The following is a 72,089-nucleotide window of genomic DNA, read 5'->3' as shown; positions in this document are numbered from 1 at the left end:
GAAATGGAGGCTATATTTGATGTCAGCCTATGAGAACTCCCCTGAGTTTTCCCCCACGGTGCTGAACTAGTGAATAGATACAGATCTTAATGTGAGTTTCACTCCTTAATGTGAGTAGCACTCCTGATCTTGTGCTGATAGTGCGCTGTAATATTCAGAATACATTGAAAATTTAAACTCTTCGCTCACTATTTTTGCTCCAAACAGATATACTAAATCTATAGATAGTGGTTTCCTCATTACCAGATATACTACATCCATAACTAGTGGTTTCCTCATTACCAGATATACTACATCCATAACTAGTGGTTTCCTCATTACACTACATCCATAACTAGCAGATATGCTACATCCATAACTAGTGGTTTCCATCCATAACTAGCAGATATGCTACATCCATAACTAGTGGTTTCCATCATTAGCAGGGATATGCTACATCCATAACTAGTGGTTTACACTACATCCATAAGCAGATATGCTACATCCATAACTCAATAGAAGGGAGTTTTCCTTTTTAGCATTGAGGAGTTTCTGCAACCAGATATAACTACATCCATAACTACCGGTTTCCTCAATAGAAGGGAGTTTCTGCAACCAGATACACTACATCCATAACTACCGGTTTCCTCAATAGAAGGGAGTTTCTGCAACCAGATACACTACATCCATAACTACCGGTTTCCTCAATAGAAGGGAGTTTCTGCAACCAGATACACTACATCCATAACTAGCAGTTTCTCGTTAGCAGGGAGGACTTTCTACAACCAGATATACTACGTCCATAACTAGTGGTTTCCTCATTAGTAGGGAGATGTTTCTACAACCAAATTGTGTGTGCTTTGCCCTCATGCTGCAATTTTAGCAAACACAGAAAGGGGCTTATATTGGAGACCAAAAGTCATCTGGCACACTGCTTAGAGTTTCAACAACATGAATAACTAATTTCAACCCATAATCATCGATGTTACTACTATTGTGAAATCAAGACAAAATATGACTATTGTTGCTAACTTGACTGTCTTCATTGTAAAATTTAACAGACGTCAATTGTTGTAGAACTTCATGGGTATGACCTGGGCATCACAATTTACCTCAAATAAACAGTGTATTTCTGCTGTTGTGGGCCTTTAACCATCTGTCTGACTTTGTCGTTCACACAGGAGAGACACGGGACTATCGTGGATCCTCTTGGGAGGCTCAACAACATCATGATTCTGACGAGGCAGAGAAGAGTCTCTTCAGATCAGAACTCCTCAAGAAACACCAGCAGAGACCCACAGAGAAGAAATCTCATTGCTGCTCTGACTGTGGGAAAATATTAAACTCTTCACCAGACCTTAAAATACATAAAAGAATTCACACTGGAGAGAAACCTTACGGCTGTGATCAATGTGGGAAGAGTTTTTCTCAGCTAAAAACCCTGAAATCACACCAGAGAATACACACTGGAGAGAAACCTTTTGGCTGTGATCAATGTGAGAAGAGTTTTATTTGGCTGCAAACCCTGAAAACACACCAGAGAATACACACTGGAGAGAAACCTTACGGCTGTGATCAATGTGAGAAGAGTTTTACTCAGCTAAACAACCTGATAGTACACCAGAGAACACACACAGGAGAGAAACCTTATAGCTGTGATCAATGTGGGAAGAGTTTTTCTACATCTAGCTATTTAACTATACACCAGAGAATACACACTGGAGAGAAATCTTTTGGCTGTGATCACTGTGGGAAGAGTTTTATTTGGCTACAATCCCTGAAATTACACCAGAGAATACACACTGGAGAGAAACATTTTGGCTGTGATCAATGTAGGAAGAGTTTTACTCAGCTAAACAGCCTGATAGTTCACCAAAGGACACACACAGGAGAGAATCCGTGCTGTGATCAATGTGGGAAGAGATACTCTGATAAAAGATCTCTGATTAAACATCAGAAAATACATGAAGTAGTTGTTTCATGATAATGAAATAATGTCACAATGTAGAATGTTTTTAATATTGTGGAAGTATTTTAATAATATCACAATATAGAATGTATTAATATTTTAAGAGTATTTTAATGAATGTCAGAATGTAGAACCATAAACATTTGCCCAATGTTCAATTGATTTTAGTCTCAGGGGAAAAATCCAGGCTTCTTAATTGAAAGAGTACTATTTATGAGATTCAACAAAAAGTGACTAACAAAAATAGAGTTGTGTTACATTTACCACGTTGGTTACCCACTTGAATCAAAATGCAACTCTTCAATGTTTAGGTTTTCAATATATCCCAAACTGTTTCTGCATATTGGTTATTGATTTGGACACATTAAAACTATGTTTTGACATTGCGCTATTCTCACCTACGTAATTCAAAAGACATTGAAAAGAAGACTATGCCCGACGTCCAATTTATGTTCGGTTGTAAGTTGAAAATGAAAGTTGAAAATATGTATTTTTGGGTCATTTTTTCAATGATTTGAAAACAACTTAATTTCAATGTACTAGCAGCCTATACGTATGGACGCAGTATAATCAATTGGTCTATAATGAATTTTATTAACAATCTTACATCACTCCATTATTTCTTTACAACATCCAAGTGCTAATTGTCTTTATTCCACTACTGAAGAAGCATTTCTCAAATCACCTAGTCACATTTCAAACATCCAGCCTGACAAAAGATACATTTTATTATTCCATGCCTCACCACTAAGTTAATTATTGCCAATACATATTAACAAAGGGGTGTACATTTGGTTTTGATGTTTCATATTTACAATTCATGTAACATTTAGTAATAATTATTTATGCAACCAACTGACAATTGTTGGGTACAATTATATTGACATTGTTATCTTGCTTTTAGACTATCAGGGATCATTCATAGATGTGCCAACCCAAATGTACTAGAGCATGACATTGGGGACTGGGCCCAGATTCAACAACATGCCTATCGAGTGAACCCTGAAAAGAGAGAGAATCTCCACAGTGAGGTGGAAAGTTACTATGGATATCGCAGGAGTTTCCTCTTGAAATCAGACATGTCTGTGGTAAGGTCAACTTGCTTGCTGATTGTCTCAAGAGTCGGCAGTCCAATTTTTTTTTTGAAACTGCACTGTTGGTTAGGGGCTCGTAAGTAAGCATTTCACTGTAAGGTCTACACATGTATTCAGCGCATGTAACTAATACAATTTGATTTGAGTTTTGTTTGGGCTCGTTCCAAGGGGACGAGAGTTCTAGAAGCTAGTGAGTTTTAGGAAGACAAGAGTTCTAGAAGCTAGAGAGTTCTAGAAGAGTTTTAGGATTCTATAGAAAGAAAAAGGAGAAAATAATGATACGATTGTATTTTATTATTTAGAAATACGTGTTTTTTCTTCTTTTTAGTTGTTGACAGCAAGTAGACACCATGTTGTTAAGGGAATTTTTTATCTATATTGACTTATGTATACATTTCAATCAGGCTGTACTAATCAGAATACAATTATGTTACTGTATATGTACTAATCAAAATACTAAATGTTACTGTATATGTATGAATTGTCTTATCTGATCCCAGTACTGAAGTGAATTGTGGTCAAGAGTTTAGTAACAATGACGGTCTGTTCATTGGTACAAATGAATCAGACTGGCTAGAATGCTTATCTACACAAGAAAACCTTGACTCGTAAATTATATTAAATTGGTAGGGAGACAGATGTGGGAAGGCTTGAGACACAGCCTTGGTACTGGAACGGAGGTGTGTGAACGTGGGCAAAAGTTGGAACAATGACGGTCTGTTACTTGTACAAATGAATGAACTATCTCCAGACTGTCTAGAATGCTTATCTACACTGACTGACCTTGGCTCTAGGCGAGGAGGGAAGGCTTGAGATCTATAGAGCCTTTCTACCAGTGTCAAGAAGAGACGGAACATTTAGAAAACGCTGACGTCATTTTCAGTTTATAACCTGTGGTAAAATGTGTATGAACTCAGTACTCTCTTGAATTAAAGGCTGTTACTTGACTTTTAAGACTAGGGCTCTGTCCATTCTTATAAAATAAGGGGTCTTACAAATCCTTATGAATTGACAGAGTGTTTAATTTTGATTGGGAATTAAAACAGAGGAATTAAATTCCTTCAACACATGTTTATATTGGTGAATCATTGTAGTTGATAATAATGTGAAATGGAAGTTGTTTTCTGTTGGTGGTGAGCAAACTTGTCCAACAAAAATATAGGCAATATTTGTTGTCTTAAAGGGGAAGGTATTACAGGCTTTGGTTTTTCCATTTATGTTTTGAGGTAGGACTTTAGCACGTATAGCCCATTAGCACGTAGGATGCACTGACTGGTGTCACCTCCTTAGTCAGTATGTGTTACACCTGTGCTGGCTTGTCCATCTCGTTAGTGGGAAGGTGTTTCACCTGAGCTGGTTCAGGTTCTATTTAAGAGTGTCTGGCTCAGTGCTCCAGTTGTCTTAATAGATGTGGAGAGTCAACTCCTTTTATTTGCTCCACCTTTTTGGTTTGCTTCCTGTCTTTAAGTGGTGTGGGTTTTTCTTTTGTTTGACTCTTCTTGGGCAGATTTAGTGGGTCTCATGGTGGGTGTCTTTTAGGTCCCAGTTGTTGTTACTAGTCAACTTTCAGTGGACACCCCCATAGTGTCTATCCTACAAAACAAGCTTGTAATTTGTGTCTATCCTACAAAACAAGCTTGTAATTTGGTTGGATAATTTAATATTTTAATCAATAGCATGCCCCCGTAGTGTCTTTTAGAGCCTCTCCTAAAAAACAAGTTATATTTTGGGTTGGATATAGCATCCTATTGTTAATATTTTAATCAATGGCATTTCCTTTCAATGCTCATTAGTCTTTCAGTTGTTGTTGTTCTGTTTTTTTTATTCATATGTTTGTGTACTAAATATTTCTGTTTATTTTCTTTATTTTTTCCTGTGAAGACATTGTGTTGCATCCGTGTCTGAAATGTGCTGTATAAATAAATCTTGATTTGAACATGTTGCTAAACAAATTAACCCAATGACTGACCAATCAACAGACTCTTTGTCCATCTTAGTATGAAAAACAGTATCAATCCCACTTTTCAAGCCTGCTGAAGGCGTGGTGGAGTGGTAAACACCACCCCCGGCTCTATCAGGGGCTTGAGGTGGTCTCCTACAGCTCTGCTTTTGTCATGTTTTGTGGCCTTGCTGTTCCATTTCTTGACTGTCCCTGCAACACAGAAACACATTTAGTCATATTATATAAAACACTCAAAGTAATGGATATGGAGCATCTATGGCCTAAGTTACACCTGGTACCTAAATGTGACTTCGGTCATCTGATCACTCCAAGCTGCATTAGGTCTGGATGCACTAAAGTCACAATGTGATCGCATTAAGTTTAGATCTGCCAGGATGGGCATTGTGTTTGGAATTTGAGCCAGGCCACTGAATATGCATAAGCAATGTAAAGAGATGGGGTGAATGAGTGGGGGAAAGTACATTCTACACAAATTACCTTCATAATATCACAGAACAAATGTGTGTGCCTGAGGGGAAATGTACTTTCATATAGCCAAAAGGGGTGAGAAATTACACCAATATCAGTGGATAATTTGCACTAATGTAAATTAACATGGATGATCATCTAAACCATGTGTGACCTCTCACCTCTCTGGCTGTAGAAGTGTTCTTCATAACCAGTCCCTCAACAGCTCTCTGACTGAGCTCCACCCTCACTGGGTCTTCAGAGGAGAGGAAGGCTGAGGAGGGATGGAAGGATGAATGGATCAGTCAGTCAATAAAGTGTAGAGCTGCTGTCTGACAAAATCACTATTTTAGTAGTTCATTAAAGTAATAAGGCTTTATGACTGCTGAATACCAACTATCAATCACTTAGATCATGTATTTTCAGGTAGCGATACCTCCTTGGGACGTCCCTAGCCTGTTGAAGTTTAGGGTAGGCTTGTCCCAAGGATCCCGGATAGCATTGACCATTGTGCATTCTTCTGTCTCTTTTACATAGCAGGTGATGAGTTCTGACTTCTGAACTTGAAAATATTAAATATCCTTATTTATGTGAAATTGAATGAAACAATAATGTATGTTGATGCTAATATGATGTAGAATATTCCATGATGTTTATATATGATAACAATAGCGTAATATATTTAATATGCTATAAAAAAAATTTTACAGTTTCACTAATTCATTTTAATTAACTTAGTCATTATGACACACCCCTCACTACTGTCATTGGTTACATTAATTGCACTGTGTGTCTACATAACCTGGTTCAAATATTCATGACATTACCCTGAGGAAGGCACAGTGATGCCGAAACGGTGGTAAATACCCATTAAATTGCTGGGAGTTTATATATGGAGTGTGCAACTTTCTTTATTTTGATAGTTTATAGTTTATTCGCCATTAGTCAGGATCTCCACACAAACTATTTTTCTGGGTGTGCGCCAGCTCATGTTTTTAAAGGGTAGGTAAAAACACATCCGCCACGTTGATCCTCAACACAGGGGGCCCTCAGGGGTGCGTGCTCAATCCCCTCCAGTACTCCCTGTTCACTCATGACTGCACCGCCAGGCATGACGCCAGGCATGACTCTAACACCATTATTAAGTTTGCCGATGCTACAACAGTAGTTGGCCTGATCAACAACAACGAGGAAACAGCCTATAGGGAGGAGGTCAGAGACCTGGCCGTGTGGTGCCAAGGAAAACAACCTATCCCTCAATGTGATCAAGACAAAGAAGATGATTGTGGACTACAGGAAAAGGAAGCCCGAGCATGCCCACATTCTCATCGACGGGGCTGTAGTGGAGCAGGTTGAGAGCTTCAATTTCCAACTGACCGCAAGGCACTACAGAGGGTAGTGCGAATGGGCCAAGCTTCCTGCCATCCAGGACCTATACCAGGCGGTGTCAGAGGAAGCCCCCCCCCAGTCTCTGTTATCATCTATGCATAGTCACTTTAATAACTCTACCTACATGTACATATTACCTCAATTACCTCGTACATTGACTCTACTTGTTCCTTTTATTTCTTATTCTTATTTCTACTTTTTTTTAAACTGCATTGTTAGTTAGGGGCTTGTAAGTAAGCATTTCACTGTAAGGTAACATTCAATTTCAATGGACAGAATCAATGATTGACTACCCAGTTCAACATCAGTTCACCGCCTCACTTCATACTGTATTGGAGCAGCAGCAGCTGACTTGATCGTTGATGCTAATCAGCATATTTGAATCTGAGAGTAAATAGAGCCGACTACACTCTAAAAATGAAGGGTTCAACTGGAGTTGTTCTCAGATCCCCTAAGAACCGTACGGTTCTTGGCAATGAAAAACGGCCCCAAAAGGTTCTTCAAAGAACTTGTTAGAAGGTGGGATCATCGAGGAACCTCTGTTGTTGCTGCACTTCTTCCGGGAACTTCGCATTTACAACTGAAAACGCTGGTGGCCAAGTTTGGATGAGACAACAGTTAAAAAGGTTAAGTTGGGTTGATGTTTGGTTCTGAATATGTATCGAAATAATTTATATAATAATATAACATACTAATGAATAACGAAGACAATTCTGGTTTTCTGTGAATAGCTTCCATAACATTACTACAGCTAATGAACGTAAATATTGACGTTAACTAATTAAGTAACTAACTAAGGACGGTGACCTGTCCAGACAAGATGTCAGAACGACCTGAATCGTCAATGGAGGTCTTCCTCTTTATATAAACTGCTACAGCATGCAATACTATTAACTCACAAGGGGGCATAACGTTACATGGACAATAGTATCCCATTTTGGAAATGTTACATGGACAATACTATCCCATTTTGGAAACATTACATGTACAAAACTATTCCATTTTGGAAACGTTACATGGACAATACTATCCCATTTTGGAAACGTTACATGTACAAAACTATACCATTATGGAAATGTTACATGGACAATACTATCCCATTTTGGAAACGTTACATGTACAAAACTATCCCATTTGGAAACGATACATGGACAATACTATCCCATTTTGAAAACGTTACATGTACAAAACTATCCCATTTTGGAAACGTTACATAGACAATACTATCCCATTTTGGAAACGTTACATGGACAATACTATCCCATTTTGGAAACGTTACATGTACAAAACTATCCCATTTTGGAAACGTTACTTTTTTTAATATATTTTTTTATTTTTTTTATTTCACCTTTATTTAACCAGGTAGGCTAGTTGAGAACAAGTTCTCATTTGCAACTGCGACCTGGCCAAGATAAAGCATAGCAGTGTGAACAGACAACACAGAGTTACACATGGAGTAAACAATTAACAAGTCAATAACACAGTAGAAAAAAAGGGGGAGTCTATATACATTGTGTGCAAAAGGCATGAGGAGGTAGGCGAATAATTACAATTTTGCAGATTAACACTGGAGTGATAAATGATCAGATGGTCATCTACAGGTAGAGATATTGGTGTGCAAAAGAGCAGAAATGTAAATAAATAAAAACAGTATGGGGATGAGGTAGGTAAAAATGGGTGGGCTATTTACCGATAGACTATGTACAGCTGCAGCGATCGGTTAGCTGCTCAGATAGCAGATGTTTGAAGTTGGTGAGGGAGATAAAAGTCTCCAACTTCAGCGATTTTTGCAATTCGTTCCAATCACAGGCAGCAGAGAACTGGAACGAAAGGCGGCCAAATGAGGTGTTGGCTTTAGGGATGATCAGTGAGATACACCTGCTGGAGCGCGTGCTACGGATGGGTGTTGCCATCGTGACCAGTGAACTGAGATAAGGCGGAGCTTTACCTAGCATGGACTTGTAGATGACCTGGAGCCAGTGGGTCTGGCGACGAATATGTAGCGAGGGCCAGCCGACAAGAGCATACAAGTCACAGTGGTGGGTGGTATAAGGTGCTTTAGTGACAAAACGGATGGCACTGTGATAAACTGCATCCAGTTTGCTGAGTAGAGTGTTGGAAGCAATTTTGTAGATGACATCGCCGAAGTCGAGGATCGGTAGGATAGTCAGTTTTACTAGGGTAAGTTTGGCGGTGTGAGTGAAGGAGGCTTTGTTGCGGAATAGAAAGCCGACTCTTGATTTGATTTTCGATTGGAGATGTTTGATATGAGTCTGGAAGGAGAGTTTACAGTCTAGCCAGACACCTAGGTACTTATAGTTGTCCACATATTCAAGGTCGGAACCAACCAGGGTGGTGATGCTGGTCAGGTGTGCGGGTCCAGGCAGCGAATGGTTGAAAAGCATGCATTTGGTTTTACTAGCGTTTAAGAGCAGTTGGAGGCCACGGAAGGAGTGTTGTATGGCATTGAAGCTCGTTTGGAGGTTAGATAGCACAGTGTCCAAGGACGGGCCGGAAGTATATAGAATGGTGTCGTCTGCGTAGAGGTGGATCAGGGAATCGCCCGCAGCAAGAGCAACATCATTGATATATACAGAGAAAAGAGTCGGCCCGAGGATTGAACCCTGTGGCACCCCCATAGAGACTGCCAGAGGACCGGACAGCATGCCCTCCGATTTGACACACTGAACTCTGTCTGCAAAGTAATTGGTGAACCAGGCAAGGCAGTCATCCGAAAAACCGAGGCTACTGAGTCTGCCGATAACAATATGGTGATTGACAGAGTCGAAAGCCTTGGCAAGGTTGATGAAGACGGCTGCACAGTACTGTCTTTTATCGATGGCGGTTATGATATATTTTAGTACCTTGAGCATGGCTGAGGTGCACCCGTGACCGGCTCGGAAACCAGATTGCACAGCGGAGAAGGTACGGTGGGATTCGAGATGGGCAGTGACCTGTTTGTTGACTTGGCTTTCGAAGACCTTAGATAGGCAGGGCAGGATAGATATAGGTCTGTAACAGTTTGGGTCCAGGGTGTCTCCCCCTTTGAAGAGGGGGATGACTGCTGCAGCTTTCCAATCCTTGGGGATCTCAGACGATATGAAAGAGAGGTTGAACAGGCTGGTAATAGGGGTTGCGACAATGGCGGCGGATAGTTTCAGAAATAGAGGGTCCAGATTGTCAAGCCCAGCTGATTTGTACGGGTCCAGGTTTTGCAGCTCTTTCAGAACATCTGCTATCTGGATTTGGGTAAAGGAGAACCTGGAGAGGCTTGGGCGAGTAGCTGCGGGGGGGGGCGGAGCTGTTGGCCGAGGTTGGAGTAGACAGGTGGAAGGCATGGCCAGCTGTTGAGAAATGCTTGTTGAAGTTTTCGATAATCATGGATTTATCGGTGGTGACCATGATACGTAGCCTCAGTGCAGTGGGCAGCTGGGAGGAGGTCCTCTTGTTCTCCATGGACTTCACAGTGTCCCAAAACTTTTTGGAGTTGGAGCTACAGGATGCAAACTTCTGCCTGAAGAAGCTGGCCTTAGCTTTCCTGACTGACTGCGTGTATTGGTTCCTGACTTCCCTGAACAGTTGCATATCGTGGGGACTATTCGATGCTATTGCAGTCCGCCACAGGATATTTTGTGCTGGTCGAGGGCAGTCAGGTCTGGAGTGAACTAAGGGCTATATCTGTTCTTAGTTCTGCATTTTTTGAACGGCGCATGCTTATCTAAAATGGTGAGGAAGTTACTTTTAAAGAATGACCAAGCATCCTCAACTGACGGGATGAGGTCAATGTCCTTCCAGGATACCCGGGCCAGGTCGATTAGAAAGGCCTGCTCACAGAAGTGTTTTAGGGAGCGTTTGACAGTGATGAGGGGTGGTCGTTTGACTGCGGCTCCGTAGCGGATACAGGCAATGAGGCAGTGATCGCTGAGATCCTGGTTGAAGAAAGCGGAGGTGTATTTGGAGGGCCAATTGGTCAGGATGACGTCTATGAGGGTGCCCTTGTTTACAGATTTAGGGTTGTACCTGGTGGGTTCCTTGATGATTTGTGTGAGATTGAGGGCATCTAGCTTAGATTGTAGGACTGCCGGGGTGTTAAGCATATCCCAGTTTAGGTCACCTAACAGAACAAACTCTGAAGCTAGATGGGGGGCGATCAATTCACAAATGGTGTCCAGGGCACAGCTGGGAGCTGAGGGGGGTTGGTAAGCAGGCAGCAACAGTGAGAGACTTATTTCTGGAGAGAGTAATTTTCAAAATTAGTAGTTCGAACTGTTTGGGTATGGACCTGGAAAGTATGACATTCCTTTGCAGGCTATCTCTGCAGTAAACTGCAACTCCTCCCCCTTTGGCAGTTCTATCTTGACGGAAAATGTTATAGTTGGGTATGGAAATTTCAGAATTTTTGGTGGCCTTCCTGAGCCAGGATTCAGACACGGCAAGGACATCAGGGTTAGCAGTGAGTAAAACAAACTTAGGGAGGAGGCTTCTGATGTTGACATGCATGAAACCAAGGCTTTTTCGATCACAGAAGTCAACAAATGAGGGTGCCTGGGGACATGCAGGGCCTGGGTTACATGGACAATACTATCCCATTTTGGAAATGTTACATGGACAATTCTATCCCATTTTGGAAACGTTACATGTACAAAACTATCCCATTTTGGAAACGTTACATGTACAATATGTATTTAATATATATATATATATATTAATGCTTGTAAGACTATTCTTTGACACATTCTCTCTTCCTTTGAAATTCTTATAGGACAGAACATGGACACAGTGGAATTGAGATCAAGAAGAAGGTACAGATATGTTGTAGGACAGCTGCATTTGAAGTGTGCATTTAACCCACATAGCAATCAATGCAAACTGAAATCTATTAGCATACAAATGTGTGCAAATTATATTTTCAGATCTTGTCAGAAATGAATCAAGTCCATGGAATGGATATTGATAAAATTATATTTCAAGGACTAGCAGAGGTAGAGAGGCGAGGCAGGGGTGAGGACATCATCCTGCTATTTTGACATTCCCTGAAGGACAATACAGAATAAGTATTTGCTCTTATTTCTTCCTTTCTCTAATGTATTTTGAAAGAAATTAGCAAGTGTAGTAAGATAATCGCTTTTCTTTACTAGGACTGGAGACCACAGCAGCGATCCTGCTCTTGCCCTACCTATTCAATGAGGACCTGAGTGGCTTTTATGTCCGTGACAAGGTATGCCTATGTCTAACAGGGTTATATTGGTGATTCCCCTTGCCACTTTATTGTTGAGCCAATGGGATTTTGGTTTTAGTTTTGTCTTGCCTTCACCTACTCAACATGGCATCTTATTGGCTGGTTTGCGTAGCTTGCTTACGAGGGAGGATGTTTCAGTTAGAATCGTCCCAGTGAACAAGAACCAAACCAGCGGTAAGTTGTTGGTTGCAAAGCACTATGTCAAAAGTGATTTTTATCCTTCCTAGTGATGATTTAAATGTACAATATATCAATTTGTTTGCAAATGTTATGTAATGTTATGAGAACACCACACATAAGATTTTGGTGCATATGTGTTACGCATTTTGTTGTAGAGAATTCCAGCTAATACTAGCTAGCAACTTACTGTGTCTGGTGGGGGGGTTCGTATATTTTGTACAGTGTGTGAGTGCAGAGTTGGATGGTGAGCTGTGCATTGCATGACGTGCAATTTTGTGCTGTTTCTATCAGAATAAAGCTCCATGGCTGGTGCTACAAGTTGGAGTTCTTGTCAATGATTGATTGTACACAACGCAAGAAGAGTACTGTTACATATGCACCAATCATCTATTTCTTCATAAACATAGGTGTGCATGCTTATATAAAACTACAGATGAACATTTGTTCTGTTCTTTGTTAATTGTATGTGTATTAATCTTTTCTTACTTTTGTTGACACAGATTTCACCGCTCTTCACTCCTTTACTGCACATCGGCGGAAATCCATTTCATCATGAGAGTGAAATCCCGCTGACCTTTGATGGGGAGAACATCCACGCCCTCGAGGACGTCCCCATGGGACTTGGGGCTCTGCTAGGGCTGTATTTTTTATTTTACCTTAAATTTCCCCAAAATGTCAGAAAAACACTTATGTTGTTAAGTTACTGTGTTCTGGGGATAAGAGAAGTTGGGGTGAAGTTACAAGGGCCGGTCATAAAGATGGCAAACTTCCTAACATAACTAAGTGGATATGATATACACACTAAAGCTGAAAAATCTGTATTTAGCATCAAGTCTACAATATTGCTAGTTTACCTATGATTCATTTTGTATGTATGTTGTTTTTATTGTACATCATTATTATAATTTTTTTTAATGTCATGAAAATCACTAAACAAAGTAAATGTATTATTTGTTATGGTCTGACATGTCTGTAGATAGGTTGCAATTTTGTCATGTGTTTTGTTTGGTGAATTGTTTTGTAAATATTAATTCATATTTGTGGTGCCACTAAATAAACAATTAATTATTTAAATCAATATTGTCAATATTGTTATTAGTATTATTAAAATATGTTTTTATAATAGAAGGAGGGTGGACAGGGAGTTTTAAAAAAATACCCAAAAGGTTCTTAGAGGAACCATGATAAGGGGTTCTTCGAAGAACTTATAGGGGTTCCCACAAAAGGTTCTTCAAATTACTTTTAGGGGTTCCCCCACAGTTTCAATTTGAAGAACCCCTAAAGGATACTCCAGGAATCTTTACTTTTTAGAGGGTATATTGATAAAAGTCACCTTGTCCGAGAGACATTTACATAGACTATTTTGGCGCGAAATTACGGCCACAACAGACAGACCTGATATCGGCCATAATTTAACGTCCTTGGACGTCACATGCTGAGTGGGTATGACCAAAGTTATTCTATTTAGCTACACTTTGTAGTACATTTTTACACTATAATAAATGTTTCTTATGCCACATCGCCCGTTTTCAAAGGGAGTCGATGGCTTTTAGTGTCTTTTTAGCTTTTTGTCTGAAAGTATTTTCTCAACTGCGATACCAACTCCAGTCAGCAGATGGCGATGTGCGTCTTTCAGGTGATTCTGCCACTGTGACGTATAATCTAGTAGACGGGAGGCTTCTTCAACATCAACAGCTAGTCAGCCACCTTGGTTCACTCTAACTTTATGGAAAAGGTTTATTCAATAAATCTTGCAACTCCTCTCATACTGGGAAGAACCTTAGGGGCAGTTTTATTTCAAATGTAGTACCCGGACAGAGAAAATCCAATAAGCGTTTTATAGTTACATCGTTAGGGTAACTTACCCTAAAGTCTACACATTCCCATCAGTTTCTGAGACAACTGCCCAGACTTTGTCGACAGTCTAATAATGCTTAAACCTCATCTTAATCAAATGATCCATTAAAGAAACCAACTCAAAACCTACGTTCATCTACATATGGGTTGTTTAAATTGTATATAATTATATTCCCAGTATTACTTCATCAAATCTCTATTAATTGATTATACACACATACAATTGATCATATTTTCAAATATTCACAGAATCCATATAAAACGTAAGAAATTCTCAAGTACTCAGGAAAACCATTCCATTTGCTTTTTCAAGGACTCTCCATAGCTACGAAGAAGCTCCCCAAACTCCCAGCAGAACAAAAAATAACCTTTGTTTCCCGGACAATGATCATGGGATCCCCAACAGTTCTCTAACCTCCCAGAGACCACGGCAAAATCAAGCCTCCCAGGAACTATAGACCTTCCGCTGCTTTCTAAAATATCATCCCGCTTATTATCCAAATTTCAATCATCTGATTAAGCATATTTCTATATGTTACTATCCAAATGTCAGATTAAGATTCATTTCCACAACTCTCATATCAGTCACACAGCTCTCATATCACAGTCAAACAATGCTATTCCCAAACATAACTAATCAATTATTTGTTTTTCAACAATATTTTAACCTGCAGGTGTATTTTCTCATTTCTATCTCATGGTTAGTTCCTCGGATAATGCAACTCATACATTTACATCTTTCAATACTTCTAAAATGGGGTACAGGTTTAAAACAATTACAGGTTTAAAACAATTACATGTTTAAAATAATTACAGGTCCACCTTACTAGCTTATACTATATCATAAATAGTCTTAAATAGTAAACACAGATTCTAGTTTTCATCCAGTTCACACAGATAGCTGACTCGGCCCTGTTTACACCTCCAAGGTGCCCCCACACACAAGAAAACACACTCAGAGCCTACAAAGCTTTTCTAAAAACTCCACTTTGCGTGTTTCGCTCACCTCTTTTAAAAAAAACTGTGTTTGAGATGTGGTATCCACTCGGCTCACTGCCTCTCAGATCAAAGGTGGGTCCATCTGCTCCTTTCCCGAAGTGTGGTCTCCCTGAAATCCCAAGTTAGAGGGATCCCTCGTGCACGATTTACCCAGGTCGTCAGGAGCCGTCACCAAGTGAAGATTCACATCCCCGTCGCCAAATGTGGTGGTTAATTGTTTTTATATCAAATGAGAAGAGACAAACTTATCACACAAGTCAGAGTTATTCTTAAACTAAATCTTTATTAACTTATTAATAAGGGAGCAGGTCCATACAATGCACACATGTAAAGTGAATCAATTGAGTGCGCTACGATAATGATGGCTGGTCGACCCACGGGGAAAAAGTACAAAGGTCTTTTATAGCCAAGATACACCCCTTTAAACCTACATGATGAACAACAGATGTATAGAACAGGTCACAAGGTTAAGATTTGTATTAAAGATACTTAAAACTCTCAGCAGACAGTAACTGCTGTAAAAACAGTACTCTTTGTGTAGAGACCAGGGTCTGGCCCTGGGGTCATCTCTCCCTGGTACCATATAGAACAGAAACATTAACTCATCCTCTGGAATGTGGTCTCTTTAGGTTTTATCACCCAAAAGACATTGTCAGTGTTATCTCCCAGAGGCCCATCCTCAGTAGAACACACAGACACAATAGTTCTAAGAACCCTCTATTCTGTTGCATAAAACAACCATTTGATGCAATAAAAGTATTAAAACATTCCTTCAGTTTTGCTCTCAGTGTCCACTGAAAGTTGACAAGTAACAACAACTGGGACATAAAAGACACCGATCATGAGACCCACTAAATCTGCCCAAGAAGAGTCAAACAAAAGAAAAACCCACACCAAACTTAAAGACAGGAAGTGGTGGTTAAAATAATTTATTACAATCAAAACCATTCATACTATTACAAAATCATAATTCTCATTCATTCTTAATAAAATTCTATTTACAAAAACATCAAACAAAAACAAACCTCAGGGGAGCATCGTCCCTCCCCGTCATACCTAACCAATACCTAACCCTTTCCCTATCTCCCCTTCCCTAATCTATCCCCTTACCAAACTCACTCTAACACTCCCAGCCCTAAACCCCCTTTCCACCTCTCCGTGCCGCATGCTTCCCCCACTTCCTCTCCTCCCTCTTCATCCTCCCCTCAAATCACCTTCCACCCTTCTCACTATCCCTTCCACCCCCAATCTCTCCCTGTCTTGACTAAATTCTTCCTGGCTTCCCACAGTCCCTTTTAAAGAGACTCATGAGAAGCCAGAGCAGAAACCTGTCCCTATCCGTTCCCTTTGCTCTCCCTACGCCTCTCTCTAGCCTAGCCCATGTCAAAACAAAATCACTCCTAACCACACCTAGCATCACCCGTGCCCTAGCCCATACTAGTCCGGCAAAGGCACAGTCCCAGAAGGCATGGCGCACAGTCTCCTCCCTGCCACAAGCAGATCTTGGACAGTGGGGGATCGCACCAAACTATACCGGTACAAGATGGAAAGTACCGGCAAACGCTTATGAAGGCTCAACCAATTCAGGTCCTTGAGCCCGTTGTCCAGGCCCCGCGCCTGCACTCCCTCCCAGACCACTGACGAGATGCCCGCTACGGGCGCAGGACTCCCTGCCTGCCTGACCTCCTCGTACAGGTGCCTGTGGTCTAAACCTACTCGGGCAACTTCAACCTCGGGGTGCGCACGCAGCCACTTGGCCGCATGACCAAAGTGCCACGGCAGCTGTTCCGCCCGAGGACCCGTGTTAGACCACACCATTACGCTTCTCGCCTGATACGAGAAGAACACCCGCAGGAGGTAACCGGACGGGTGTATCACTGGCTGAGCAAGCTCCGCTAACAAGAAAGAAACAAAAATTGAGTCCAGCTTGAGGGGGAAATGTGGTACCCCCCTACCTCCCTCCCCGATGGGACAGATCATGCGTGCCCTGGCGACCCACTCGCACCTGCCACTCCACATAAACTGAAACACAAGCCTCACTAGAGGCCTCCTCAGACAAGCCGGCAATGGGTAGATATATGCCAAATACAAAAGAGACGGCAACACATCCACCTTTAGGACCAGGACTTTGCCCATAAAAGACAAATACCTAGCCTTCCACATTGCTAGCTTCCTCTGTACCACTGCGATACGCATGTTCCAGTTTAGCGTCGCTGAGCCGGAGGTCTCAAAATGAACCCCGAGAATCCTCAGGGCCCCTTCACAGAGAGATAACCCCCCAGGCACATCCGTTCTACCGCGCCATCTTCCGAAAAACTTGACGGAAGACTTTGCATGGTTCAGAACTGCTCCCGACGCTCGGGTGAAATCCCCAAAGATGGCAAGGGACCTTGTCAGGCACGAGTCCTTGCACAACAGCAAGGAAGTGTCGTCGGCGTACTGCGTCATCTTAACACGCAGCCCACCACTTCCAGGGATCAACAAGCCTTCCACCCCTGTGTCTGCCCTAATGGCAGCCCCCAGAGGCTCCATGTACAGAACGAAGAGGAGAGCCGAGAGTGGGCATCCCTGCCTGACCCCAGACGAGAGGTCAAAAACGTCACCTAAGTGACTATTTACACTAACTCGACACCCGCTCCGACATATAAAGTACGGATCCATCCTATAAACTTCTCCCCAAATCCTAATCTACCTAACACCCTGAATAGAAAAGATCTATTCACGCGATCAAAAGCTTTCGCCTGATCTAGCGCTGCTACCATTAAAGGCAGCCCTCTATCTTCAACCCAAGCGATGGAATCCCTGATCAACTGTAGGTTCCATCTTATAGAGCGGCCCTCTACCCCGCACGTCTGATCCTCGTGGACGACGTAGGGAAGGGCTGTGCGCAACCGGTCTGCTAAAACCTTTGCAAGAATCTTGTAATCTACGCACAGCATGGTCAATGGCCGCCAGTTGCCAAGGTCAGTTGCTTCCCCCTTCTTATAAAGAAGTGACAGCACACCAACAGCCATTGATCCCCCGGGACCCCGTCTCAAGGATGGCCTTCAAGACTTCGAGAACCACTGGTCCAAGTATACCCCAAAACTTGAGGTAAAACTCAGCCGGCAGCCCATCCATCCCAGGCACCTTCCCTTTTCCCATCCTCCTAAGAGCGCTCTCAACCTCTTCTAGTGAGATCTGGGCCTCCATCACGTCTCTAATGTCCTCTGGCAACCGCCGGGACAAGTGTTCTAAAAACACGTTTCCCTGCTCTACATCTATTTCCCTTTCCTTAAATAAACCTTGGAAATGATCAGTTGTCACCCTGACCATTTCCTCTGGTTTACTTACTATACTACCATTTTCTTCCCTAACTCCATGCATTACCTTCCTACTCTGCCTGGCCCTAACCGACTTAAAGAACATAGCGGAACAAGTCTCATTATGTTCTAGAAAGCCACTATGCGCACGCTCCAGGAAAGCTCGAGCCTTCTGCTCCTGCAGCTCCCTGAGCTGCGCCTTTAGGGCTGCGAATCTCTCCCAGTCAATCGACCCGCCGAGGTTGCCTGCCTCGTACTCGAGTTCAATTAACCTTTGGATACGATCCACCTCCCTCCTTTCCTCCCTTTTTTTCCTTCTACAATATCCTATTATAAAAGCCCTAATCCTCACCTTAACTAAATCCCACCACTCTAACACCCCCTCGCACATGGACCGGAGGCCGTCAAGCCTCCGAAAGAAACAAAAAAATGCGTCAACGAAAGCCTGCTCCTCCAGTATATCCCGATCTAACTTCCAGTACCCCCTACCGAAGAGGCAGACTGGCGACCCCACCTGCAGGAACACCCCGTCGTGATCCGTGAAGAAAACAGGCAACAGCCGCCCAGACAACTGACCCAAAGACCTGGATACAAAAATGTAGTCGAGCCTCCGCGCAACCCCCCTGGAGTTGCGCCATGTAGGACCGACCATTGCCGGAGTAGTGTGCAGGCCACCATCAACCAGACCATGGCAAGCCATTAGCCCAGAGATGGCACCTGCACTGCTATCACCGCCTACCCCTAAATCTATATTAAAGTCTCCTCCTATCACCAAGTGCCTGTTTGTAACACACAGGGGCGCCAGACAGTCCACCATCTCCTCCTGTCTGCCGCCACCTGTGGCCCATACACCCCAATTAACCTATATCTAGCTTCTCTAAACTTAACATCTATCCCCAAAACTCTACCCTGCATTATTACAAAAGTGTTCTCTATTTTAACCTCTCTATGCCCACACAAAATCCCTACTCCTGTTGAGTGCACCCCTCCTATGCCCCAAAAAGATTCCCCTTATCCCACTCCCTCTTAAATCTACACACATCCCCACCATCCCTCAGGTGAACCTCCTGTAAAAACAGAAATCAAACCCCACACCCTCTAAATAACAAAAAACCGCCCTCCTTTTAACATTATTCCTTAACCCCTAACATTTAGACTAAAAAAAGAAACAGAACTATTCATTTAATTATTAACAAAAAACAAAAAACAAAACCAAAAATGCTCCCCTGGTCCAAAAAAACAGGAGACTCACCCTGATGCCCCCTGGTCCATCCACCAGGCAGTGTGGGACGTCCTCCTCCTCTCCTGACGCCCCCATCCTCCATCCCAACCCAAGTGTGTTGGGTCCTCCCCCTCCCCACCCACCATCCCCCCTCCCATGCATGTAGGGGACTCCTCAAACAGGAGTTGGGATCCCTCTAGCAAACAGCCCACCGACCCCTCACTGGAGTCATCCACTAAAATGCAAGGGGCTGAGGCAAACCGGGAGGACAAATTACCCTCCCCCCGCCACTCTCTTAGCCCCCTCCCCTCCACACCCCCTCCCTCTCACTTCCTGCCAAGCTCCCCTCTTCATCCCTTTCTTCTTTGGTGAAGGAGGTAGCGGGGAGACACAACATCCCATCCCCGCTAACTCCTCCACCAAATCCCTCATTTCGACCTCGAGGAAGCCTGGCAGGCTGTCCCCCACTCCTTCCCCCATCTCCCCCCTCCCACCCCCTCCCCTCCCACCTCCACTCCTCCCTCCTTCTCCGTCACTGTCCCTGTCACTGTCCCCGTTCCCTCTTCCACTCCTTCTCGCACCACTGTCCCCTTCACCGCTCCTTTACGTTCTTCTGCCTTCTTTTCCTTCTCCTCTTCTTTTCCACTCTTTCCTTCTTTCTTTCTTCTCATTTCTTCCTTCTTTCCATCCTCTTCTCTTGCCTTCTTTTCCCCTGTGCCATCCGTACAATCCGCACGCGTCCTTTCTTTCCTCCCCCCATCCCCCGCTCCCCCCCCAGCTGCAGACGCGTATGACCTGTGACGATCTGGGCAATCACGCCACAGGTGTTCTCTGGAGCCACACCCGTGGCAAGCCTTGGGCTCGTCACACTCCCTGGCCTCGTGCTCTTCCGACCCACAAAAACGACATTTCTTGTTACTGCACGAGGCCAGGGTATGGCCGTAGGCCATACAACGCCTGCAGAACGGGGGCTGACGTGCATAGTAGAGTGTTCCCCTGTCAGCCCCCAGGGAGAACATCGCCGGAGGATGGAGGTAGCCATCCACACTCTTCGGGGACTCCCTGAGTAACGCCTGGAAGCCTCTCTTCCCATTCCAGAAACCCAGGGAGTCCCTGAGGTTTCGCTGAGGAGACATTGTCCATGTACCTCCCCAGAAAGGCCCTCACTTCTTCGTCCTTCACGTGCGGATTGTACATGGTTACGGTGACCACCCTGAAGTTGTTTCTTGCCAGGCTGGTCACCGTGTAATGACACAGGGGACCTTCTTCTTTCCCTTCCGTCACCGTCTTCATAATCTCATTGTGTTTTTCTTCCAAATATAGGGTTACATCAAACCCCTTCTCCATTGGGTTCCCCTGAAGGCATAGCACATCTTTAACCTTCAATTTTAGGTGCCCCATTAGGATGTTCCTCCCGAAGGTTTCTCTCCCCCAAGGCTCCATCTCTTTTCCCCGCCAAGAAAAGCGCACCGTGTTGGCCAGTCCAATTCCCGGAACCGACGGTCCAGATGTACTTTGCGCCATCTCCTCACGGACGATGGCGCACCCGTCCCACCACCTCAAACTTATAAACAGGAAGCAAAATAACCAAAAAGGTGGAGCAACTAAAGGTGTTGCCTCTCCACATCTATCAAGACAACTGGAGCACTGGGCCAGACACTCTTAAATATAACCTGGACTAGCTCAGATGAAACACCTTCCCACTAACGAGATGGACAATCCAGCACAGGTGTAACACATACTGACTAATGAGGTGACACCAATCGACCAATCTGTGCACTGAAGACACATTTCAGTTGAATGCATTCAGTTGTACAACTGACTAGGTATCCCCCTTTCCTACGTTCTAAAATCAAACCTCAAAATATAAATGGAAAAACCAAAGCCTGTAAAACCGTCCCCTTTAAGACAACAAATATATCCTACATTTTTGATGGACAAGTTTGCTCACCACCAACAGAAAACAACTTCCATTTCATATTATACTCAACTACAATGCTTCACCAATATGAACATGGTGTACTGGCTGTCAACAATAAAAACAAGAAAAAAACACATATTTCTGAATAATAATATACAATCCTATCATTTCTATAGACTCCTAAAACTCAATAGCTTCTAGAACTCTCGTCTTCCTAAAACTCACTAGCTTCTAGAACTAACCAATATAAACATAATCAACTACAATGATTCACCAACATAAACATGGTGTGTACGTACTGGCTGTGAACAATTGAAGCATTGAAACATTTCTAAATATATATATTTTTCTTATTTTTTGAAAAACCTCACTAGCTTCTAGAACTCTCGTCCCCTTGGAACGAGCCCAAACAAAACTCATCTCTAATAAATTTTGATCCATGGCAACGCACTGGCTAAGTGCAAAACACAAATATTTTTGACTGCCCACCCTTGAGACAATCAGCAACCTTACCACAGACATGACTGATTTCAAGAGGAAACTCCTACGAAATCCGTAGTGATTGTCCACCTCACTGCAGAGCTTCTCTCTCCTTTCAGGGTTCACTCAATAGGCATGTTACTGGATCGGGGCCCAGTCCCAATGTCATGCTCTACTACATTTGGGTTGGCACATTTGAGAATGAACCCTGAAATTATTAAAGCAGGGCACCAATGTCAATATAATTGTACCCCAAAAATGTCAGTTTGTTGGATAAATAATATTTATGACTAAATGTTACATGAATTGTAAATATAAAATATCACCACCAAATGTACACCCCTTTGTAAATATGTATTGACAATAATTCACTAACCTCTTTAGGATACGCCCCTTTTCCCCCAATTTTCACCTAAAATCGAACAATTTTCACCTAAAATCGACACCCAAATCTAACTGCCTGTAGCTCAGGCCCTGAAGCAAGGATATGAATATACGTGGTACTATTTGAAAGGAAGCACTTTGAACTTTGTGGAAATAAGAAAGGAATGTAGGAGAATATAACAGAATAGATCTGGTAAAAGATAATACAAAGAAACAACCAACCGTTCTTTTGTATTTTTTGTGTAACATCATCTTTGAAATGCAAGAAAAAGGCCATAATGGATTATTCCAGCCCAGGTCCAATTTAGATTTTGGCCACTAGATGGCATCAGTGTATGAGCAACGTTTTAGACTGATCCAATGAAACATTGCATTTCTGTAAAAATGTTGTATCAAGACTGCCCAAATGTGCCTAATGTTTATTAATAACTTTTTATGTTCAAAATGATGCACTCTCCTCAAACAATAGCATGGTATTCTTTCACTGTAATAGCTACTGTAAATTGGACAGTGCAGTTAGATTTACAAGAAATTAAGCTTTCTGCCAATATCAGATATGTCTATGTCCTTGCAAATGTTTTTGTTACTGACAACCTCATGTTAATCGCATTAGTCTACATTAGCTCAACAGTCCCGGTAGGTGAGTAGGTGATTTGAGACATGCTTCTTCAGTAGTGGTTAGAGCGTTGGCCCAGTAACTGAAAGGCTGCTGGATCGAATCCCGGAGCTGACAAGGTAAAAATCGGTCGTTCTGAGCAAGGCTGTGGACGTCGATTAAGGCAACCCCCCACAACTCCGTTAATATTAAATACGGAAGATGCATTCAGTTGAACAACTGACTTCCCTGAAGACAATTAGTGTTTGAATTTTGTCAAGAAATACTGGAGTGACAATTAATAAAATTGATTATGGGGCAATTTATTATTCGGCGTCCATGTGTATAGGCTGCAAGTACGTTGAAATTAAGTTGTTTTAAAGTCACTAAATGACATCTTTTCAACTAAAACCGAACATATATTGGTCAACAACATTTTGCTATTTTGATACGGTAGCCCCAATGTCAAAACACAGATTTAACGTGTCCAAATCAATAACCAATATGCAGAAACAGTTTGTGATATATTGAAAACCTAAACATAAAATGTGCAATTAACACAAACATCTGCCACAATAATCATATTACTTGTATTTTTTAAACAAGCACCTTATAAACTGCACAAGCACCAGAAACACTGTTGTTTTGACAAGTAGCAATAAATCACTGATTTCGATTAGGTGGGAAATCAGGTTGTACATGTTAACACAACTAAAAAAAACATATGGAAATTGGAGATATCTGTTACTGGTTAGAGGACAACCTGCAGAAGACAGTCAGCTACATTTTGGAGAGATGGAACACTTACTTGTCATCGCTCATCAATATCATGTTGAAATCAATTGCGCGAAAGGGAGGAGATGAGGTTGCACGTCCTGTTAAAACTAACAGCTCAAAAACCACACAGAATCTGGGAATAATGTGTACAACACTGGTTAGAAGACAACTTGTAGAAAACAGAGGTAAGTGCAACACAACTCTTTTTTTTTTGTTAGTCACTTTTTGTTAGACCAAATAAATAGTACTCTTCAATTCAGAGCCTGGATTTTCCACCTGAGGCTAATATCCATATCATGCTGAAATCAATAGAACAGGGGATAAACATTTAGGGTTCTACATTGTGACATCATTAAAATACTGCTACTACAATGTTAAAACATTCTACATTGTGACATTAATTCATTGATATCATGAAACAACTCCTTCATGTATGTTTTTGTGATGTTTGATCAAAGATCTTTTACTAGAGTACCTCTTGTCACATTGATCACAGCTATACTATTTCTCTCCTGTGTGTGTTCTCTGGTGTGATATCAGGCTGAATGACTGACTAAAAGTCTTCCCACATTGGTTAAAGTTTTACGATTTCTCTCCTGTGTGTGTTCTCTGCTGTTTAGTCAGACTGCTAGATGTAACGTATCTCTTCCCACATTGATCACAGCTATAAGGTTTCTCTCCTGTGTGTGTTCTCTGATGTGATTCTAAACATCCTGAAGAAACAAAACTCTTTCCACAGTCAGAGCAGCTAAAAGATTTCTCTCCTGTGTGTGTTCTCTGGTGTTTAGTCAGACTGCTACATGTAAGATATCTCTTCCCACATTGATCACTGCTATAAGGTTTCTCTCCTGCGTGGATTCTATGATGAATTGTAATGCCTGCTGAGGAGGTGAATCTCTTCCCACAGTCAGAGCAGCAATGAGTTTTTTTCCCTGTGGGTCTCTGCTGGTGTTTCTTGAGGAGTTCTGATCTGGAGAGACTTTTCTCTGCCTCGTCAGCATCATGATGTTGTTGAAGCTCACCAGAGGATCCACTATATTCACGTGTTCCTGTGTGAACAACAAAGTCAGACAGATGGGTTAAAGGCCCACAACAACAGAAAACCATTGTAAAAGGTGATGCCAACAGCATAGCCATGTTGTACAACAATTGACTGTGTAAATTATTTGACAATTGTCTTAAGACAGTCAAATGAGAAAGTCCTATTTTGTCTTGTTTTCACATCAGTAGAAACATCGATGATTGTAGGCTAGAAGAAAGTTATTCAAGTTGTTGAAAAGAGGTTGTGATTGTGCATTTCACATTACTCTTGGATTACAATTATAAGTCTCGTTTGAATGTCCTGTGTGTTATTGTTGCAAATCAACTGCTTTATACTTAAAAAAACACTTCAACCAGTAAAATGCTCTTTGGCTATCTTTTCCATCAGCCTGAAACTGATGGATTGTACATCAAGTGTATGCCAAATTGGCCCAAAACTTCACCCAACAACAACATAGACCTACTGTAGGACCCATAACACGGTATATACACTGGACTATATATCATTTATATTATTATTATATTATAATACAGTAGGAAATTGCTCCCAAGGATGAACCAGACGTGTGGAGGTCTACCATTTCTTTCTGAGGTCTTGACTGATTTCTTTTGATTTTCCCATGATGTCAAGCAAAGAGGCACTGAGTTTGAAGGTAAGCCTTCAAATACATCCACAGGTACACCTCCAATGGACTCAAATGATGTCAATTAATCTCTCAAAAGCTTCTAAAGCCATGACATAATTTTCTGGAATTTCCCAAGCTGTTTAAAGGCACAGTCAACTTTGTGTATGTAAACTTCTGATCCCCTGGAATTGTGATATAGTGAATTATAAGTGAAATAATCTACCTGTAAACAATTGTTGTAAAAATTACTTGTGTCATGCACAAAGTAGATGTCCTAACAGACTTGCCAAAACTATAGTTTGTTAACAAGAACAAGTGTATATAAAATGGACAGACTATGTCTATACTGCTCCTACATGTGTAACAACACAGTGCGTTCGGAAAGTATTCAAACACCTTCACTTTTTCCAAATTTTGTTACGTTACAGCCTTATTCTAAAATGGATTTAAAAACTTTTTAAAAACGCCATCTACACACAATACCCCACAATGACAAACCAAAAACACGTTTTTAGATTTTTTTTGCTAATTTATTAAAATAAACTGAAAAATCTACATAAGTATTCACACGTTTACTACGTACTTTGTTGAAACACCTTTGGCAGCGATTACATCCTCGAGTCTTCTAGAGTATGACGCTACAAGCTTGGCACACCTGTATTTGGGGAGTTTCTCCCATTCTTCTCTGCAGATCCTCTCAAGCTTTGTCAGGTTGGAAGGGGAGCGTCGCTGCACAGCTATTATCAGGTCTCCGATCGTGTTCTAGTCCGGGCTCTGGCTGGGCCACTCAAGGTTATTCAGAGACTTCTCCCGAAGCAACTCCTGTGTTGTCTTGGCTGTGGGCTTAGGGTCATTGTCCCTTTGGTAGGTGAAGCTTCAACCCAGTCTGAGGTCCTGAGCTCTCTGTAGCAGGTTTTCATCAAGGATCTCTCTGCACTCTGTTCATCTTTCCCTCGATCCTGAATCGTCTCCCAGTCCCTGCCGTGATGCTGCCAACACAACGCTTTACGCCAGGCTAGCCGCTTGGCAGTCAGGCCAAAGAGTTCAATCTTGGTTTCATCAGACCACAGAATCTTGTTTCTCATGGTCTGAGAGTCTTTAGGTGCCTTTTGGCAAACTCCAAGTGGGCTGTCATGTGCCTTTTACTGAGGGGTGGCTTCCATCTAGCCATTCTACCATAAAGGCCTGATTGGTGGAGTGCTGTAGAGATGATTGTCCTTCTGGAAGGTTCTCCCATCTCCACAGAGGAACTCTGGAACTCTGTCAGAGTGAACATCGGGTTCTTGGTCACCTCCCTGACCAAGGTCCTTCTCCTCCGATTGCTCAGTTTGGCCGGGCGGCCAGCTCTAGGAAGAGTCTTGGTGGTTCCAAACTTCCATTTAAGAATGATGGCGGCCACTGTGTTCTTGGGGAACTTAAATTCTGCAGACATTTTTTGGTAACCCTTCCCCAGAACTGTGCCTCGACACAATCCTGTCTCTGAGCTCTATGGACAATTTCTTCAACCTCATTGCTTGCTGTTTGCTCTGACGTGCATTGCCAACTGTGGGACCTTATATAGACAGGTATAATCATAAACAATATGATTTAATGTGGCACAAAACAAAAACACAAATTCTCAATCAAAAATATAAGTCAGAATATAGCCTTTCTATTCTCTCATGTGATTTCAGGTTCTCTGACTGGGAAAATGCCCTTCCACACAGAGAAAGAGCAGTGACAGGGCTTTTTCAGTGTGTATTCTCTCATGCTCCTTCAGGCTCCTTAAAACCAGATAAAACTCTTTCCACACTGGGAGCATTGGAAAGGCTTTTCTCCTGTGTGTCATCTCTCATAAGCTTTAAGGTCCCCTACTCGTTTAAATCAGTTTTTAACGCTGGGAGCAGTGGTAAGGCTTTTCTCCTGTGTGTGTCCAATCATGCTCGTTCCGGCTCCCTAACTGAATAGAACTCATTCCACAGTGGGAACAGTGATAAGTCTGGTCCCTGTCCTACCAAAGACAGGGTATTTAGTTAAATACTAAAAAGAGAACTGAATTAAACCTCCATAAAATAAAACTGTCTTCCTGCGAGGCTAGATTCCTCAAAAACCTGAAGTCAGTTTTCAGAACATACCATAATTTTCATAACTTGGTGGCTGCCATTATAATTACAATGTACAACATAAAATCTAACCTTGCTTTCATGTTTATAGGCTGAGCAGAGCTCTATAATAGGGAATGGGAAAGGGAGATACTTAGTCAGTTGTACAACTGAATGCATTCAACTGAAGGGTATTTTCCGCATTTAACCCAACCAATAAAACTCATTCCACACTGGGAACATTGGAAAGGCTTTTCACCTGTGTGTATTCTCTCATGTCTTTTTAGGTTACCTAACACAATAAAACTCTTTCCACACTGGGAACATTGGAAAGGCTTTTCTCCTGTGTGTGTCCACTCATGCTCCTTCAGGCTCCTTGACTGAATAAAACTCATTCCACAGTGGGAACAGTGATGAGGCTTTTCTCCTGTGTGTATTCTCTCATGCCTTTTCAGGTTAGCTAACACGGTAAAACGCTTTCTACACTGGAAACAATGGAAAGGTTCTTCTCCTGTGTGTGTCCACTCATGAGCTTTTAGGTCCACTGATCGGGAAAATCTCTTTTCACACTGGAAGCAGTGGTAAGGCTTTTCTCCTGTGTGTATTCTCTCATGACTTTTCAGGTTAGCTAACAGGGTAAAACTCTTTCTACACTGGGAAGCCTGGAAAGGCTTTTCTTCTGTGTGTGTCCACTCATGTGCCTTCAGGCTCCTTGACTGAATAAAACTCATTCCACAGTGGGAACAGTGATGAGGATTTTCTCCTGTGTGTATTCTCTCATGCCTTTTCAGATTAGCTAACAGGGTAAAACTCTTTCCACACTGGGAACATTGAAAAGGCTTTTCTTCTGTGTGTGTCCTCTCATGAGCTTTTACGTCCCCTGATCCGGAAAACTGTTCACATTGGATGCAGTGGTATGGCTTTTCTCCTGTGTGTGTCCTCTCATGGCGTTTTAGGTTCCCTAACCAGCGAAAACTCTTTTCACAGTGGGAGCAGTGGTGTTGTCTCTCTGGTTTGGGAGTTTCTGGGTCTGGTTCCCGGGTCTGGTTCCCCTGAAGGACTCTTCCTGCTGTCATAGTGAGAGTCTGCTCTTTCTCCTGTCAAAGACAAACAGTATCTAGTTATACAGAGACCTAAATGAAACCTCCAAATGATAAAACTGTCTTCCTATGAGGTTTAATCTAGACTAGATCCATCAATAAAAGAGCAGAACTGGTCATCACAGAGTGGCTGTAGTGCTTTGTAGACTGGGTAAATCCATTTGAATTCAATACATTTTTGACAGCATCCCTTTTGATTTAAAAAAATAAGCTTTCCTTACATGTTTGACTATGGAAGAAGTAGTAAAAAAGCGACTATTTGAAACTGAATATAAAAACATTCATGAGATATACAGTACCAGTTAAAGGTTTGGACACACGTACTCATTCATGGGTTTGTCTTTATGTTTTACTATTTTCTACATTGTAGAATAATAGCGAAGACATGACAACTATGAAATAACACATATGGAATCATGTAGTAACCAAAAAAGTAGTAAACAAATCTAAATATATTTTAGATTCTTCAAAGTAGCCACCCTTTGCCTTGATGACAGCTTTGCACACTCTTGGCAGTGTCTCAACCAGCTTCACCTGGAATACTTTTCAAACAGTCTTGAAGGAGTTCCCACATATGCTGAGCACTTGTTGTCTGCTTTTCCTTCACTCTGTCGTCCAACTCATCCAAACCATCTCAATTGGGTTGAGGTCGGGTGATTGTGGAGGCCAGGTCATCTGATGCAGCACTCCATCACTCTCCTTTTTGGTCAAATAGCCCTTACACAGCCTGGAGGTGTGTGGGGTCATTGTCCTGTTGAAAAACAAATTATAGTCCCACTAAGCGCAAACCAGATGGGATGGCATATCACTTCAGAATGCTGTGGTAGCCAGACAGGTGTGTGGCTTTCCAAATCATGTCCAATCAACTGAATTTACCACAGGTGGACTCCAATCAAGTTGTAGACACATCTCAACGATGATCAATGGAAACAGTATGCACCTGAGCTCAACTTCAAGTCTCATAGCAAACGGTCTGAAATAAGGTATCTGTTTTTTCTTTTTAATAAATGTGACATGTTTTCTACAAACCTATTTTAGCTTTTTTATTATGGAGGTATTGTGTGTACAGTCATGGCCAAAAGATTTGAGAATGACACAACTTTTAATTTTCACAAAGTCTGCTGCCTCAGTTTGTATGATGGCAAATTGCATATACTACAGAATGTTATGAAGAGTGATCAAATGAATTGCAATTAATTGAAAAGTCCCTCTTCGCCATGCAAATTAACTGAATCCCCCCAAAAAACATTTCCACTGCATTTCAACCCTGCCACAAAAGAACCAGCTGACATCATGTCAGTGATTCTCTCGTTAACACAGGTGTGAGTGTTGACGAGGACAAGGCTGGAGATCACTCTGTCATGCTGATTGAGTTTGAATAACAGACTGGAAGCTTCAAAAGGAGGGTGGTGCTTGGAATCTTTGTTCTTCCTCTGTCATCCATGGTTACCGGCAAACACGTGCCGTCGTCATTGCTTCGCACAAAAAGGGCTTCACATGCAAGGATATTGCTGCCGGTAAGATTGCACCTAAATCAACCATTTATCGGATCATCAAGAACTTCAAGGAGAGAGGTTCAATTGTTGTAAAGAAGGCTTCTGGGCGCCCAAGAAAGACCAGCAAGCGCCAGGACCGTCTCCTAAAGTTGATTCAGCTGCGGGATCGGGGCACCACCAGTACAGAGCTTGCTCAGGAATGGCAACAGGCAGGTGTGAGTGCATCTGCACGCACAGTGAGGCAAAGACTTTTGGAGGATGGCCCGGTGTCAAGAAGGGCAGCAAAGAAGCCACTTCTCTCCACGACCATTCATGTGTGGGGTTGCTTCTCATCCAAGGGAGTGGGCTCACTCACAATTTTGCCTAAGAACACAGCCATGAATAAAGAATGGTACCAACACATCCTCCAAGAGCAACTTCTCCCAACCATCCAGGAACAGTTTGGTGACGGACAATGCCTTTTCCAGCATGATGGAGCACTTTGGCATAAGGCAAAAGTGATAACCAAGTTGCTCGGGGAACAAAAAATTCGATATTTTGGGTCCATGGCCAGGAAACTCCCCAGACCTTAATTCCATTGAGAACTTGTGGTCAATCCTCAAGAGGCAGGTGGACAAACAAAAACACACAAATTCGGACAAACTCCAAGCATTGATTATGCAAGAATGGGCTGCCATCAATCAGGATGTGGCCCAGAAGTTAATTGGGGAAGCCCTTCATGTTGGAGGGTGTTTCTACAGTACAATACTGGGGAAGCCCTTCATGTTGGAGGGTGTTTCTACAGTACTATACTGGGGAAGCCCTTCATGTTGGAGGGTGTTTCTACAGTACTATACTGGGGAAGCCCTTCATGTTGAAGGGTGTTTCTACAGTACTATACTGGGGAAGCCCTTCATGTTGGAGGGTGTTTCTACAGTACTATACTGGGGAAGCCCTTCATGTTGGAGGGTGTTTCTACAGTACTATACTGGGGAAGCCCTTCATGTTGAAGGGTGTTTCTACAGTACTATACTGGGGAAGCCCTTCATGTTGAAGGGTGTTTCTACAGTACTATACTGGGGAAGCCCTTCATGTTGGAGGGTGTTTCTACAGTACTATACTGGGGAAGCCCTTCATGTTGAAGGGTGTTTCTACAGTACTATACTGGGGAAGCCCTTCATGTTGAAGGGTGTTTCTACAGTACTATACTGGGGAAGCCCTTCATGTTGGAGGGTGTTTCTACAGTACTATACTGGGGAAGCCCTTCATGTTGGAGGGTGTTTCTACAGTACTATACTGGGGAAGCCCTTCATGTTGGAGGGCGTTTTGCCTTTGACACTTCAGCAACTGGTTACAGTGTGTTAGTACAAGGCGTGGAGATGGGTTGCATGGAAGTTTATTTTTATAATGTGGAACTCAAATCTGATCTTATGTCTCATTCCGTTGTCGTTGGAGTGAGGCCTAGCCTACCAGTGAAGGGGGTCTCATTCATATTGGGAAATTATTTGGCTGGAGGGAAGGTTGTGGCAAATCATGTCATTTGTAAGGAACCCAGAATTGAGGAACCTGATGAGTTATCAGAAAAGTACTCTACAGTGTTCCCAGCATGTGCCGTTACACGTGCTATGTCTAAGAAAGTTGCCAGGGGCAAGTCTAGTGTTGAGGATGTCAGCAACCCCACCATGATCTGTCTAAGACATTTATGGGTGATCCTGATTTTGGGAAACCTCCTGAGTTGACCTCTCCTTTGAAAACCCAAAGGTGAGAGTTTGTAGAACCTCTGAATGAAGAGAGGATCCCTACAGTTGACACTTGGATGTCTAGGAAGCAGCCGATTGATGAACAGAGTAAAAATGTTTCTAGGAAGCAGCTAATTGATGAACAGAGTAAAGATGTTACTAGGAAGCAGCAGATTGCTGAACAGAGTAAAGATGTTTCCCTCTAGCCTCTTTTTGCTGAGATACATCCAGAGGAGGAGTTTAATTAAGTTTTTGCTGGTAATTTTGAAAGAGATGTTGTTCTAACGAGGAAATGGTGTTCTAACGAGGAAATGGTGTTCTAACGAGGAAATGGCGTCCTAACGAGGAAATGGTGTTCTAACGAGGAAATGGTGTTCTAACGAGGAAATGGCGTTCTAACGAGGAAATGGCGTCCTAACGAGGAAATGGCGTCCTAACGAGAAAATGGCGTTCTAACGAGGAAATGGAGTTCTAACGAGGAAATGGCGTCCTAACGAGGAAATGGCGTCCTAACGAGGAAACGGTGTTCTCTCGCCACTTCTGGGCAAGATGATTGGCCCAGTTTATCTCAAATTGTTGTTCCAGTTGCGCTTCGACAAGAGATACTGAGGTTGGCTCACGATGGTAGTATGGCAGGTCATCTGGGGGTCAACAAGACGTCTGAAACAGGATGTTGTGGCTCACGATGGTAGTATGGCAGGCCATCTTGGGGTCAACAAGACGTCTGCAACAGGATGTTGTGACTCACGATGGTATTATGGCAGGTCATCTGGGGGTCAACGAGACGTCTGAAACAGGATGTTGTGGCTCACTGTAAATCCTGTGGCGTTTGCCAGCTTTCTTGCCAGGGAACGTCACAATGGATGTTAAAAAAACACTTTCCTACATTTTCACGCAGCAGGCCAAGTAGTTCTATGCTCAGGTGGGCTCTCCCACATTATCACGACAGAGAAACCAGACATGATCATTGCTCACATGAAGCACTCCAAACAAAGACAATGAAAAAATGGACAAATGTTGTAAATGATGGCTCTGAAATAAACCAAAACTGGTTTCTCACAAGTGTAGCAGGTTTTGAACAGATAACGTTTCCACTCCGAGAATGACAACGGTAAATGACTGTAATTAATACATGCATTAACAGAAATGAATGTAACCAAATGACAGGAAGTAACGGTACATTTACTACTGGTGACATTTGTAATGGGGAATTGATATAATAAACTCAATCTAAAGGCAATCAATTCACACAATGAAACAATGAAGGAGCAAGAATTGGTGGAAGCCAGCAGAGGACATTCTGAAGAGAGACTCACCTATATCTTCACCAGACAACCCTCCCCTTCTTCTTGACTCAACATTTTAAATCATATTCAAGAGACATTATCTTCACACATATTTGAGATCATTTTCACTGACAGCCGCAACTCAATAATCAGCCAGGCCTAATGCCACACACACTGCCCAAATAGGTATAAGCCTACAAGCTGTTGATTTGAAACCATACACAGCCTTTTTTTTAAAGAAGCTAATTATCCCAGATACCTCATTTGGGCAAATTAAATTTAATTTACTTCCGTATTGGACCCACCACTATGTAATTTCTCTCCTGTTCTATTGGAACCACCACTATGTAATTTCTCTCCTGTTCTATTGGACCCACCACTATGTCATTTCTCTCCTGTTCTATTGGACCCACCACTATGTAATTTCTCTCCTGTTCTATTGGACCCACCACTATGTAATTTCTCTCCTGTTCTATTGGACCCACCACTATGTAATTTCACTCCTGTTCTATTGGACCCACCACTATGTAATTTCTCTACTGTTCTATTGGACCCACCACTATGTAATTTCTCTCCTGTTCTATTGGACCCACCACTATGCCATTTCTCTCCTGTTCTATTAGATCCACCACTATGTCATTTCTCTCCTGTTCTATTGGTTTTCATATCAACTTTATTTCGTTGTCCAGAAGCCAAAGGCACAATCACAATCCTAGTTGGTGCAGCTTTAGACTCCCCCTCTTTCTAAGTTTCTAACAGAGATTTTCATCTGTCAGATATGAACCTCTATCAGGTGGACTGTATAGAATGGTGTGTTCATCTCTGTCAGATATGAACCTCTACCAGGTGGACTGTATAGAACGGTGTGTTCATGTCTGTCAGATATGAACCTCTACCTGGTGGACTGTATAGAATGGTATGTTCATCTCTGTCAGATATGAACCTCTATCAGGTGGACTGTATAGAATGGTGTGTTCATCTCTGTCAGATATGAACCTCTATCAGGTGGACTGTATAGAATGGTGTGTTCATCTCTGTCAGATATGAACCTCTATCAGGTGGACTGTATAGAATGGTGTGTTCATCTCTGTCAGATATGAACCTCTACCTGGTGGACTGTATAGAATGGTGTGTTCATGTCTGTCAGATATGAACCTCTATCAGGTGGACTGTATAGAACGGTGTGTTCATCTCTGTCAGATATGAACCTCTACCAGGTGGACTGTATAGAACGGTGTGTTCATGTCTGTCAGATATGAACCTCTACCTGGTGGACTGTATAGAATGGTGTGTTCATGTCTGTCAGATATGAACCTCTACCAGGTGGACTGTATAGAACGGTGTGTTCATGTCTGTCAGATATGAACCTCTACCTGGTGGACTGTATAGAACGGTGTGTTCATCTCTGTCAGATATGAACCTCTACCAGGTGGACTGTATAGAACGGTGTGTTCATCTCTGTCAGATATGAACCTCTACCAGGTGGACTGTATAGAATGGTGTGTTCATCTCTGTCAGATATGAACCTCTATCAGGTGGACTGTATAGAACGGTGTGTTCATCTCTGTCAGATATGAACCTCTACCAGGGTACTGTTTAGAATGGTGTGTAAAAACAAAACACTATAGGAGTTGTCTCCAGATCGCTATGCATATTCATGTCATGAGGCTAGTAGCTTAGCATCTCTCTCCATTAGAGGTCGACCGGAATGGCCGATTAATTAGGGCCGATTTCAAGTTTTCATAACAATTGGAAAACATTATTTTTGGTCACCGATTTGGCCATTTAAAAAAAATATATATATTTCACACCTTTATTTAACTAGACAAGTCAGTTAAGAACACATTCTTACTTTCAACGATGGCCTAGGAACGGTGGGTTAACTGCCTTGTTCAGGGGGCAGAATGACAGATTTTTACCTTGTCAGCTCGGGGATTCAATCTTGCAACCTTACGGTTAACTAGTCCAATGCACTAACCACCTGCCTTACATTGCACTCCACAATGAGCCTGCCTGTTATGCGAGTGCAGTAAGAAGCCAAGGTAAGTTGCTAGCTAGCATTAAACTTATCTTATAAAAAACAATCAATCAATCAATCATAATCACTAGTTAACTACACATGGTTGATGATATTACTAGTTTATCTAGCGTGTCCTGCGTTGCATATAATCGATGCAGTGAGCATTTGCGAAAAAGGACTGTCTTTGCTCCAACGTGTACCGAACCATAAACATCAATACCTTTCTTAAAATCAATACACAAGTACAGTGGGGCAAAAGAGTATTTAGTCAGCCACCAATTGTGCAAGTTCTCCCATTTAAAAAGATGAGAGAGGCCTGTAATGTTCATCATAGGTACACTTCAACTATGACAGACAAAATTAGAAAAAAAATCCAGAAAATCACATTGTAGGATTTTTAATGAATTTATTTGCAAATTATGGTGGAAAATAAGTATTTGGTCACCTACAAACAAGCAAGATTTCTGGCTCTCACAGACCTGTAACTTCTTCTTTAAGAGGCTCCTCTGTCCTCCACTCGTTACCTGTATTAATGGCACCTGTTTGAACTTGTTATCAGTATAAAAGATATGACTAAATACTTTTTTGCCCCACTGTATATATTTTTTAAACCTGCATATTTAGTTAATATTGCCTGCTAACATGAATTTCTTTAAACTAGGGAAATTGTGTCACTTCTCTTGCAGAGTCAGAGTATATGCAGCAGTTTGGGCCGCCTGGCTCGTTGCGAACTGTGTGAAGACTATTTCTTCCTAACAAAGACAGCCAACTTTGCCAAACGGGGGATGATTTAACAAAAGCGCATTTGCGAAAAAAGCACAATCGTTGCACGACTGTACCTAACCATAAACATCAATGCCGTTCTTAAAATCAATATGTTTAAACTTGCATATTTAGCTAAAAGAAATCCAGGTTAGCAGGCAATATTATTCAGGTGTAATTGTGTCACATCTCTTGCGTTCATTGCACGCAGAGTCAGGGTATATGTAGCAGTTTGGGCCGCCTGGCTCGTTGCGAACTAATTTGCCAGAATTTTACATAATTATGACATAACATTGAAGGTTGTGCAATGTAACAGGAATATTTAGACTTAGGGATGCCACCCGTTCGATAAAATACAGAACGGTTCCGTATTTCACTGAAAGAATAAACATCTTGTTTTCGAGATGATAGTTTCTGGATTCGACCATTTTAATGACCTAAGGCTCGCATTTCTGTGTATTATTATGTTATAATTAAGTCTATGATTTGATAGAGCAGTCTGACTGAGCGATGGTAGGCAGCAGCAGGCTCGTAAGCATTCATTCAAACAGCACTTTCGTGCATTTTGCCAGCAGCTCTATGCAATGCTCCAAGCATTGCGCTGTATGACTTCAAGCCTATCAACTCCCGAGATTAGGCTGGTGTAACCGATGTGAAATGGCTAGCTAGTTAGCGGGGTGCGCGCTAATAGCGTTTCAAACGTCACTCGCTCTGAGACTTGGAGTAGTTGTTCCCCTTGCTCTGCATGGGTAACGCTGCTTCGAGGGTGGCTGTTGTCGATGTGTTCCTGGTTCGAGCCCAGGTAGGAGCGAGGAGAGGGACGGAAGCTATACTGTTACACTGGCAATACTAAAGTGCCTATAAGAACATCCAATAGTCAAAGGTATATGAAATACAAATCGTATAGAGAGAAATAGTCCTATAATTCCTATAATAACTACAACCTAAAACTTCTTACCTGGGAATATTGAAGACTCATGTTAAAAGGAACCACCAGATTTCATATGTTCTCATGTTCTGAGCAAGGAACTTAAATGTTAGCTTTCTTACATGGCACATATTGCACTTTTAATTTCTTCTCCAACACTTTGTTTTTGCATTATTTAAACCAAATTTTATTTGAGGCTAAATTGATTTTAAGTATTATATTAAGTTAAAATAAGTGTTCATTCAGTATTGTAATGACCTGACTAGATCATAAAGGAACAATTGTCCAGACAGAGGATTGAGTTTACGAATTGCCGGTTTATTAAACCAACTTTACACAGGCTACTGTTTGGCCGTAGCCTACGCCAAATAAATGAAAGATAACCTACAAGCTAATCGTGACCTTCTCTTGTGAAGCCCAGACGTAAGAGAGAGAACAAAGGCTAAACCTGGTCTTAACTTCCAATGCTCCATCCCCCTGCCCAACCCCCCTCCACGCCATCAGAACATTCCAGGCATTCCCGTGATTGGCAGATAGCAGGTTGATTGGCATGTCGGACCCCGCGAACACTGGGTACTGGTGGTAAGTACAACACAACCACCTACTAGCCTAACACATAACACACAGCTGTCTGTGCGGGTCGCTACAGTATTGTTGTAATTGTCATTATTACAAATACATTTTTTTTTAAATCGGCTGATTAATTGGTATCGGCATTGAAAAATCATAATTGGCCGACCTCTACTCCCCATTGAATACAGGCGGTTGACGTCAACAACCCTCATAAAAAAAATGTAAAAAATTATTACAATAATAAGAAGTATCCACCAATCCAAAGAAAGGATAGGCGGAAGCTAGACAACCCGCAGTGCCGCTTTATTAACAACGACTCCCCTTGTCAGGGCGGAGAGACTTCTTGTCAGTATATCCATAATCTTTGGTGTAGCCAACCCAACTCTCGCATGGCACTATTGGGGGGTGTAACAGGGTAAAGGAAATATTCATAGCCTGTTATACATTAAAAAGTATTAGTAAGTTCATAGTATGTGAGGATCTTAAAACATCTAAGGTTAAGAAGATGCATTCAGTATTAGTTGATAGAGATTGATAACATTCATATAATTGTGTTAAAGTTAAAATCTGTCAAAGGGTACGAATTGTGAGAGTAATGTGTAAACGTTATATTGATTACTTTATTTTGTGGTGCCTAAAAGTGTTCATCTGTCATCTACGAAATGCTCTTAATCTATGAGCCGGAGATCTCTGCTCTGGTCTCCACCCATATTCCTGGGGAAAATCGCGGTCTTTTCTCATTGAACTAAACGTTTTGAGAATACAACACCGTATCACTCTCGTGATTATTTCTCCCCTGTTTTCAGGTACTTTATTGATGATAAAAATAGTAATTTAAATGTTATAACTCACTAACATGTCAAGAGTGTTTAAGGTCTGTCTTAGTAACGTCTTGAGGAAGTTAGAGTTAAGTTTGAAGAGAGTAATATTAGCCCTGCTCGGTTGAAGTGAAGAATAGCATCGTACTGAGAGTAGCTGCCATTTTATGTCGATTGTGAATGAACATGTACGTTGTTAATAAGATATTTTGCTGTGTTATTTGTATAATGGATTTTCTGTTGTTTTGTAATGTGTTACTTTTGTGAAATGATTGAACTAAACGTTTTGAGAATACAACACCGTATCACTCTCGTGATTATTTCTCCCCTGTTTTCAGGGGTGTAACATTTTTGGAGGCTCCGCTGAGATAGCTGCTCAGATGTCCAGTTTCCACACCCTGGTCGCTGAATTCCGAGCCAGCTAAATCTCCACATAACAACTCAGGCAGGCTGCAGTGAGGAAAGTGTTGCTGTTCGAGGGAAGTTGGAAGTTAGTGGTTAAGTACGTGTCAACTGAGGCCATTGATCGACCATCAGAGACAGTAAGGACCATATATTTCAGAGTCAACTCCTGCACAGTAAAAGTTCCTCCTGTTCTGTCAACATGACAAGCGCCTTGGAAGAACTACAGGAAGAGGTAGTAGGAGAATTGCACACCCTGACTAAAGACAAATTACTAGAGATATGTGATTTCCTTGAAACATCAGGCGAACAGAGAAGAGATGTTAAAGACAAATCCCGCATAATTAATGACTCGCATTATGATGTTCCTTGAAAGAGAGGAAGTCGCAGAGTTAGAAGATGGCGGCATGTCGGAATTGTTGCTACTTAGAGACGAAATGACAGAGATGATCAGTGGCATAGATAACAAAACAGGGCAAATTGACCATGATATTGAACCAGCCGGAACACATCACAGAATAGAGGAATTGAGAACTGTAACTCCACAACAAGGGGTGGGAACTGAGCAGATTATTGCAGCCAAAGCCAGTGATTCTCTGCGTCAGCCCCAACAACATGCCAATCTTCAGGGGAGCGTGCCGCTCTCACCCAATGCACAGCCCAGCTCATACTGGCGCAAAGAGTTTAAAATTTCTGGTCAGATAGGTGAACCAGGCCAGAAAGAAAAACAGATTTTTTCAAGCCTTGCCCATCAGATTGAAAATGGACTTAACAGAGGCTATCCTGAGGTAGAAATAGTAGACGCAGTAGTCAGGGCTATTTCTCCAGGCTCACAGCTACGCAGCTACTTGGAAGGTAAACCCCAGCTAACTCTTCCCACACTTAGATGTATCCTGCGTTCCCACTTCCAAGAGAAGAGTGCAACAGAGCTTTACAAACAGCTAGCTTCAGAAGCACAGCATAGCAAGGAGACCCCTCAAAGCTTCCTGATGCGCGTTTTAGATTTGAGGCAAAAAGTACTGTTTGCATCCCAGGAGTCAGAATCAGGGCTTAAGTATGACCCTGCTCTAGTCCAGAGCATGTGTTTTCACACAGTCCTTACGGGTCTCCAGAGTGACAGTATCAGGATAGACATGCAGCCTCTCCTGCTAGAGAGCAAAACATCAGATGAGGTTTTGCTAGAGAAGCTTAACATTGCTTGTGCTAATGAGATAGAAAGACGAAACAAAAAGCGGTTTAATGCCCCACAGCCTGCTACAACTGTAAGTGTAGTCCAGTTAGAAGATACGCCATCTGCAAAGTGTCCTGTGAAGGAAGCCAAAGCTAAGATACCCGCAGGACTGTTAACAGAGTTAGCTGAACTTAAGACAGGTGTAGCTTCTCTAAAAGGTCTCAGTGCAGAGATTGCTCAGATTAAGGAGATATTACAGCAGCCTATGTTTCAGTCACCGCCTTGTGCCTATGCCCCACCCCCAGTTAGGAGGCCAGATAGGGACCCCCAGCCACCTGTTTCCCAGCAGCAGTATTACAGCAGCTACAGTCGGTCCCAAGCACCTGACCCTGCACAGCATCAATATGCACCTAACTGGTATACCAACCGCTCTGCTCAAGCTCCAAGGAGGTGTTTTGTCTGCCAGCAGGCCAGAACAGATGCACGCTGCACACACTGCTTCCGATGTGGGAGTGGAGAACATTTTCAAGCTGGATGTAAAATCCGGGGAGCCAGACCATCAAGGGAGGCCCCTTTAAACGGAAACGGGTTACCGCTGAGGGACGAGTGTTAACCGTAGCTACCAAAAAGTCCCAGAAATGTGCAAATTGTGCCAGAGAAGATTCATTTGAGAACCTGAAACAATGTTCATCATGTAAAGAGACACTGTACTGTTCCAAAGTATGTCAAAACCAACATTGGACTAAACATAAGGAAAAATGCACTCACCTGAAAATTGACTCTAATAGTGAAAGGTTTTCCCGCACAGAGGAAAATGCCCACTCCTTACCATCCCTAGCTCAAGGTTGCCACCCCGTAAGGTCACCTCGCTAGTCGGCAGACAGTGCCTTATTGAGTGTCACCTGAATCGCCACCACCTCCAAGCTCTATGGGACACAGGCTCTCAGGTATCGGTCATTGATGAACGATGGAAAGAGGAATCTCTCCCAAACGCAAGGCTGAGAGATGTTTCAGAAATCCTGGACTCACCTGATGATCTAAGGTTGACTGCAGCAAATGGGACTGAAATGCCGTACCTGGGATGGATTGAAACAACTTTTCGGCTAGCCTCTGAAACTGACCAAACAAAGGAACTGATCATCCCGGTGCTGGTAATGAAAGGCTGTCACCTATCACATCCCATCATAGGTTTCAATGTTATCGAGCACATCCTGACAATGACCGAAAAGACTAAACGATACAGTACAGTAAAAACAGCTTTCCCAAGCCTCAAAAGAAACAAGGTGAGAGCTTTTATACAGGCTGTTAGCGCAGAACAGACAGATGAATACGCAGTGAAAACCAAGAAAGAGAAGGTTGCTGTACCAAAACACAGTAGCATTCAGATTGAGTGCCGTGTAGCTTCCCAGCCTTTCAAAGATGACATGACAATGCTTTTCCAGCCAGACCTGAACCCGCAGTGGCCAGACGACCTTGAGTTCTTTGACACACTAGTCAGAGTCAGGAAAGGTGTTTTTCCAGTTATCCTGCTTGATGTCTCTAACCCCACTGACCACGACATTGCCCTGCTAGGACGCACAATAATCGGTACAGTACAAACCATTATGACTGTGTTACCTGCCCAAGTCTTTGAAAAAACTGTCACCCCAGCCACAGTGAATCACACCAGCGTTCGAACCCCATGTACTGCTACTGAACAGTGGGATCCACCAGTAGATTTAACTCACCTAACCGAAGAACAGAGAGAGGTTGTTAGGCAAATGCTTAGAGAAGAGTGTCACTCCTTCTCCAGATCAGACAATGACATTGGCTGCATTGAACGATTGAAAATGACTATTTCTCTAAAGGACTCTGAACCAGTAAAGCGCACATACATGTCAGTGCCCAGGCCACTGTATCAGGAGATGAAGGGTTACATTTATGACCTCATAGTCCAGGGCTGGGTTAGGAAGTCAAACTCTTCATATTCTTCACCTGTCGTGTGCGTTCGTAAGAAGGACGGGACCCTCCGGTTGTGTATAGATTACAGAGATCTGAACAGAAAGACACATCCCGACCGCCAGCCCATCCCTCGGGTCCAAGACATCATGGACAGTTTAGGTGGTAATTCCTGGTTCTCCCTCTTAGATCAGGGGAAAGCGTATCACCAGGGGTTCATCTCTGAAGAAAGCAGACCACTGACAGCATTTGTGACCCCGTGGGGACTCTATGAGTGGATACGTATGCCATTCGGCCTCATGAACACTCCTGCAGCTTTTCAGCGGTGTATGGAGGAGTGTTTGGAAGGGCTCCGGGATAACATCTGCATTCCTTATCTGGACGACACGCTAGTTTTCAGATAACATCTGCATTTTTATCTGGACGACACGCTAGTTTTCAGTAAAACATTCAACAGCCATGTGAATGATGTGCGAAAAGTTTTGCAGCGTCTCAGAGAGTATGGCATTAAACTCAAACCAAGTAAGTGTGATCTCTTTAAACCCCAGGTCCGTTATTTGGGCAGAATAGTGTCTGCAGAGGGCAGCCGAGTTGACCCAGCCGATTTTGAAGCAGTAAGAGCATTGAAAGAAATCAGACCAGAGACTGTGGGCCAGCTCAGAAAAATGCTTGGTTTACTCACTTACTACAGACAGTACATCAAGGACTTTTCTAGGAGTGCCAGCTGCCTGTATGACCTCCTGAAAGCAGATTCAGAGAAATTACCTGACCACCCACGGAAAACAAAAACAAAGAAAGTAAGTCATGTGGTGCCCTCAAACAAGCCAATCCTGTGGACTGACCAGCATCAACAGGCACTTGAACAGCTGATTGAGTGTTTGCTTCACCCACCAGTTTTAGGTTTCCCTGATTTCACTCAGCCATTTGTTGTACACACTGATGCGTCACACCAAGGCTTGGGAGCAGTTCTTTACCAAAAGCAAGAGGGGAAGCTTAGGGTCATTGCTTATGGCTCTCGAACCTTAACAGCAGCTGAGAAGAACTATCACTACCACTCGAGCAAGCTAGAATTTCTAGCTCTAAAATGGGCAATCACTGATAAGTTCCATGACTATTTGTACTATGCTCCGACCTTCACTGTATACAGCGATAACAACCCGCTCTGCTACATTCTGTCTACTGCAAAACTGAACGCAACCACTTCCAGGTGGGTTGCAGACTTGGCTGATTTCCACTTTACAATAAAGTACAGGCCAGGCAGAGAGAACGGTGATGCAGATGCTTTGTCAAGGATGCCACTGGATGTAGAGTCACTGATGAGAGAATGTTCTGAGGAGCTTCCACCAGACACCATCGCCGCCACGATACAAGCAGTTGAGGTACAGAAAGAGGCTGTTGTACCTTGGTCATTTTCAGCTGCATCGATGTCAGTATCAGCTGAAGGTGAGACAACCACTGCAACAACCAGCTCGATCCCAAAAGATGGGATAAGAGAAGCACAAGAATCTGATCTGGTCATCCGTCCTGTGCTCAATTTCAAACTGTCTGGTTCCAAACCGCCAGTTAAAGAGCAAAAGAAATTCAGTCCAAAGACAAAATGCCTATTCAGAGAATGGGACAAATTGACAATAGACAGTGATGGCATTCTGTACAGAATCACTACAGCCCGCAAGCAGTTAGTTCTACCAGAGCAGTACAAAGGTAAAGTGATGGAAGAGTTGCACAATAACATGGGACACCAAGGTACTGACCGCACTGTATCACTAGTACGTGACCGCTTCTTCTGGCCTTTTATGCAATCTGACATCGAGCACTATGTGACTAAAACTTGTAGCTGTGTCAAGCAGAAAAAGCCAGCCCATGCAACAAGAGCTCCTCTGACAAACATTGTGACAACACAGCCATTTGAACTGGTATGTATAGACTTCCTTCATCTCGACAGATGCAAAGGGGGATATGAGTACATCCTCGTGATTGTTGATCATTTTACACGTTACACTCAAGCCTACGCCACCACATCAAAGTCAGGTAAAACTGCTGCAAATCTCATCTTCAATGACTTTGCCCTGAAGTTTGGGTTCCCGTCCCGCATCCACCATGACCAAGGGGGAGAATTTGAAAATCAGTTGTTCCATCAGTTAAAGAAACTCAGTGGCATGGCGGGGTCCAGGACAACACCCTATCACCCGATGGGAAACGGTCAAGCGGAACGCATGAACAGAACATTGTTGCAAATGTTAAAGACACTAACTGAGACACAAAAGTCAAATTGGAAGGAGTCTCTGAACAAACTGGTTTATGCCTATAACTGCACCCGTTGCGAAGTGACTGGCTATTCACCATTTTATCTTCTGTTTGGGAGATCACCCAGGCTTCCAGTTGATATGCTCTTTGGATTGTGCACAGAGGCAGGTTCCAGTAACCAGCGAGAATACGTGGAGAACTGGAAACGAGGGATGGAAGAAGCATACGCCATTGCAAATGAAAATGCTCAGAAAGCCGCTGAAAGAAGTAAGAAGTACTATGACACTAAAGTTAGGAGTTCAGTGCTACAGCCTGGTGAGCAAGTTCTGATTAAAAACCTGACACCAAGAGGAGGACCAGGAAAACTCCGTAACTATTGGGAAGATACAATTCACACAGTGGTGAGACAAATGGGTTCAGACCTGCCGATTTATGAATTGAGACCAGAAAAGGGTAGGGGACGCTCCAGGGTCCTGCACAGAAATCTGCTCATGTCCTGTGACCACTTACCTTTTGAGACACAACCAGAAATGACCAAAGTGGACAAAAGTCAGAAAACGAGGAGACACCAGCCTGCATCACAGACTCTAGATTCTGATGAAGACAGTGGGGATGAATATGACCTTCATCATGAGCTGCTACAGGTTCCCACATCTCCTACAGTACCTGAGGAGAGGAATGCTGAACCAGCGAGAGAGTGGGAACACAGGCCCCCAACAGTGAAACAGACAGTTGCAGTGCCAGTCCCTGATACGCTACCAGCACAGCCTCTTGTTGAAAAGCGGCTGGAGGAGACAACAACAGTTAAAGACTTGCCTGCTGAAAATTTGCCTGATGATCATCCACCAAGTGCCTTTCCTTCATATACTGATTCTGCTGAACCTGAGGAACCAGCCTACCAGCTGCCACAAAAGAGAGACACCCTCCAAGACGTATCACTTATGATCAGCTTGGTATCCCTTCCTGCTACAGTATACAGCCACAGCCACAGTTGTTCCCTGTCTACTCTGCACCAGGACTGGTTCCATGGCTGCCATCACTACAGCAATGTTACTTTCAGCCACCTTACATGTATGGGCTTCAGCAAACATGAGGCTACAGAGTTGACATGTTTGACCATGGACTACTGTCTGATTTCACAGACTGTCAAAAGAGACAATTTGCAGACTATGCATATAGATCATTAAAATTGATGGACTGTTGATCAATAGTATGAGAAAATACTGCTTATGTTATATAGCTGGTCAACAGATATGGACTGTGAATATAACTTGTTAGTTATATTTGAACTGTGACCCTTGACCTCTGCTCAAGTACTACCTTACAGAAGAGGATTTTCTAGGTCCAGTGCATACGGACTGTTGAAGAAGACAATGTTGGTAATGTTGGGACAACATTTATTTTGTCGGGGAGAGTGTAACAGGTTAAAGGAAATATTCATAGCCTGTTATACATTAAAAAGTATTAGTAAGTTCATAGTATGTGAGGATCTTAAAACATCTAAGGTTAAGAAGATGCATTCAGTATTAGTTGATAGAGATTGATAACATTCATATAATTGTGTTAAAGTTAAAATCTGTCAAAGGGTACGAATTGTGAGAGTAATGTGTAAACGTTATATTGATTACTTTATTTTGTGGTGCCTAAAAGTGTTCATCTGTCATCTACGAAATGCTCTTAATCTATGAGCCGGAGATCGATTGCTCTGGTCTCCACCCATATTCCTGGGTGAAAATCGCAGTCTTTTCTCATTGAACTAAATGTTGAATTGAGAATACAACACCGTATCACTCTCGTGATTATTTCTCCCCTGTTTTCAGGTACTTTATTGATGATAAAAATAGTAATTTAAATGTTATAACTCACTAACATGTCAAGAGTGTTTAAGGTTTGTCTTAGTAACGTCTTGAGGAAGTTAGAGTTAAGTTTGAAGAGAGTAATATTAGCCCTGCTCGGTTGAAGTGAAGAATAGCATCGTACTGAGAGTAGCTGCCATTTTATGTCGATTGTGAATGAACATGTACGTTGTTAATAAGATATTTTGCTGTGTTATTTGTATAATGGATTTTCTGTTGTTTTGTAATGTGTTACTTTTGTGAAATGATTGAACTAAACGTTTTGAGAATACAACACCGTATCACTCTCGTGATTATTTCTCCCCTGTTTTCAGGGGTGTAACAGGGGCACGGTGTGTAGTACATCATCACTACACGAAAATCATTACATGCCGTGCCCCCAGTCTGCAGTCAGCAGATAGACCATTCTCAAATACATATTTTGAGTCACTTTTTGGAAACGGAACGGAGAAAACAAGGGGTAGCTTGTTCTCTACGTCGTCTGATTCTAGACATATGAGTCATCATCCTTGTGCACCATTGTTCCTGTACCCAATATTTTTTTATTTAACCTTTATTTAACTAGGCAAGTCAGTTAAGAACAAATTCTTATTTACAATGACGGCATACCCCGGCCAAAACCAGACGATGCTGTGCTTATTGTGTGACGCCCTATGGGACTCCCAATCACGACCAGATGTGATTCAGCCTGGATTCAAACCAGGGACTTTAGTAACAAATCTCGCACTGAGATGCAGTGCCTTAAACTGTTGCGCCACTCTAGAGCCCGGAAAGCAAAGGTAACTGAGCTAAATCACTATCGCCCTATAGCACTCACTTCCGTCATCATGAAGTGCTTTGAGAGACTAGTCAAGGATCATATCACCGTCTACCTTACCTGATACACTAGACCCACTTCAATTTGCTTACCGCCTCAATAGATCCACAGACGATAGAATCACTATCGCACTGCCCTATCCCATCTGGCCAAGAGGAATACCTATGTAAGAATGCTGTTCATTGACTACAGCTCAGCATTCAACACCATAGTACCCTTCGAGCTCTTCATTAAGCTTGAGACCCTGGGTCTGAACTTGGGACTTCCTGACGGGCCACCCCAGGTGGTGAAGGTAGGAAAAAACACCTCCACGTCGCTGATACCCACAAGGATGGGTGCTGAGCCCCCTCCTGTACTTCCTGTTCACCCATGACTGCATGGCCATGCACGCCTCAATAATCAAGTTTGCAGACGACACAACAGTAGTAGGCCTGATTACCAGCAATGATGAGACAACCCACAGGGCGAAGGTGAGGGCCCTGGGAGTGTGGTGCCAGGAAAATAACCTCTCGCCCAATGTCAAAAAAACAAAGGAGATGATTGTGGACTTCAGGAAACAGCAGAGGGAGCACCCCCTATCCACATTGATGGGACGCAATGGAGAAGGTGGAAAGTTTAAAGTTCCTCATCGTACACATCACAGACAAACTGAAATTGTCCACCCACACAGAAACGTGGTGAAGAAGGTGCAAGAGCGACTCTTCAACCTCAGGATGCTGAAGAAATTTGGCTTGGCACCTAAAACCCTCACAAACTTTTACAGATGCACAATTGAGAGCATCCTGTCAGGCTGTATCACCGCCTGGTACGGCAACTGATACAGCCTGCAACTACCCCAGTGATGCGGTCTGCCCAATGCATCACCGGGGACAAACTACCTGCCCTCCAGGACATCTACAGCACCCGATTTCACAGGAAGGCCAAAAAGATAATCAAGGACAACAACCACCCGAGCCACTGCCTGTTCACCCCGTTATCATCCAGAAGGTGTGGTCAGAACAGGTGCATCAAAGCTGGGACAGAGAGACTGAAAAACAGCTTCTATCTCAAGGCCATCAGACTGTTAAATACTGTTAAATAGCCGTCACTAGCACATTAGAGGCTACTGCCTATACACATAGACTTGGAAACACTGGCCACTTTAATAATGTTTACATATTTTGCATTACTTATCTCATATGTATATACTGTATTCAATCCTATTCTACTGTATCTTAGTCTATGCATTACTCATCTAATATGTATATATTGTATTCTATCCTATTCTACTGTATCTTAGTCTTTGTATTACTCATCTCATATGTATATATACTGTATTATATCCTATTCTACTGTATCTTAGTCTATGCATTACTCATCTCATATGTATATACTGTATTCTATTATATTCTACTGTATCTTAGTCTATGTATTACTCATCTCATATTTATATACTGTATTCTATTCTATTCTATTCTACTGTATCTTAGTCTATGTCGCTCTGACATCACTCGTCCAAGTATTTATGTATTCTTAATTCCCTTCCTTTAGATTGTGTGTATTGTTAGATATTACTTGTTACATATTACTGGACTGTTGGAGCTAGAAACACAAGCGTTTCGCTACACCCGCAATAACATCTGCTGAACAAGTGTATGTGCCAAATAAAATGTGCTTTGATGTATAGAGGTTTGGTGTTGGAGATCATTCCACACTCTTGTGTTCTACTACCCAGGTCTGGTGTTGGAGATCATTCCAAACTCTGTGTTCAACTACCCAGGTCTGGTGGTGGAGATCATTCTACACTCTGTGGATCTCCTGCATGTATTTTCTGATGTTTAATCAGACCACTTGAATGAGAGTATCTCTTGTCACATTGATCACAGCTATAAGGTTTATCTCCTGTGTGTGTTCTCTGGTGTGATTTCAGGCTGTTTGACTGAGTAAAACTCTTCCCACACTGACTACAGCTATAAGGTTTCTCTCCTGTGTGTACTCGCTGGTGTACTACCAGCTGGCTTGATGTAGTAAAACTATCTGCACATACATCACAGCTATAAGGCTTCTCTCCTGTGTGTGTTCTCTGGTGTCCTTTAAGGTGTTCTATCTGAGAAAAGCTTTTCCCACATTGATCACAACTATAAGGTTTCTCTCCTGTGTGTGTTCTCTGGTGCTCTTTAAGGTGTTCTCTCCGAGAAAAGTTTTTCCAACATTGCTCACAGCTATATGGCTGCTCTCCTGTGTGTGTTCTCTGGTGTGATACCAGGTTGGTTGACTGAGTAAAACCCTTGCCACACTGATCACAGCTATAAGGCTTCTCTCCTGTGTGTGTTCTCTGGTGTGATACCAGGTGGCTTGACTGAGTAAAACTCTTGCCACACTGATCACAGCTATAAGGCTTCTCTCCTGTGTGAATTCTCTGGTGTTTTTTAAGTTCTGATGAAGATTTGAAACGTTTCCCACAGTCGGGGCAGCAGTGAGGTTTCTTTCCTATGGGTCTCTGGTGGTGTTTCTTGAGGTGTCCTGATGTGGAGAGACTCTTCTCTGCCTCGTCAGCATCATGATGTTGTTGAGGCTCCCCAGAGGATCCACGATAGGCCCGTCTCTCTCCTGCGTGAACGTCAAAGTCAGACAGTTAATATGGTGAATGTTTAAATGTTTTTACAAACTTTGACAAATGTCTTCTAAGTCTTGTTTTAGTTTGATTTTGGTCCACTAGCCAGTGTGGTAGGCAGATGAAAGAAAATACCAGCCACTGTAGCAGGCAGATGAAAGAATATACCAGCCACTGTAGCAGGCAGATGAAAGAATATACCAGCCACTAGCAGGCAGATGAAAGAATATATCAGCCAATGTTGCAGGCAGATGAAAGAATATACCAGCCACTGAAGCAGGCAGATGAAAGAATATACCAGCCACTGTAGCAGGCAGATGAAATAATATACCAGCCACTGTAGCAGGCAGATGAACAAATATACCAGCCACTGTAGCAGGCAAATTAAAGAAAATACACTCCACTGTGATTTTTTTAACAGCCTCAATATTTTTTTGCCATGAATGATTACACCCAAAATCACAACAAGAAAATGAATGAGCAGCTTGGCAATGTTGGTAAAACAAGAAATTGAAGTAAGAAGTAATGTGGCCCGAGTCTTTTAACCAATGTGTTAAAATAAGTCATTTAGATACAATAGTAATGATGAACAGCTGTACAAGTGAACATCAAGAATCAACAAAGTGCCTCCATAACACAACACATCACTACACACCACACTGTCCTGACAGATAAAATGCTGCCTTATTAGTATAGTTCAAATCAAATCAAAGTTTATTTGTCACGTGCCCCGAATAAAACAGGTGAAGGTAGACCTTACAGTGAAATGCTTACTTACAGGCACTAACGAATTGTGCGGAGGAAAAAAAGTATGTGTGTGTGTGTGTGTGTGTAGGTAGGTAAGTAAAGAAATAAAACAACTAATCCATAGATTAGGGCCTAATTAATTCATTTCAATTGACTTCTATGAACTGTAACTCAGTAATATCTTTTAAATTATTGCATGTTGGGTTTATATTTTTGTTCAGTATAGTTAGGAACTGGGCAATTCCACGGTAACGGAATTACACCAGAACCTGATGTTTCACTTTAAAATGTATAAAAACAAAAACCATAGCTGCTTTAAAACCACGTTTGTGTACATCAGTTCAACCACTATAACGGAGTTTGTACCCCGTTATTAAACATTAGTATTTACTGGTGTTAATCTGACCTTCTGTCTCCTCCTCCTTCACTTCAAAAACTACATCCTCCTCTTTCTCCCCTTCTTTTACTGTAACATCCTCCTCCTCTTTCACTCTGAACACGTCTTCCTCTTCTTTCACTGTAACTTCTTTCTCTTCTTCTTTCACGGTAACAACCTCACCCTCTACTTCTTGTTTTACTGTGACATCCTCCTCTTTCACGAAAACGTTCAGCCCCAGAGCTTCTTTCTCAGTCCAGCAGACTCCATCTTCTTTAGCAGGAGGGGAGAAGTTTAGTGAGTAACTCATGGTAGGGGATAATAGCTAGCTAGCATTAGCGCAGTGCTAGGCTAATTTATCAAGCCAACTAAATTAGCTGACTAACAACAACTTAAATATGAAATGAAAAGTAGATACGATATAATGCTGGTAATTACACAGTGGCTATACACCGACACAGTCCAAATAACTTCAATGTTTCGGCTGTTTTGCCTAGCAAGGTACCAAGGTGTCTGACTAGCTGTTGTTGAATAAGCATTCCGTCCACTAGATTATACGTCCCAGTGGCAGAATCACCTGAAAGACGAACATCGCCATCTGCTGACTGGAGTTGGTATCACAGTTGAGAAAAAACTTAAGGACAAAAAGCTAAAAAGCGACTGCCCCTAAAAACCAACGACTCCCTTTGAAAACGGGCGATGTGGCATCAGAAACATTTATTATCGTGTACAAATGTACTATTTCGCCCCAAAATAGGCATCCCATATTGGGCTGTGTATAACTATGTAAATGTCTCTCGGACAAGGTGACTTTTATCAATATACACTGTAAAAAGTAAAGAGTATCCTTTAGGGGTTCTTCAAATTGAAACTGTGGGGGAACCACTAAAAGTAATTTGAATAACCTTTTGTGGGAACCCCTATAAGTTCCTCGAATAAGCTTTTGGGGTTCATTAAAAAAAAAAACCTGTCCACCCTTCCCCATTATGAAAAAATATTTTAATAATAATGACAATATTGATTTAAATAATTCATTGTTAATTTAGTGGCACCACAAATGTGAATTAATATTTACAAAACACATTACAAAATTGCAACATTTCTGCAGACATGTCAGACCATAATAAATACTACATTTACTTTGTATAGTGCTTTTCATGACATTTACAACAAATAAAAAAATGATGTCCAATAAAAACATACATTCAAAATGATTCATAGGTAAACTAACAATATTGTAGATTTGATGCTAAATACAGATTTTTCAGCTTTAGTGTGTATATCCTATCCACTTAGTTATGTTAGGAAGTTTGCCATCATTATGACCGGCCCTGGTAACTTCACCCCAACTTCTCTTATCCCCAGAACACAGTAACTTAAAACAACACAAGTGTTTTTCTGACATTTTGGGGAAATTGAAGGGAAAATAAATTATACAGCCCTAGCAGAGCCCCAAGTCCCATGAGGACGTCCTCAAGAGCGTGGATGTTCTCCCCATCAAAGGTCAGCGGGATTTCACTCCCATGGTGAAATGGATTTCCGCCGATGTGCAGTAAAGGAGTGAAGAGCGGCGAAATCTGTGTCAACAAAAGTAAGAAAAGATTCATACAGATTATATACAATTAACAAAGAACAGAACAAATGTTCAGCTATAGTTTTATATAAGCATGCACACCTATGTTTATGAAGAAACAGCTGATACATTGTCAAGGACATAAAGGCCACTCGGGTCCTCATTGAAGAGGTAGGGCAAGAGCAGAATGGATGCTGTGGTCTCCAGTCCTAGTAAAGTAAAGCAATGATCTTACTACACTTGCTAAAAAGGGAAGGAATAAGAGCAAGTACCTCTTCTGTATTGTCCTTCAGGGACTGTCAAAATAGCAGGATGATGTCCTCACCCCCGCCTCGCCTCTCTACCTCTGCTAGTCCTTGAATTCTCTTTTTGTCTATATCCATTCCATGGACTTGATTCATTTCTGAGAACATCTGAAAAGATAATTTGCACACATTTGTATGCTAATAGACTTCAGTTTGTATTGACTGCTATGTAGGTTAAATTGACACTTCAAATGCAGCTGTCCTACAACTTATCTGTACCTTCTTGATCCCAATTGCATTGTGTCCATGTTCTGTCCTATAAGAATTTCAAAGGAAGAGAAAATGTGTCAAAGAATTACAAGCATTAAAATAATATATATATAAAGTAAATATTTTAAGATAAATGGCATCGACATGCAATGTAATGCAAAATAGAAGAACATATTGGAGAAAGCACTAGCCAATACAGTACTGCCATACAGGCCTAATATCACATTTCAAGATATCTTTGTACATAAATTGTTCAATATTTTATCAGGCTGACATGAAAGATTATACGCAACATTTTGCTGCGTGGCAATACTGTGTTTGGATTATGATGGTAATTTGTACAAAAGAGGAAGTCTATACACTATTAATACCATTATGCATTTGAATCCCATCTACAGCTACCATATAAACTGTTAATTTCCCTCCACAAGGGGGCGTACATGTAACGTTTCCAAAATGGGATAGTATTGTACATGTAACGTTTCCAAAATGGGATAGTATTGTACATGTAACGTAATGCCCCCTTGTAAATTAATAGTATTGCATGCTGTAGCAGGCTATATAAAGAGGAAGACCTCCATTGACGATTCAGTTCGTAACATCTCGTCTGGACAGGTCACCGTCCTTAGTTAGTTAACACACCTAACCTTACCAAGCTTAACGAAGCTAACGTTAGCTAGTTCATTATCACAAAAGTGATAACTGCTCTAGATTGGAAACTTACGTAAATGAGTGTAAAGTCATGTTGGCTTTATGGAAACGATATACAATATATGGGAAATAATATAGTTCAGGAAATAATCCAAACCTAGTTCTGCCTAGTTAGGACATAATGTTAGCTAGCTAACGGTACTGTACTGTAGCTCATACAACACCTACGGTCAAACCCGGGTTTCTAATATTTACGTTAATTAGCTATAGTAACGTTATGGAAGCTATTCAGAGAAAACCATCATTGTCTTCGTTATTCATTATTAGTATGTTATATTATTATATAAATTATTTCGATACATATTCAGAGCCAAACATCAACCCAACTTACCTTTTTAATTGTTGTTGCATCCAAACTTGCCACCAGCGTTTTCAGTTGTAATTGTGAAGTTTCCGAAAGAAGTCCAGCAACAACGGAGGTTCCTCGATGATCCCACCTTCTAACAAGTCATTTGAAGAACCTTTTGGGGTTGTTTTTCATTGACAAGAACCCTACGGTTCTTAGGGGATCTGAGAACAACTCCAGTTGAACCCTTCATTTTTAGAGTGTAGTCGGCTCTATTTACTCTCAGATTCAAATATGCTGATTAGCATCAACGATCAAGTCAGCTGCTGCTGCTCCAATACAGTATGAGGTGAGAAGGTGAACTAACGTTGAACTGGGCAGTCAGTCATTCATTCTGTATTATGAGTCTGGTCTAACATTGTTACTGCACATTGTGGTGGAAATTCTAACCAATCAGGAGAGACTTTTCTTCAAACAATCAACCTTTTTAATAAGAATTGCAATAATGTAGCTGGTCAGCCCTACACTCTGAGGTGGAAGGCCGAGAGCTCGATGACACACGGAGTTCAGAAGCCTTATATAGTCAAACTATCTTGTGCATATAGAAAACACGTGAACTTGGTGTGTGGAGAACAAGACCGACTAACTGTGAATTGGTCATTTCGTTCTGTAGCAACAGCTAGTTATTCTAGTCTTCTAGTGAGGTATCAAAACAACAGGAAATCACTCTGCACAGTTCCTCTGAAGTAGATCAACGGTTCCCGAATTGGGGCAAGCAAGCGCCTTTGGCCTGTCTGCCCAGAGGGTGTGTCTAGAGCTAGTCTGGAGATAAGTCAGATCTAGGTTGAACTGTGTGATGTAGTAGGGAGTTGTAGTTTCCAACAGGACAATATGCCACATAGTTTGTCATATAAAATGTAATTAACTACAATGACCATAATCCATTGCGTGCCCACTTGTCTTGTTTCTGTTTATTTTACACCTGCTATGTAAAAGAGACAGAAGAATGACCCCAACCGTAACCATTTTAAATGTCAACTTCAATGGGCTAGGGACGTCCCAAGGATGTATCTCTACCTGAAAATACATGATCTAAGTGTTTGATAGTTGGTATTCAGCAGTCATAAAGCCTAATTTATTTGAATGAACTACTAAAATAGTGATTTTGTCAGACAGCATAGACAGCAGCTCTACACTTTATTTCCAAAATAAATTTTAAAAAGACTGACTGATCCATTCATCCTTCCTCAGCCTTCCTCTCCTCTGAAGACCCAGTGAGGGTGGAGCTCAGTCAGAGCTGTTGAGGGACTGGTTAGGAAGAACACTTCTACAGCCAGAGGTGAGAGGTCACATGGTTTAGATAGTAAATATTTATGTTCGCTTAGCGGTTCATCACGTCAGCAAAAGGGATTATGTTCCAATATCTATGTTCATTTACATTAGTGCAAATTGTCCACTGATAGTGGTGTCATTTCTCACCCCTTTTGGCTGCATGAAAGTTAATTTCCCCTCAGGCACACACATTTGTTCTTTCCCGAGCCACTACCTGTTTAGCCCGCTATGATCCAGAAGTCGAGGTCAGGACAGGTGCATCAAAGCTGGGACCGAGAGACAGAAGCTGTTTTTCAATCTCAAGGCCATCAGACTGTTAAATAGCCATCACTAACACAGAGAGGCTGCTGCCTACATACAGACTTGAAATCATTGGCCACTTTAAGGAAGGGAACACTAGTCACTTTAATAATGTTTACATATCTGGCATTACTCATCTCATATGTATATACTGTATTCTATCCTATTCTACTATATCTTAGTCTATGTATTACTCATCTCATATGTCTATACTGTATTCTATCCTATTCTGTATCTGTCTATGCCGCTCTGACATTGCTCATCCATATATTTATATATTCTTATTCCATTACTTAGATTTGTGTGTATTAGGTATTTGTTGTGAAATGGTTAGATATTACTGCACTGTTGGAGCTAGGAACACAAGCATTTCGCTACACCCGCAATAACATTTGATTTGATTTATTATGAAGATCACTTGTGTAAAATGTACTTTTTCACACTCATCTTTTGACATTGCTTATGCATATTCGGTGGCCTGACTGTGTCAAAGGCCCATCCTGGTAGATCTGAACCTAATGCAGTTTGGTGTGATCAGATGACAGAAGGTGCCAAGTATAACCGAGGCTATAGATGCTCCATATCCATTACATTGAATGTTTTATATAATATAACTAAATGTGTTGCAGGGGCAGTTAAGAAATGGAACAGCAAGGCCACAGAACATTACATAATCAGAGCTGTGGGAGACCACCTCAAGCCCCTGGTAGAGCCAGGGGTGGTGTTTACCACTTCAGCAGGCTTGAAAAGTGGGATTGTTACTGTTTTTCATACTAAGATGGACCAAGAGTCTGTTGATTGATCTGTCATTGGGTTAATTTGTTTTGCAAAATGCTCAAATCAAACTTTATTTATACAGCACATTTCCGACATGGATGCAACAATGGCTTCACAGGAAAAAACAATGAAAGAGAAATATTTAGTACACAAACAAGAGGATAAAAACAGAAGAATAACAACTGAAAGACTAAAGAGCATTTTAAGGAAATGCCATTGATTAAAATATAAAAAATATGATGCTAAATCCAACCCAAAATATAACTTGTTTTTTAGGAGAGGCTCTGAAAGACACTATGGTGGCATCAACTGATAATTGACTGGTAACAACTGGGACATGAAAGACACCCACCATGAGACCCACTAAATCTTCCCAAGAAGAGGCAAACAAAAGAAAAAGAAACCCGCACCAAACTTAAAGACAGGAAGTAAACCAAAAAGGTGGTTAAAATAATTTATTACAATCAATACCATTCATACTATTACAAAATCATAATTCTCATTCATTCTTAATAAAATTCTATTTACAAAAACATCAAACAAAAACAAACCTCAGGGGAGCATCGTCCCTCCCCGTCATACCTAACCAATACCTAACCCTTTCCCTATCTCCCCTTCCCTAATCTATCCCCTTACCAAACTCACTCTAACACTCCCAGCCCTAAACCCCCTTTCCACCTCTCCCGTGCCGCATGCTTCCCCCACTTCCTCTCCTCCCTCTTCATCCTCCCCTCAAATCACCTTCCACCCTTCTCACTATCCCTTCCACCCCCAATCTCTCCCTGTCTTGACTAAATTCTTCCTGGCTTCCCACAGTCCCTTTTAAAGAGACTCATGAGAAGCCAGAGCAGAAACCTGTCCCTATCCGTTCCCTTTGCTCTCCCTACGCCTCTCTCTAGCCTAGCCCATGTCAAAACAAAATCACTCCTAACCACACCTATCATCACCCGTGCCCTAGCCCATACTAGTCCGGCAAAGGCACAGTCCCAGAAGGCATGGCGCACAGTCTCCTCCCTGCCACAAGCAGATCTTGGACAGGTGGGGATCGCACCAAACTATACCGGTACAAGATGGAAAGTACCGGCAAACGCTTATGAAGGCTCAACCAATTCAGGTCCTTGAGCCCGTTGTCCAGGCCCCGCGCCTGCCTCCCTCCCAGACCACTGACGAGATGCCCGCTACGGGCGCAGGACTCCCTGCCTGCCTGACCTCCTCGTACAGGTGCCTGTGGTCTAAACCTACTCGGGCAACTTCAACCTCGGGATGCGCCCGCAACCACTTCGCCGCATGGCCAAAGTGCCACAGCAGCTGTTCACCCGAGGACCCGTGTTAGACCACACCATTACGCTTCTCGCCTGATACGAGAAGAACACCCGCAGGAGGTAACCGGACGGGTGTATCACTGGCTGAGCAAGCTCCGCTAACAAGAAAGAAACAAAAATTGAGTCCAGCTTGAGGGGGAAATGTGGTACCCCCCTACCTCCCTCCCCGATGGGACAGATCATGCGTGCCCTGGCGACCCACTCGCACCTGCCACTCCACATAAACTGAAACACAAGCCTCACTAGAGGCCTCCTCAGACAAGCCGGCAATGGGTAGATATATGCCAAATACAAAAGAGACGGCAACACATCCACCTTTAGGACCAGGACTTTGCCCATAAAAGACAAATACCTAGCCTTCCACATTGCTAGCTTCCTCTGTACCACTGCGATACGCATGTTCCAGTTTAGCGTCGCTGAGCCGGAGGTCTCAAAATGAACCCCGAGAATCCTCAGGGCCCCTTCACAGAGAGATAACCCCCCAGGCACATCCGTTCTACCGCGCCATCTTCCGAAAAACTTGACGGAAGACTTTGCATGGTTCAGAACTGCTCCCGACGCTCGGGTGAAATCCCCAAAGATGGCAAGGGACCTTGTCAGGCACGAGTCCTTGCACAACAGCAAGGAAGTGTCGTCGGCGTACTGCGTCATCTTAACACGCAGCCCACCACTTCCAGGGATCAACAAGCCTTCCACCCCTGTGTCTGCCCTAATGGCAGCCCCCAGAGGCTCCATGTACAGAACGAAGAGGAGAGCCGAGAGTGGGCATCCCTGCCTGACCCCAGACGAGAGGTCAAAAACGTCACCTAAGTGACTATTTACACTAACTCGACACCCGCTCCGACATATAAAGTACGGATCCATCCTATAAACTTCTCCCCAAATCCTAATCTACCTAACACCCTGAATAGAAAAGATCTATTCACGCGATCAAAAGCTTTCGCCTGATCTAGCGCTGCTACCATTAAAGGCAGCCCTCTATCTTCAACCCAAGCGATGGAATCCCTGATCAACTGTAGGTTCCATCTTATAGAGCGGCCCTCTACCCCGCACGTCTGATCCTCGTGGACGACGTAGGGAAGGGCTGTGCGCAACCGGTCTGCTAAAACCTTTGCAAGAATCTTGTAATCTACGCACAGCATGGTCAATGGCCGCCAGTTGCCAAGGTCAGTTGCTTCCCCCTTCTTATAAAGAAGTGACAGCACACCAACAGCCATTGATCCCCCGGGACCCCCCCGTCTCAAGGATGGCCTTCAAGACTTCGAGAACCACTGGTCCAAGTATACCCCAAAACTTGAGGTAAAACTCAGCCGGCAGCCCATCCATCCCAGGCACCTTCCCTTTTCCCATCCTCCTAAGAGCGCTCTCAACCTCTTCTAGTGAGATCTGGGCCTCCATCACGTCTCTAATGTCCTCTGGCAACCGCCGGGACAAGTGTTCTAAAAACACGTTTCCCTGCTCTACATCTATTTCCCTTTCCTTAAATAAACCTTGGAAATGATCAGTTGTCACCCTGACCATTTCCTCTGGTTTACTTACTATACTACCATTTTCTTCCCTAACTCCATGCATTACCTTCCTACTCTGCCTGGCCCTAACCGACTTAAAGAACATAGCGGAACAAGTCTCATTATGTTCTAGAAAGCCACTATGCGCACGCTCCAGGAAAGCTCGAGCCTTCTGCTCCTGCAGCTCCCTGAGCTGCGCCTTTAGGGCTGCGAATCTCTCCCAGTCAATCGACCCGCCGAGGTTGCCTGCCTCGTACTCGAGTTCAATTAACCTTTGGATACGATCCACCTCCCTCCTTTCCTCCCTTTTTTCCTTCTACAATATCCTATTATAAAAACCCTAATCCTTACCTTAACTAAATCCCACCACTCTAACACCCCCTCGCACATGGACCGGAGGCCGTCAAGCCTCCGAAAGAAACAAAAAAATGCGTCAACGAAAGCCTGCTCCTCCAGTATATCCCGATCTAACTTCCAGTACCCCCTACCGAAGAGGCAGACTGGCAACCCCACCTGCAGGAACACCCCGTCGTGATCCGTGAAGAAAACAGGCAACAGCCGCCCAGACAACTGACCCAAAGAACTGGATACAAAAATGTAGTCGAGCCTCCGCGCAACCCCCCTGGAGTTGCGCCATGTAGGACCGACCATTGCCGGAGTAGTGTGCAGGCCACCATCAACCAGACCATGGCAAGCCATTAGCCCAGAGATGGCACCTGCACTGCTATCACCGCCTACCCCTAAATCTATATTAAAGTCTCCTCCTATCACCAAGTGCCTGTTTGTAACACACAGGGGTGCCAGACAGTCCACCATCTCCCTCCTGTCTGCCACCACCTGTGGCCCATACACCCCAATTAACCTATATCTAGCTTCTCTAAACTTAACATCTATCCCCTAAAACTCTACCCTGCATTATTACAAAAGTGTTCTCTATTTTAACCTCTCTATGCCCACACAAAATCCCTACTCCTATTGAGTGCACCCCTCCTATGCCCCAAAAAGATTCCCCCTTATCCCACTCCCTCTTAAATCTACACACATCCCCACCATCCCTCAGGTGAACCTCCTGTAAAAAACAGAAATCAAACCCCACACCCTCTAAATAACAAAAACCGCCCTCCTTTTAACATTATTCCTTAACCCCTAACATTTAGACTAAAAAAGAAACAGAACTATTCATTTAATTATTAACAAACAAAAAAAAAAAAAAAATAAAAAAAAAAAACAGGAGACTCACCCGATGCTCCCCTGGTCCATCTCCACCGGCGGGGACGTCCTCTCCTCTCCTGACGCCCCGTCCTCCATCCCAACCCATGACCCAGGCAGTGTGTTGGGTCCTCCCTCCCCACCCACCATCCCCCCCCTCCCTGTTTGCCTCGGGGCTGCATGTAGGGGACCCCATCTCCTCAAACAGGAGTTGGGATCCCTCTAGCAAACAGCCCACCGACCCCTCACTGGAGTCATCCACTAAAATGCAAGGGGCTGAGGCAAACCGGGAGGACAAATTACCCTCCCCCCCGCCACTCTCTTAGCCCCCTCCCCTCCACACCCCCTCCCTCTCACTTCCTGCCAAGCTCCCCTCTTCATCCCTTTCTTCTTTGGTGAAGGAGGTAGCGGGGAGACACAACGTCCCATCCCCGCTAACTCCTCCACCAAATCCCTCATTTCGACCTCGAGGAAGCCTGGCAGGCTGTCCCCCCACTCCTTCCCCCATCTCCCCCCATCCCCCCCCTCCCACCTCCACTCCTCCCTCCTTCTCCGTCACTGTCCCCCGTTCCCTCTTCCACTCCTTCTCGCACCACTGTCCCCTTCACCACTCCTTTACGTTCTTCTGCCTTCTTTTCCTTCTCCTCTTCTTTTCCACTCTTTCCTTCTTCTCTCCTCTTTCTTCTCATTTCTTCCTTCTTTCCATCCTCTTCTCTTGCCTTCTTTTCCCCTGTGTCATCCGTACAATCCGCACGCGTCCTTTCTTTCCTCCCCCCATCCCCCGCTCCCCCCCCAGCTGCAGACGCGTATGACCTGTGACGATCCGGGCAATCACGCCACAGGTGTTCTCTGGAGCCACACCCGTGGCAAGCCTTGGGCTCGTCACACTCCCTGGCCTCGTGCTCTTCCGACCCACAAAAACGACATTTCTTGTTACTGCACGAGGCCAGGGTATGGCCGTAGGCCATACAACGCCTGCAGAACGGGGGCTGACGTGCATAGTATAGGGTTCCCCTGTCAGCCCCCAGGGAGAACATTGCCGGAGGATGGAGGTAGCCATCCACACTCTTCGGGACTCCCTGAGTAACGCCTGGAAGCCTCTCTTCCCATTCCAGAAACCCAGGGAGTCCCTGAGGTACCTCGCTGAGGAGACATTGTCCATGTACCTCCCCAGAAAGGCCCTCACTTCTTCGTCCTTCACGTGCGGATTGTACATGGTTACGGTGACCACCCTGAAGTTGTTTCTTGCCAGGCTGGTCACCGTGTAATGACACAGGGGACCTTCTTCTTTCCCTTCCGTCACCGTCTTCATAATCTCATTGTGTTTTTCTTCCAAATATAGGGTTACATCAAACCCCTTCTCCATTGGGTTCCCCTGAAGGCATAGAACATCTTTAACCTTCAATTTTAGGTGCCCCATTAGGATGTTCCTCCCGAAGGTTTCTCTCCCCCAAGGCTCCATCTCTTTTCCCCGCCAAGAAAAGCGCACCGTGTTGGCCAGTCCAATCCCTGGAACCGACGGTCCAGATGTACTTTGCGCCATCTCCTCACGGACGATGGCGCACCCGTCCCACCACCTCAAACTTATAAACAGGAAGCAAATAACCAAAAAGGTGGAGCTACTAAAGGTGTTGACTCTCCACATCTATCCAGACAACTGGAGCACTGGGCCAGACACTCTTAAATAGAACCTGGACCAGCTCAGGTGAAACACCTTCCCACTAACAAGATGGACAAGCCAGCACAGGTGTAACACATATTGACTAACGAGGTGACACCAATCAGTGCGTCATACGTGCTAACGTGCTATAGTCCAACCTCAAAACAAAAATGGAAAAACCAAAGCCTGTAACACCTTAAGAGAACAAATATATCCCATATTTTTCTTGGACAAATTTGCTCACCTCCTACAGAAAACAACATTTCACATTATAATCAACTACAATGCTTCACCAATATAAACATGGTGTCTACTGGCTGTCAACAATTAAAAACAGGAAAAAACACATCTAAATATATATATTTTTTCTACAATCTTATTTTTTGAAAAACTCACTCGTTTCTAGAACTCTCGTCTTCCTAAAACTAACTAGCTTCTAGAACTCTCGTCCCCTTGGAACGAGCCCAAACAAACATCATCTCCAATACGGAAAAACATGCAGTCAAAATAAATTGTGATCAATGGCAATGCACTGACGAAACGCACAACACAAATCTTTTTGACTGCCCACCCCAGAGACAATCAGCAACCAAGTTGTCCTTACCACAGACATGTCTGATTTCAAGAGGAAACTCCTGCAATATCTGTAGTAACTTTCCACCTCACTGTGGAGATTCTCTCTCTTTTCAGGGTTCACTCGACAGGCATGTTGTTGGATCGGGGCCCAGTCCCCAATGTCATGCTCTAGTACATTTGGATTTGCACATCTGAGAATGAACCCTGATATTCTAAAAGCAGGACAACAATGTCAATATAATTGTACCCAAATATTGTCAGTTTGTTGCATAAACAATTATGATTTCTAAATGTTACATGAATTGTAAATATGAAACATCAAAACCAAATGTACACCCCTTTGTTAATATGTTTTGGTAATAATTAACTTAATGGTGAGGCATGGAATAATAAAACATGTCTTTTGTCAGGCTGATGTTTGAAATATGAGGTGATTTTAGTTATGCTTCTTCAGTAGTAGAATACAGACAATTTCCACTTGAATGTTGTCAAGAAATAGTGGTGTTGTAAGATTGTTAATACAATTGATAATAGACCAATTTCTTATACTGCGTCCATGTGTATAGGCTGCAAGTACGTTGAAATTAAGTTGTTTTCAAGTCATTGAAAAAATGACCAGAAAAACATCTCAATTTTCACTTTCAACTACAACCGAGCATGTATTAGGCACATCTTATTTTCAACGTCTTTTCAATTACATTAAGTGGGGTGTCCAAATCAACAACTAATATGCAGAAACAGTTTGTGATAAATTGAAAACCTAAACATTAAATCTACTATTTACACATATTACCTTTTAAACTGCACAAGCATCAGAAACGCTGTTGTTTTTGACAAGTAGCAATACATCACTGATATCGATTATGGGGGAAATCAGTTCTACATGCTGTTGAAACTAACACAACTAAACAAAAACACATGAAAATGGGAGATATCTTTTACCTCACAGGTTAGAGGACAACCTGCAGAAGACAGTCAGCCACATTTTGGAGTGATGCATTTAAATGTAGGGGTCGCTAAACAAAGGAACGCAACACTTATTTGTCATCACTCATCGAGATCACGTTGAAATCAATTGCGCGAAAAAGGGGAGATGAGATTGCACGTCCAGTTAAACCGAACAGCTCAAAAACCACATGAAATCTGGGAATAATGTGTACATCACTGGTTAGAGGACAACTTAGTAGAAAACAGCTAGCTACATTTTGAAGTGTTGCATTTAGATTCAAGTGGGTCACCAACGTGGTAAACAGCTAGCTACATACAGTTGAAGTCGGAAGTTTACATACACTTAGTTTGGAGTCATTAAAACTCATTTTTCAACCACTCAACACATTTCTTGACAACAAACTATAGTTTTGGCAAGTCGGTTAGGACATCTACTTGGTGCATGACACACGTCATTTTTCCAACAATTGTTTACAGACAGATTATTTAACTTATAATTAACTGTATCACAATTCCAGTGGGTCAGAAGTTTACATACACTAAGTTGACTGTTCCTTTAAACAGCTTGGAAAATACCCGAAAATGATGTCATGGCTTTAGAAGCTTCTGATAGGCTAATTGATATAATTTGAGTCAATTGGAGGTGTGCCTGTGGATGTATTTCAAGACCTACATTCAAACTCAGTGCCTCTGCTTGACATCATTGGTAAATCAAAAGAAAGCAGCCAAGACCTCAGAAAAAAATTGTAGACCTCCACAAGTCTGGTTCATCCTTAGGAGCAATTTCCAAATGCCTGAAGGTACCACGTTCATCTGTACAAACAACAGTATGCAAGTATAAACACCATTGGACTACGCAGCCGTCACACCACTCAGGAAGGAGACACGTTCTGTCTCCTAGAGATGAACGTACTTTGGTGTGAAAAGTGCAAATCAATCCCAAAACAACAGCAAAGGACCTTGTGAAGATTTTGGAGGAAACAGGTACAAAATAATCTATATCCACAGTAAAACGAGTCCTATATTGACATAACTTGAAAGGCCGCTCAGCAAGGAAAAAGCCACTGCTCCAAAACCGCCTTAAAAAAGCCAGACTACGGTTTGCAACTGCACACGGGAACAAAGATCGTACTTTTTGGTCTGATGGAACAAAAATAGAACTGTTTGGCCATAATGACCATCGTTATGTTTGGAGGAAAAAGGGGGAGGCTTGCAAGCCGAAGAACACCATTCCAACCGTGAAGCAAGGGGGTGGCATTTTCATGTTGTGGGGGTGCTTTGCTGCAGGAGGGACTGGTGCACTTCACAAAATAGATGGCATCGTGAGGAAGGAAAATTTGGTGGCTATATTGAAGCAACAAGACATCAGTCAGGAAGTTAAAACTTGGATAGAGCACCTGCCCAGGACAGAGCTCAAGCTTGGTCGCAAATGGGTCTTCCAAATGGACAATGACCCCAAGCATACTTCCAAAGTTGTGGCAAAATGGCTTAAGGACAACAAAGTCAAGGTATTGGAGTGGCCATCACAAAGCCCTGACCTCAATCCTATAGAAATTCTTTGGGCAGAACTGAAAAAGTGTGTACGCGCAAGGAGGCCTAGAAACCTGACTCAGTTACACCAGCTCTTTGACGTGGAATGGGCCAAAATTCACCCAACTTATTGTGGGCAGCTTGTGAAAGACTACCCAAAACATTTGACCCAAGTTAAAACATTTAAGGGCAATGCTACCAAATACTAATTGAGTGTATGTAAACTTCTGACCCACTGGGAATGTGATGAAAGAATTAAAAGCTGAAATAAATCATTCTCTCTACTATTTTTCTGACATTTCACATTCTGAAAATAAAGTGGTGATCCTAACTGACCTAAGACAGGGAATTTTAATTAGGATTAAATGTCAGGAATAATGAAAAACTGAGTTTAAATGTATTTGGCTAAGGTGTATGTAAACTTCCGACTTCAACTGTACATTTTGAAGTGTTGCATTTTGATTCAAGTGGGTCACCAACGTGGTAAATGTAACAACTCTTTTTGTGTTAGTCACTTTTTGTTAAATCATATAAATAGTACTCTATCAATTCAGAGCCTGGATTTTTCCGTGAGGCTAATATCCATATCACGCTGAAATCAATAGAACAGGGGACAAACGTTTAGGTTCTACATTGTGACATTATTAAAACAACTTTTTCATGTATGTATTTTCTGATGTCTGATCAGAGATCTTTTATCAAAGTATCATTTGTCACATTGATCACAGCTATAAGGGTTCTCTCCTGTTTATGTGTTCTCTAGTGCGATTTTAAATCACTTAAGCTAACAAAACTCTTGTCGCAGTCAGAGCAGTGTTAAGATTTCTCTCCTGTGTGCGTTCTCAGGTGTACTTTCAAGCAGCTTGCCTGTATAAAACTCTTCCCACATTGAGTACAACTATATGGTTTCTCTCCTGTGTGTGTGCGCTGGTGTAATATCAGTCCATTTGGCTGAGTAAAACTCTTCCCACATTGATTACAGCTATATGGTTTCTCACCTGTGTGTATTCTCTGGTGCATTTGCAGTGAGCTTGACCGAGTAAAACTCTTTCCACATTGGGTACAGCTACAGGGTTTCTCTCCTGTGTGTGTTCTCTTGTGTACCTTCAGAGAGCTAGATGTAGTAAAACTCTTCCCACATTGATTACAGCTAAATGGTTTCTCTCCTGTGTGTGTTCTCTGGTGTACTGTCAGAGAGCTAGATGTAACATAACTCTTATCACATTTATCACAGCTGTAAGATTTCTCTCCTGTGTGTGTTCTCTGGTGTAAAGTCAGATAGCTAGATGTAACATAACTCTTCCCACATTGATCACAGCTATAAGGTTTCTCTGTTGTGTGTGTTTTCTGGTGTTTAGTCAGATTGGAAGATGTAGTAAAACTCTTTCCACATTGAGTACAGCTATGAGATTTCTCTCCTGTGTGAATTAGCAGGTGTGTTTTCAATGAATATGATCTAGAGAAACTCGTTCCACAATGAGAGCAGTGGTACGGCTTTTCTCCTGTGTGGATTCTCTGGTGTATTTTAAGTTCTGATGAAGATTTGCAATTCTTCTCACAGTCAGAGCAGCAGTAAGGATTCGTCAATGTGGGTCTCTGCTGGTGTTTCTTGAGGTGTTCTGATCTGAAGAGACTCTTCTCTGCCTCTTCAGCGTCATGTTGTTGTTGAGACTCCCCAGAGGACCCAGGATACTCACATCTCTCTCCTGTCGACTCCCCAGAGGATCCACGATAGTCCCGTCTCTCTCCTGTGTGAACGACAAAGTCAGACAGATGGTTAACCTGTTGAGTGTAGGGGGCAGTATTTTGATGTTTGGATGAAAAACGTACCCAAATGAAACTGCCTATTTCTCAGGCCCAGAATCTAGGATATGCATATAATTGTCAGATTAGGATAGAAAACACTCTAAAGTTTCCAAAACTGTCAAAATATTGTCTGTGAGTATAACAGAACTGATATTGCAGGCGAAAACCAGAAGAAAATCCAAAATCCAGGAAATGCCTAAGATAAACTAATCTCCCTGTTCCATTGCATGCCTCCCCTCCATTTAAAGGGATATCAACCAGATTCCTTTCCCTATGGCTTCCACATGGTGTGAACAGTCTTTAGACATAGTTTCAGTCTTTTATCCTGAAAAGTAAGCGAGAACGATCACATCGCGTCAGTGGATGGCTGGGTGCCAGCAGAGTTTTGCATGTGCAACAGCTTGGAGCAGACATGTTCTCTCTCTCCTATTGAAAAGGCTACGGCCCGGTTGAAATATTATAAATTATTTATTGTAAAAACAACCTGAGGATTGTTTATAAAAAACGTTTGACATGTTTCTACGAACTTTACGGATACTATTAGGAATTTTTGTCTGCCCATCATGACCAGCATGAGCCTGTGGATTTCTGAACAAAACGCGCTAACCAAATGGAGGTTTTTGGATGTAAAAATTATCTTTATTGAACAAAAGGAACATTTATTGTGTAACTGGGAGTCTCGTGAGTGCAAACATCCGAAGATCATCAAAGGTAAGCAATTCGTTTTATTGCTTTTCTGACTTTCGTGACCAATCTACTTTGCTGTTGTCTATGTTTTGGATAGCTTTTGCTGTAAAGCTTTTTTGAAATCTGACACGCCAGGTGGATTAACAACAAGCTAAGCTGTGTTTTGCTATATTGCACTTGTGATTTCATTAAAATTAAATATGTTTAGTAATTTACTTTGAATTTTGCAATTCAGCGGATGTTGATGAAAATGATCCTGCTAACAGGATGGGTGCGCCAAGAAGTTAAAGTCCCACAACAGCAGCAATCCACTGTTTATTTGAGGTAAAAGGTGATGCCCAGAGCATACCCATGAAGTTGTACAACAATTGACGTCTGTTAAATTATTTGACAATTGTCTTAAGACAGTCATGTGAGCAACAAGTCATATTTTGTCTTGTTTTCACATTATAGTAACATCGATAACTACTGGAAGATCCTAACAGTAACACAGATCTACTGTAGGAGCCATAACTTCATCTAAGAACAACAGACTCTAAAGGCGAGTCTCACTCTTGAATAAAAAGAATTTGCAAAAAACAATTTGACAGAGGTGAGGGGGTACAAAAATCAAGAAATTCTCTCTTTCAAGGACAGTCGCAAAAACCAAGCGTTCTTACTACCTGCTATTCAAAGTAGAGCTTGACCGATTATGATTTTTCAATGCCGATACCGATTATTGGAGGACCAAAAAAGCCGACACCGACTCAATCCTGGGTCCAGCGACTGTCAAGCCAACACCTTATAACTGTTACGCCAAGATGTTTAAACTTCTTGACGAGGTCGCCAGTCGCTTTGAGAGGGGGTGACCTCGACAATTTATTGTTAAAACGAGAGGTTGCCTGGATCTTTAATTTAAAGAGCCTTGCTCCCGTCGGTCTCAACATAGCCATTATTGTAATATTGCTATTCATTGTAAATGTTCGGAGGTCTATGTTGCCAAATTGTATCTATGACCGTATGCTATCCATTTATGTTTTTACACGTTCTACTTATATCTGCAAATTAACCAATGATATCAGGCCACATTCGGACATGATTAAGACACCTGTGTGTGTCCTTTGACACAATATAAACCAGTTACCTGCAGTGTTGGTCATTATACCCTGATGAAGACAGCTTGTCTGTGAAAACGTTGGTTATTAGGTTATTAAATTATTGCATCTGAGCTCCTAGAGTGTGAGGTTCTCATTTTCTTTTTCAGGCCACCGCGGTCTGACAACTTGGATGGGAAATTACTGAGGATAATAGCGGACGACATTGACACTCCTATTTGCCATATCTTCAATATAAGCCTACTGGAAAGTGAGAAAACCCTACCTTGTCACAACACAACTGATTGGCTCAAACGCATTAAGGAAAGAAATTCCACAAATTAACTTTTAATTATGAATTTTCTGTGACAAATGGTGAATTAGTTATTGATTTATACCGCTTTTAAATGGAACTTTATAGATTTTATGTATTGCTATAACATCAAAACTGGAATTTTTATTCAAAACAAAAGTTGTAAAAGTATGCTAGACATTTATAGAATTAATGATACCCAGTTTGATGTTTCTGTGACAATCAGTGAATTAGTTATTGATTTATACCATTTTAAATGGCTTTTGGCCAATGTCTGTTGAACGTCAATGTGTGACTATAAATCCAACTTTACCTTGGTCTTAACTTTCAATGTCTAGGTCTAATTTTTAGCCATCTTACTCATTGTTAAAGCCAGGATATTGTTTGTGATTAGGAAACTATGAGAACCACACAAAGTCCAGGGGGTGATCACGCTCTACCACTAAGGGTCAGTTTAGTTGGAGCAACTTAAGACCGTCTCATGTTCCAATTGTTTGTTTTAGTAGTATGAATTGTTCCTGTTCACACCGAGGTGAAGCGCGGGATAATTGAAGGAATGAATCTGAGCCTGACGCTCATCACCTGTGGAATGCGGGACTTCCAGCCAGGCGTGGATTTCATTGGCCTATTCAGGTGTGATTTTAGATCCTTCAACCGAAGTCACGACTCCCCATAGTATGTTGTACCAAAGTTGACTGACCATTAAGGGAACTACACTGCCATAAATACAAGAAAAGTCAAGTAGTGTTATATAAAAAAATATATACAAATCCGGCAAGGCACCAACATTGAGAAGGGTTGAAAACAAAGGTTTCAAACAATTCATAAATGTTATTGAATGTAGGTATTTTTAATGTAATGGCATTGAAAAAAGGCAAATAGCTGGGATTGAATACCCATGCTAACATACTGTAACTACATACTTAATGAGTATATACTACATACTATTAGTTAATTGTAGTATACTGTAACTACATAGTTAATGAATATACACTACATACTATTAGTTAATTGTAGTATTTTGTAAATTAACCGTATCCTTTCAGTTGAGCGCTCTTCTCCTGTCTACCTGAAGTTTATGCTGTTGCTATGCAACCTCTTGCTAGCTAGTTAGCATAACACATTACTAGTTAGACATTTTATGACTTCGGGTGTGTTTTTAAATTCAATCTTGAATGCCAGAGTGCTTCATAAATTCAGAGCGTTGTCAGATTGTCTGTTTGTAAATTCAGCCCGTTTCGCTCTCGGAGCCACTGGATGCTCCGGCCGAGGAGTTGGGTTGATTTGACCGTTCTGACCTTAGCTTGCTAGCTACTTCCAGACACATCCGGGAACTTTTGGCATACTAACTACATCATACTATGACCAATAAGCCTACTATATACTCAATTAACATAACAAATAGTACAGTTAGTATGAGTATTCTAACACAGCTAATGACTTATAAACAACTCTAACAATTTGACCCACACAGGAAATCTACCCTGGCAGTTATAGAAACACCCATTTACTACATAATCATTGATTCTTGAAGAATATAACTTATAAATGCATCAAACATAAACTCTTATAACACCACTGTTTGTAAACAAGCACTGTATAGCCTTGAAATCTTGTTAAAACGATCATTTTGACCTCATGGATGGCCAGTCCTTGTATTCATAGTGTAGTGTATTCAGAGGGTAGCCCTGAGCTGGACTGAAACCTGGGTCCAGCGTCTGTCAAGCCAACACCTTATAACTGTTACGCCAAGATGTCTGAACTTCTTGACGAGGTCGCTAGGTTCTGGGTTAACGTTGCCACAACAGCTTTCTCTATGAATTTGAGAGTGGTTACATTTCTCCTGCCCCAATCCTTCAGCTGTTTACCAAACCATGTCTCTGGGCAGCCATGTTGTTGCTGTCAACATCCTAGGTTGACCCTTTAAAAAAGGCCACAACCAATCTGCAGTTGAAACAATAACAGCTGTAATTCCACCACTGTTTTGGTAATAAGATGATGGATGGGACTGGAGAAATGTAACTAGTCTCAAATTCATAAACAGACATACGGATGCAAGGACTGACCATCTATGATATCAACATTATAGTTTTAACCATGTTTTGAAGCTTTACAGTGTTGATTTACATTGTTTCTAAACATTGGAGTAAAAAACGCTTATTAGAGTAATAAAAAAAACGCTTATTTTCGGTTCTGGTGTGGTAGGGCAGTTGAACTAAGCTCATGAGGCATGTTATATTCTTCAAGAATCAATGGCTATAAATAAACACATTAAAGTCTAAATATGGATGTAGCTATTGCATATTTCCCCTTTAACACCACACATCAGCTCAACAACTGCAGAGTTTGTGCCTCTGTTTTTAAGACAGTACTTACTAGTATTAATCAGGGCCCGTTCAACTTTAGAACCATTGGATGCCTTAACATGCCTTTGGGAAACCGAGCCCAGATATCCAGTTTCCTCCTCTTTTTTCAATGTGACAGTCATCTCCCCCTCCTCCTCTTTCACTCGAAAACATGCATCATCCTCTTCCTCCTCTTCTTTTACTGTAACATCCTCTTCCTCTTTCACTCTGAACGCGTCTTCCTCTTCTTTAACTGAAACGTCTTTCTCTTCTTCTTTCACTGTAACAGCCTCACCCTCCACTTGTTTTTGTATTGTGACATCCTCCTCTGCCTCCTCTTTCACAACAACGTTCAGCCACAGTCCCTCTTTTTCCGTCCAGCAGACCTCCTCTTCTTCAGCAGGAGGGGAGAACCTTAGTGAGCTCATGGTCGGGAATGTTAGCTAGCGAGGCTAATGCTAAATTAACCAGCCCGCTAACTGACTAATAACAACAACACCGTAAATATGAAATTAAATCGGATAACTAACTAGACGAAGGAAGTGGGTTTAAAACACAGTGGCTAATATACACTAAAGCGTCTAAATAGATTTATTGGTTCTGCTATTTTGTCTAGCAAGCTACCGAGGTGGCTGACTAACTGTTGCTGCTGTTGAAAGAAGAGTTCCGTCCAATAGATTATACGTCACACTATCAGCATTGTAACACTCACCAGTGTAACAACAGTGTGGTTTAGGACTTAGTTGTAACTTGTAACTTAGTTGTAGTCACGATCTGGTTACCTATAAGTACAAGCAGTTATGTTTTTGAATTATTACATATTTCTTAATTTATTTCTGAATGTCTTCTAAATTTCCCACAATGCACTTTTTCTCAACGTCATATGGATGATCTACTCTGTGATGCGGAGTTTGTATGCTGGTTTAGTATCAAGCTCAAGCTTGCAAACGTAGCCACACCTCATGCTTTTAATGAACTGTGTGGTTGTGTTATCTAGTGGGAACTCGTTAGCACGGTAGGCTCTGGTGCCTTCTTGCCATGGGCTCAAAATGAAAGGTAGAATCATGCCTGTTTGTTTTATAACCTTGGCTTACTGCTAGCGTGTCATTCTGTATGTCTCTGCTCTTTTGTTCTGCAGTCATGTTTTAGTTGGGTTTTGTTAGTTGGGTTCTAACTGGTCTCCGGTAGTTGGGCTCCAGCTCGCTGACCATAGCTAGTTGTCTAAATA

At 42.3% G+C, this 72,089-nt stretch overlaps 4 protein-coding genes and 1 long non-coding RNA gene across 5 annotated transcripts in view; 1 reads left to right on the top strand and 4 right to left on the bottom strand.

The window, feature by feature from the left end:
* LOC121839963 (zinc finger protein 239-like) overlaps positions 1 to 3,835 on the top strand; it is a 10,489-nt gene extending 6,654 nt beyond the window's left edge. Inside the window, exon 2 of the mRNA XM_042300597.1 lies at positions 1,161 to 3,835. Within this exon, the coding sequence (XP_042156531.1) occupies positions 1,161 to 1,963 (803 nt within the window). The 3' untranslated portion in view covers positions 1,964 to 3,835. The remainder of the gene's footprint in view (positions 1 to 1,160) is intronic.
* Positions 3,836 to 27,043: 23,208 nt separating this feature from the next.
* LOC121839965 (zinc finger protein 239-like) lies at positions 27,044 to 28,633 on the bottom strand. The gene has a single exon (XM_042300600.1). It carries the CDS (start codon positions 28,619 to 28,621, stop codon positions 27,704 to 27,706), a length of 918 nt encoding a protein of 305 aa, XP_042156534.1. The 5' UTR covers positions 28,622 to 28,633; the 3' UTR covers positions 27,044 to 27,703.
* Positions 28,634 to 48,049: 19,416 nt separating this feature from the next.
* LOC112223741 (zinc finger protein 239-like) lies at positions 48,050 to 50,988 on the bottom strand. The gene is made up of 2 exons (XM_024386911.2): positions 50,949 to 50,988; positions 48,050 to 49,263 (listed from the first exon to the last, which is right to left on the bottom strand). The coding sequence occupies exons 1-2, from the start codon at positions 50,986 to 50,988 to the stop codon at positions 48,449 to 48,451; spliced, it is 855 nt and encodes a 284-aa protein (XP_024242679.2). The 3' UTR covers positions 48,050 to 48,448.
* A 452-nt stretch (positions 50,989 to 51,440) lies between these two features.
* LOC112244773 lies at positions 51,441 to 54,223 on the bottom strand. The gene is made up of 4 exons (XR_002952638.2): positions 53,521 to 54,223; positions 52,488 to 52,524; positions 52,236 to 52,376; positions 51,441 to 51,967 (listed from the first exon to the last, which is right to left on the bottom strand). It is a non-coding gene; the product is annotated as an uncharacterized LOC112244773 (long non-coding RNA).
* A 10,816-nt stretch (positions 54,224 to 65,039) lies between these two features.
* LOC112223747 (zinc finger protein 625-like) lies at positions 65,040 to 71,520 on the bottom strand. Its single transcript, XM_024386925.2, has 2 exons — positions 70,893 to 71,520; positions 65,040 to 66,385 (listed from the first exon to the last, which is right to left on the bottom strand). The coding sequence occupies exons 1-2, from the start codon at positions 71,287 to 71,289 to the stop codon at positions 65,454 to 65,456; spliced, it is 1,329 nt and encodes a 442-aa protein (XP_024242693.2). The 5' UTR covers positions 71,290 to 71,520; the 3' UTR covers positions 65,040 to 65,453.
* Positions 71,521 to 72,089: the final 569 nt, after the last annotated feature.

Source organism: Oncorhynchus tshawytscha, linkage group LG18 (assembly GCF_018296145.1).
Source record: "Oncorhynchus tshawytscha isolate Ot180627B linkage group LG18, Otsh_v2.0, whole genome shotgun sequence".
NCBI lineage: Eukaryota > Metazoa > Chordata > Actinopteri > Salmoniformes > Salmonidae > Oncorhynchus > Oncorhynchus tshawytscha.
The sequence above is the reverse complement of the archived record's forward strand: the minus strand, read 5'-3'. Positions and strand labels throughout refer to the sequence as shown.

Coding starts and splice junctions, on each gene's coding strand:
- LOC121839965 (XM_042300600.1), bottom strand. CDS start 28,621: ATGACAGCAGGAAGAGTCCTTCAGGGGAACCAGACCCGGGAACCAGAC.
- LOC112223741 (XM_024386911.2), bottom strand. CDS start 50,988: ATGGCGATGTTCGTCTTTCAGGTGATTCTGCCACTGGGAC. Junction 49,264..50,948: donor GGTGATTCTGCCACTGGGAC/GTATAATCTAGT, acceptor ACGTTCACGCAG/GAGAGAGACGGGCCTATCGT.
- LOC112223747 (XM_024386925.2), bottom strand. CDS start 71,289: ATGAGCTCACTAAGGTTCTCCCCTCCTGCTGAAGAAGAGGAGGTCTGC. Junction 66,386..70,892: donor ACGGGCCCTGATTAATACTA/GTAAGTACTGTC, acceptor TCGTTCACACAG/GAGAGAGACGGGACTATCGT.